This window comes from Zea mays, chromosome 1 (assembly GCF_902167145.1).
Source record: "Zea mays cultivar B73 chromosome 1, Zm-B73-REFERENCE-NAM-5.0, whole genome shotgun sequence".
Lineage (NCBI taxonomy): Eukaryota > Viridiplantae > Streptophyta > Magnoliopsida > Poales > Poaceae > Zea > Zea mays.
The window spans coordinates 5066216-5135977 of record NC_050096.1 but is presented as its reverse complement, the minus strand read 5'-3'; the positions used below and the strand labels follow the sequence as shown (position 1 = coordinate 5135977).

At 50.7% G+C, this 69762-nt stretch overlaps 5 protein-coding genes and 1 non-coding gene across 6 annotated transcripts in view; 1 reads left to right on the top strand and 5 right to left on the bottom strand.

Moving 5' to 3' along the window:
• The first annotated feature begins 15590 nt into the window (after nucleotides 1-15590).
• Nucleotides 15591-15732, top strand: LOC111590719 (small nucleolar RNA Z247). The gene has a single exon (XR_004855760.1). It is a non-coding gene; the product is annotated as a small nucleolar RNA Z247 (small nucleolar RNA).
• Nucleotides 15733-20919: 5187 nt separating this feature from the next.
• LOC100216915 (hydrolase) lies at nucleotides 20920-23284 on the bottom strand. The gene is made up of 2 exons (NM_001143301.1): nucleotides 22517-23284; nucleotides 20920-21460 (listed from the first exon to the last, which is right to left on the bottom strand). Exons 1-2 carry the CDS (start codon nucleotides 23111-23113, stop codon nucleotides 21407-21409), a joined length of 651 nt encoding a protein of 216 aa, NP_001136773.1. The 5' UTR covers nucleotides 23114-23284; the 3' UTR covers nucleotides 20920-21406.
• A 14526-nt stretch (nucleotides 23285-37810) lies between these two features.
• Nucleotides 37811-39015, bottom strand: LOC100381575 (uncharacterized). The gene has a single exon (NM_001174400.1). It carries the CDS (start codon nucleotides 38286-38288, stop codon nucleotides 38001-38003), a length of 288 nt encoding a protein of 95 aa, NP_001167871.1. The 5' UTR covers nucleotides 38289-39015; the 3' UTR covers nucleotides 37811-38000.
• A 6347-nt stretch (nucleotides 39016-45362) lies between these two features.
• On the bottom strand, nucleotides 45363-46472 carry LOC111590576 (uncharacterized). Its single transcript, XM_023301383.1, has 2 exons — nucleotides 45691-46472; nucleotides 45363-45597 (listed from the first exon to the last, which is right to left on the bottom strand). The coding sequence occupies exons 1-2, from the start codon at nucleotides 45905-45907 to the stop codon at nucleotides 45431-45433; spliced, it is 384 nt and encodes a 127-aa protein (XP_023157151.1). The 5' UTR covers nucleotides 45908-46472; the 3' UTR covers nucleotides 45363-45430.
• An 8403-nt stretch (nucleotides 46473-54875) lies between these two features.
• Nucleotides 54876-59479, bottom strand: LOC100284049 (homeobox protein HD1). Its single transcript, NM_001156947.2, has 6 exons — nucleotides 58531-59479; nucleotides 58292-58412; nucleotides 55934-56124; nucleotides 55715-55846; nucleotides 55296-55429; nucleotides 54876-55184 (listed from the first exon to the last, which is right to left on the bottom strand). Exons 1-6 carry the CDS (start codon nucleotides 58879-58881, stop codon nucleotides 55181-55183), a joined length of 933 nt encoding a protein of 310 aa, NP_001150419.1. The 5' UTR covers nucleotides 58882-59479; the 3' UTR covers nucleotides 54876-55180.
• A 6445-nt stretch (nucleotides 59480-65924) lies between these two features.
• Nucleotides 65925-69762, bottom strand: part of LOC103631177 (protein FIZZY-RELATED 2) — a 5739-nt gene continuing 1901 nt past the window's right edge. The window contains exons 4-10 of the mRNA XM_008652154.4: nucleotides 69169-69348; nucleotides 68167-68229; nucleotides 67874-68068; nucleotides 67041-67142; nucleotides 66899-66961; nucleotides 66738-66806; nucleotides 65925-66624 (exon numbers count right to left, since the gene is read on the bottom strand). Of these exons, the coding sequence (XP_008650376.1) occupies nucleotides 66565-66624; nucleotides 66738-66806; nucleotides 66899-66961; nucleotides 67041-67142; nucleotides 67874-68068; nucleotides 68167-68229; nucleotides 69169-69348 (732 nt within the window). The 3' untranslated portion in view covers nucleotides 65925-66564. The remainder of the gene's footprint in view (nucleotides 66625-66737; nucleotides 66807-66898; nucleotides 66962-67040; nucleotides 67143-67873; nucleotides 68069-68166; nucleotides 68230-69168; nucleotides 69349-69762) is intronic.

Sequence of the window (69762 nt, the reverse complement as noted above, 5' to 3'; positions counted from 1 at the left end):
TGTGGTTGAGCTCGAGCCCGTAGAACTTGTCTTCCAGGCGCCGAACCTCATCGCAGTAGGCTTCCATCTTCGGGTCACGACAGTGGGAGTTCTTCATGACTTGGTCGATGACGAGCTGCGAGTCACCGCGAGCGTCGAGGCGTCGGACCCCTAGCTTGATAGCGATTCGCAACCCGTTTACCAGAGCCTCGTACTCCGCCACATTGTTGGACGCCGGGAAGTGGAGGCGTATCACGTAGCGTAGGTGCTTCCCGAGGGGCGAGACGAAGAGGAGGCCTGCGCCGGCCCCCGTCTTCATTAGTGACCCGTCGAAAAACATGGTCCAGAGCTCCGGTTGGATCAGAGCCGTCGGGAGCTGGGTGTTGGCCCATTCAGCCACGAAGTCCGCCAAGCCCTGGGACTTGATGGCCTTCCGAGGGGCGAAAGAGATCGTCTCGCCCATGATCTCCACCGCCCACTTTGCAATCCTACCCGAGGCCTCTCGGGACTGGATGATCTCTCCCAGGGGGAAGGATGACACCACAGTCACCGGATGAGACTCGAAGTAGTGTCGCAACTTCTGCCGTGTCAGGATCACCGCGTACAGCAGCTTCTGGATTTGTGGGTAGCGGATCTTGGTCTCAGACAGTACCTCGCTGATGAAGTAGACTGGCCTCTGGACGGGCAGTGCATGCCCTTCTTCTCGTCTCTCAACCACGATCACGGCGCTAACCACCTGGGTGGTTGCGGTGACGTAGATCAAGAGGGCTTCTCCGGCAGCGGGGGGCACCAAGATGGGCACGTTCGTGAGGAGCGCCTTCAGGTTCCCGAGGGCTTCCTCGGCCTCAGGAGTCCAAACGAAGCACTCAGCTTTCCTTAAGAGGCGGTACAGAGGCAGACCTCTTTCACCGAGGCGGGAGATGAAGTGGCTCAGAGCCGCGAGACATCCCATGACCCTCTGTACGCCTTTCAAGTCCTTGATTGGCCCCATGCTGGTGATGGCTGCAATCTTCTCCGGGTTGGCTTCGATGCCCCGCTCGGAGACGATGAACCCCAAGAGCATGCCTCGGGGGACCCCGAAGACACACTTTTCGGGATTAAGCTTCACGCCTTTTGCCTTAAGACATCGGAATGTCGCCTCAAGGTCGGAAAGGAGGTCGGAGGCCTTCCTCGTCTTGACTACGATGTCATCGATGTAGGCCTCGACCGTTCGGCCGATGTGTTCACCAAACACGTGGTTCATGCATCGCTGGTACGTTGCCCCCGCATTCCTCAAACCAAACGGCATTGTAACATAGCAATACATGCCGAAGGGTGTGATGAACGAAGTCGCGAGCTGGTCGGACTCCTTCATCCTGATCTGGTGATACCCTGAGTAGGCATCGAGGAAAGACAGGGTTTCGCACCCAGCAGTGGAATCCACGATCTGATCGATGCGAGGCAGAGGGTAGGGAACCTTCGGACATGCTTTGTTTAGACCGGTGTAGTCTACACACATCCGCCATTTCCCCCCTTTCTTTCTCACTAGCACAGGGTTGGCAAGCCATTTGGGATGGAATACCTCTTTGATGAACCCTGCCGCCAGTAGCTTGTGGATCTCCTCGCCTATGGCTCTGCGCTTTTCTTCGTCGAATCGGCGTAGAGGTTGCTTCACGGGTCGGGCCCCAACTCGAATATCCAGAGAGTGCTCGGCGACTTCCCTCGGTATGCCGGGCATGTCCGAGGGACTCCACGCGAAAACGTTGGCGTTCGCGCGGAGAAAGTCGACGAGCACTGCTTCCTATTTGGGGTCGAGCTCGGAGCCGATCCGGATCTGCTTGGAGGCGTCGTTGCAGGGGTCGAGAGGGACGAACTTGACCGTCTCCGCTGGTTCGAAGTTGCTGGCGTGGTGCTTCACGTCGGGCGCCTCCCTAGAGAGGCTCTCCAGGTCAGCGATGAGAGCCTCGGATTCGGCGAGGGCCTCGACGTACTCCACACACTCCACATCGCATTCGTATGCGTGTCGGTACGTGGGCCCGACGGTGATGACCCCGTTGGGGCCCGACATCTTGAGCTTGAGGTAGGTGTAGTTGGGGACGGCCATGAACTTGGCGTAGCATGGCCTCCCCAGCACTGCGTGGTAGGTTCCTCGAAACCCGACCACTTCGAACGTGAGGATCTCCTTTTGAAAGTTGGAGGGCGTCCCGAAGCAGACGGGTAGGTCGAGTTGTCCGAGGGGATGAACGCGCTTCCCGGGGACGATCCCGTGGAAAGGCGCAGCGCCCGTTCGGACCGACGACAGATCGATCCGCAGGAGCCCGAGGGTCTCGGCATAGATGATGTTGAGGCTGCTGCCTCCGTCCATGAGGACCTTGGTGAGCCTGACGTTGCCGATGATGGGGTCGACAACGAGTGGGTATCTCCCCGGGCTCGGCACGTAGTCCGGATGGTCGGCCCGGTCGAAGGTGATGGGCTTGTCGGACCAGTCTAGGTAGACTGGCGCCGCCACCTTTACCGAGCAGACCTCCCGATGCTCTTGCTTGTGGTGCCGAGCCAAGGCATTCGCCACTTGCCCGCCGTAGATCATGAAGCTGTCGCGGACCTCGGGGAATCCTCCTGCCTTGTGATCTTCCTCCTTTGCGTCGTCGAGGGCCTTGCCACCCTCCGCGGGTGGCCCGGCCTTGTGGAAGTGTCGTCGAAGCATGGCACACTCCTCAAGGGTGTCCTTGATGGGTCCTTGATGATAGGGGCACGGCTCTTTGAGCGTCTTGTCGAAGAGGTTGGCACCTCCGGGAGGTTTCCGAGGGTTCTTGTGCTCGGCGGCGGCGACAAGGTTCGCGTCGGCGGCGTTGCGTTTCGCTTGCGACTTCTTCTTGGCGCCGCGCTGAGTTGATGCCTCGGGAGCATCTTCCGGTGGGCGGCCCTGGGCTGCTTGTCCTTTCGGAAAATGGCCTCAACCGCCTCCTGGCCAGAGGCAAACTTGGTGGCGATGTCCATCAGCTCGCTCGCCCTGGTGGGGGTCTTGCGACCCAGCTTGCTCACCAGGTCGCGGCAGGTGGTGCCGGCGAGGAACGCGCCGATGACATCTGAATCGGTGACGTTGGGCAGCTCTGTGCGCTGCTTCGAGAATCGCCGGATGTAGTCCCGGAGAGACTCTCCCGGCTACTGGCGGTAGCTTCGGAGATCCCAGGAGTTCCCAGGGCGCACGTACGTGCCCTGGAAATTGCCGGCGAAGGCTTGGACCAGGTCGTCCCAGTTGGAGATCTGCCCCGGGGGCAGGTGCTCCAGCCAGGCTCGAGCGGTGTCGGAGAGGAACAGGGGGAGGTTGCGGATGATGAGGTTGTCATCGTCCGTTCCACCTAGTTGGCAGGCCAGCCGATAGTCCGCGAGCCACAGTTCCGGTCTCGTCTCCCCCGAGTACTTTGTGATAGTAGTCGGGGTTCGGAACCGGGTCGGGAACGGTGCCCGTCGTATGGCGCGGCTGAAAGCCTGCGGACCGGGTGGTTCGGGCGAAGGACTCCGATCCTCCCCGCTGTCATAGCGTCCCCCACGCCTGGGGTGGTAGCCTCGGCGCGCCCTCTCATCGAGGTGGGCCCGACGGTTGTGATGATGGCGCTCGTTGCCGAGGCGACCCGGGGCCGCAGGCGCTGTGTTGCGCGTGCGCCCGAAGTGGACCGAGGCTACCCGCATGAATCGAGAAGTCGCAGCGCGATGTTCCGAGGGGAAACCCTGCCTTCGGGAGGCAGAGCTTTCGGCCCGTCGGACCGCGGCGTCCTCCAGGAGATTCTTGAGCTCTCCCTGGATACATCGCCCTTCGGTGGTTGATGGCTCCGGCATCGCGCGGAGGAGTATCGCCGCTGCAGCCAGGTTCTGGCCGACTCCGCTGGAATCCGGCGGCGGCCTCACCATGGCGTCGTCGGCGATGCAGTGCTGGATGTCCTGGGGGAGACGACGCACTTCTCCGGCCGGGGGTTGGACAGCCCATTCCTGCCCGATGTCCCGGCGGATCGGCACAAGCGTTCCTGCTCCCTCGTCGAGCCTGGCCTACCTCTCGCGGATATGCTCGAGCTGTGGGTCAGGACCCCCCGCCGGGACGGGGACCACAGCTAGCTCCCGAAGGATGTCAACGCGAGGTGCGGACCTAGGGGGATCACCGTTCTCCGGCATACCAAGATGGTTGCCTTCCCCGGGACCCCCTAGATCGACGTGGAAACATTCACGACTTGGGCCGCGGTCCTCATTGTCGAGGCCGCGGCTGCCGTCGGAACAGTCGGAAAGGCAGTAATCACATGCGGTCATGAAGTCCCGCACGGCGCTAGGGTTACCAAGTCCGGAGAAATCCCAACAGAGGTCGGGCTCGCCATCTTCCTCGGACCCCGAGGGCTCATAGGTCGAGTCGGCCGTCAGTCGGTCCCAGGGTGACCGCACACGATACCCCAGAGGGTTTGGACTCGCCTCCAAGAGAGTGCTCACCGAAGCGGAGTCGCTTGGTGGGCCGGGGCCGAATCCAAAAGACACGAGATGGGAATCGGTCGGTACCTTTCGGTCGACGGTCGTTGACGAGGTCGCGTCTGGGACTGACTGCACCGTTGTCTCGGGTACGAGGGTGACGCCCAACAAGTCCCTCGCGAGCGTGTTGGCGTCGTGCGTTTGCTTGAGATTGGCGTGTTGCGGGGATGCGGCACTCGTCTTCGTCTCAGACGCGAGATCGACGCCTGACGCGCCCTCCGTTGGGGCGCCGGCGCTGTCGACTCGCTCGACAGCCAACGAGGTGCCGCTTCCTGCTTGGCCTTGGTTGCCCCGCCTCCTCCTCCGTCGGCGGGGGAGGGGACGGGACGAGCCCGAATGTCGTCCTTCCACCGCATGGGGAAGGCGTCGCCGATTTCCCCGCCGGCGAGCGGGTCGTCGACCGCCATTGTCGCTGTCGCACGGCGGGGGAAGGAGTATCATGTCGTAGCTGCCGTTGAGGGACATGAACTCAAGATTCCCGAAATGGAGCACCGTCTCGGGCTGGAAAGGTTGCTGGAGACTGCCCATCTGGAGCTTGACGGGAAGCTGTTCGTCAACACGCAGCAGGCCCCTACCTGGCGCGCCAACTGTTGGTGTTTCGAAACCCGGGGGGTCCCTGGACCGACGAGTGAATTGTCGCCGCGTGCCCTAGCCCAGATGGGTCGACGCAAGGTGGAACGCGAAGGGGGGAAAGGAAGCGGCCGGAGGGAGGCGGGCGTGAGAGAGTGTGGATCCCGCGGCCTTCGTGTTAGCCCCGCGCCTGAGTCGGGTGCGCTTGCAGTAGGGGGATACAAGCATCCACGCGGGAGTGGGAGCGAGCGGCCTTGCGCGAGCGCCGTCCTGTCCTTCTTCGCGCGGGCCAACCCTCTGTAAGAGGGCCCTGGTCCTTCCTTTTATAGGCGTAAGGAGAGGATCCAGGTGTACAATGGAGGGTGTAGCAGAGTGCTACGTGTCTAGCGGAGGAGAGCTAGCGTCCTAAGTACATGCCATTGTGGCAGTCGGAGGGGTTTTGGCACCCGGTTCGTGTGGTGTCGTGGCCGTCGGAGGAGTGCTGGAGCCTGGCGAGAGGGCAGCTGTCGGAGCCGTCGAGTCCTTGCTGACGTCCTTTTGCTTCCGTAAGGGGGCCGAGAGCCGCCGTCGTCACAGAGCGTGCGGGACGCCATCATTGCCTATCTGGCGGAGCGAGCCAGATGGGACGCCGGTCTTGTTCCCCGTAGCCTGAGTCAGCTCGGGGTAGGGTAATGATGGCGCCTCCTGTCGACGTGGTCGGTCCGCGCCCTAGGTTGGGCGATGTGGAGGCTCCTTCGAGGTCGAGGTCGAGTCTGTCTTCCGTGGCCGTGGCCGAGTCCGAGCCCCTGGGTCGGGCGAGGCAGAGTTCGTCGTCTTCCGGGGCTAAGCCCGAGTCCGAGCCCTGGGTCAGGCGGAGCGGAGTTCGCCGTCTTTCGGGGCTGAGCCCGAGTCCGAGCCCTGGGTCGGGCGGAGCGGAGTTCGCCGTCTTCCGGGGCTGAGCCCGAGTCCGAGCCCTGGGGTCGGGCGAGGCGGAGTTTCCTATGACGCCCGAGGCCGGCCTTGGCTGCTGTCAGCCTCACTCTGTCGGGTGGCTCAGCAGTCGGAGCGGCGCAGGCGGCGCTGTCCTCTTGTCAGGCCGGTCAGTAGAGCGGCGAAGTGACTGCGGTCACTTCGGCTCTGTCGACTGGAGGGCGCGCGTCAGGATAAAGGTGTCAGGCCACTTTTACATTAAATGCCCCTGCGATTCGGTCGGTCGGCGTGGCGATGTGGCCAAGGTTGCTTATCGGTGAAGACTGGGCCTCGGGCGAGCCGATAGTGTGCCCGTTGCTGGAGGGGGGTCCTCGGACGAGACGTAGGTTCTCCAGGGTCGGCTTCCCTTGCCCGAGGCTAGGCTCGGGTGAGGCACGATCATGTCCCTTGAATGGACCGATTCTTGACTTAATCGCACCCATCAGGCCTTTGCAGCTTCGTGCTGATGGGGGTTACCAGCTGAGATTTAGGGGCCTTGAGGGTAACCTAATTATGGTCCCCGACAGTAATGTAAGCAGTTTTCCCCCTCTTTCGTGTTAAGGGATAGTTTGGGAAGTCTCTTAGGAAAATGGGGTTCTGAAACTAACCCTAAGTTTTAAAATTTCCCAGCCTGTGTACCCCTCCCCCCCCCCCCCCCCCCCCCCCCCCCCCCCCCCCCACTCCTTCTAATAGCCTACTCAAAATTAGATGGTTTGACTTAGAAGTGTGCGATAGAACTTCTGGCGACATTCGTTCGAAAATGACGAAATATGGTTCGGCGTAGACGCTCAATCTTGTGAGAAAATGCAACTTTTTTTGTTTCTTGTGAGGCATACTCGTAAGTTAGTTTTGGATCTACTGAATTCAAAGTCCGTGCTGACAAGAACAAGAGAGAAAACCGAATCAAAAGATAAATTCTCACTTCTCTTCCCGGCCGTTAGAGTGTCGTTGCCACTGAATGTACGTACAAACTTGAATGGTCTTACAAATCAATTGTAAATGTTGAATCTCATTGAGGAGTACAACTTTGGTATCCCAATCTGAGGTCATTTCAACAGAAAAGGAACTTTAAATTCAAAATTTGAAAACTTACAAACATGTATTTGGAACCTAATAATTGGTTTCAAATGGTAATTTTATCCACATTAAACTTATAAATTTTTTCCTTTGTAACTTTTATATAAAATTCGTCTCCATCCAACTTGATTTTAATTTAAAAGCTATATATTGTTTGTGGTGCACCTATTTCTTGAGTCGTGTCACATTACGATACTGTGGTTGAAAATTTAGTTCTAGTCGTGGTTGGTGTTTTAAGTGACCTGTAGAGATATCCTCTGTTTATGGGGGCAATTGGAAACACTTACCACATCTAAAAATAAAAAAAATGTTTCATGACCATTTTAGAGGCGTTTTTATCCATCTGTGACTAGGAAAAAACTAGGTGATTCTAGAGATTGTTTATGTAACCATGCAATTAATTCATCCATTCTAAAATATAGATTATTATCCAAGTCAAGGTTTTATAGTTCAATTATTTTTATAAAAAAATACATTAACAATTACAATGTCAAATGAATGCGCTATTAAGATTCAAGACATATTTTGTGGTACACATAAATAGGACTTATTTTTTGTGCAGTCCATGCACAATGCCAACGAATATGCATGTATAAACTCTTTATATAACCACAGAAAAACATTAAAATAGATGGATTTGGTTTCATCTTCTGCCACATATCTAGTATAGTTAGGGCTAAGTGTTTTTCTTTGTATCGCGTCATGGCAGACGTTTTGTGCAGGTTCAATAATCAAAATTCTCTACAGTTATTTTTCTAGGTTCACTTAGGATGCATTTGGTTGAGGAGTGGAGAAGAATGGAGCGGCTCCGTTCTAGTTTTTTTAGATGTTTGGTTTCCAACAAAAGAGGAGCGGAGTGGCTCCTGGAGTCTTCATATGAAAATTTACCATAAATAGTTGGAGTGCTCTCGCTCCACCAAAATGGTTCGATGCGAGCGCTCTCTCAGATGCAAGTGCTCTTCTTTTATCTTCTCCTTCTACACTTATATGGCTCTCCAACCAAACAAAGAATAGAGCATTTTCGCTCTATTCTACTCTTCAACCAAACAAAAAATAGAGCAGCTCTATTCTGCTTGCCAAACAAAGAATAGAACAGATTCATTCTCAAAAACCAGAATATAACCACTCTATTCTAATTGACTCTCCAACTAAATGCACCATTATATGCAAAGTTCATGCTATGTACATGACCCAACTCTATGCCTAGTTCGAAACAGGGATTAGATTCATATACCAAATCCACGGAAAAAAAACACTGATTGTACAACTTGGAGTAAAGACCGACTCTTGTTAGGAAATAAAATCTAAAAATATATTTTTACTGGTAGAAAATGTGGATTTAGAAAGGTCTTTTATCTGGTTTTCTCAATCGGGACCCGACATCCAATTAGTCCCGGTTGTCTAAATCGGGGCTAAAAGTTCTCACAGGCTAAAAAAAGTAATGTATCTCATCCCTATGACTTTGCGCAACTCATACCGAGATCTTATATGTTGTCTCACGTGTATTTTTTTTACTTTAGCTGCGCAACATATATGGCTTTAGGCTTTGTTTGTTTCGGATTATAATCTCTCTAGATTATATAATCCAGCATAAATAATCTATAAAGTAAACAAATATTTAGATTATAGGTTCAGATTATATAATCTAAAGCCCAGATTATGATAATCTCATAATCTCCTTAAGAGTAGCTTATTTGAAATTATTGTTGGTAAAAGACTCACTACTCATGGTTATGTAAATAGAAATTACAATATATGTCATACTTCTCTCCTCACCCCAAATAAACAAATAAGGGTACTGATGTCTTTATGAATAATCTACATTTGAATAATCTAAACTACCAAACAACTACATATAGATTATAATATGTCTAGATTATAATCTAGATTATATAATTTAGATTATAATCCAGATTATATAATCTATAAGATGAAACAAACAAGCCCTTAGATAAGATGTTTTTCTTTACTAAAGTATTAATTAATGGGTCTATGTCTACATTAGTCTCAGCCGATATTACCATTAGTCTGATTAAAATTACCAACTGAAACTAAAAATGCTCCGGGGGTCGATCGAACTTGGATTCAGTACTAATGGTCATATTAGTTCCAGACCAGGTCTAATCAAAACTAAGAGCATGTTTGTTTCCTTCTAGGATTAATAATCTAGCTTATTTTATATAGATTATATAGTCTGGATTATATAATCTTATTTGGTGGGTAAATATTCACCAAGTTTCAAAGGTATTGGGTAAAAATCCCACAAAAAAAACAATCCAAGATAAGCATTTAATGACCTGCTTATGAATAATTATAATCTAGATTCACAAATTATATAATCCATCTCAACAATTTTTGTTGTTTGTTTGACTCTTAACTTATTTAAGTTGGATTATATGGGTGAACTGGAAGTTTGGTCTATGCGAGTGCTTAGTTTTTTTTTAAAGAACATCGGATAAAAAGAAAAGAAAAGGCCCATAAAAAGAGGTAAAGTCGGAACGCATGCGTAACTATTTCCATAATGTAGAAATATAGTCGAGGGAATCTTTTGGGGGAAAAACACGGAACCAAAGAATTTGGTACAGAAAAGAAAACAAACTTTAAAAGGCATATATGTGCGCGGCACCGCCAATAGTACTGCTCGCTCGGTCTCCCCACAAAATATTCCGGAAGTAGGGCCTGGCACCAACTGGGGCAAGAGTGGTCCACCGTTTCCAACTAATTGCAATTAAAACAGCATACGAAAAAGACCGGTGGGACCACGCCTATTTGTGTGTGTGCGAAGAGGGCATCCACATCTCCTTTTAATTATTATTTTTCTTGCCTTTGTTTCTTCCTTTTCACTCTTCTTCCGCTACGTGAGTGACTGCGTCTGTTCTGAATTTATTTCCTCGTGTATGTGTCCATCACTAAATCAAACTACTCCCTCTCCCTCTGTTCATAAATATACGATAGCGTTGATTTTTTTAAAAAAAAACTTTAATCACTCATCTTATTCAAAACAATAATAAAGTATCATTTATTTTTTTAATTTGTTTTATAGTATGTGCTTATTTAAAATTTTACATTTTTTAATAAATATTTTGAATAAAAAGAGTGATTAAAATTTTTGACAATATTAACGGTGTTATATATTTGTGAACCGAGGGCGTATGTATTACCAGTAGGTTGAAAAACTTTTGGATGAAGTCAGCATCTACGTCAACTAATACCCCGCGACTCTGCGAGAGCCGACGGGTAAGTCCAGTTTTAGAATCTATAGAAACACAAGATTTGGTTCTGTACGTATTTCCATTTAACAATGCACACCGATCAGTGACTTGAACTAACAACGTGATACGGAGTAAGATCTACGGCAACGGAAGCAAAAGGGCTAAGATGGCGATGTAGATAGATGGTCAATCAATAAGTTTACGCACGAGAGTTCATCTGATCTGGTCCGATGATGATAACACATCTCTTCTTTACTATATTTTAGAAGCATAAGTTTTCCTGGTTTCACGTTTTCAATCGCCATTTTTGCTTCCCCACATTGAAATAGTAAAAAATGATAAAATCATGAACAAATGATAGGGATTCGAATCGAAACATGATTATTGGCTCTAAACCACATTCGCATTCATCTAGCATGGTTTTCGTCATCAGAATCAAATACCGTATACCACAGCTAACATCTGCCGACGCATGCAGTTCATCATGCGTGGGATAATTGATTGGCCGTCAAACTTAATTCCCCCACTGACATCTGATAATGTTTGTATATCCATCGTTGGGTTCAATCACTGGGGGGGCTCTGTCTCTGTTGTTGTTTCCTCGTTTTAGCATCCGGCACGTACTAGTAAATTGAGTAATCCACCACAGCCAGCCAGCTGGTGGTGTTATGATTAGCTGCTCCGTGTATATAGTATATATATAGGTATAGCTATTAGTCTTTTTCAATGTCTAGTTCTTCCCTGCAGATGCTCCAATTCCCCCCGTACGTCACTTTCTCCGGAAACTTTTCGCCCGTTTCGTGTCACCAAATGCTAATTTAATCGGTGACCGCGTAATAATCCAAAACGCCTCAGGCGCGGATCGGAGGAATCAAAAGACGCTAGCTAGTTTGCTGTGTCATATCAAATGAAATGAACGCACGTCATGGTTGCGTCGCAGGGTCGTCGTCGATCCTCCGAGGAGAAGGAAGCAACAGTCACGCCGCGGCAGATGGATCCTTTTGATATCAGGGCAGATGGATTCTGCAGGGGGCATGCCGCTCTTGTCTCCGGGATGAACTAGTGCCCTGATGCGAGTTCCGCTTCGCCTGGGCGGGTAACAGAATTAACCGCATGTTTGGTTGTCTTCTCTCTGTAGCCTTACTGTATAAGCCAGATTGACTGGAGTCTGGCTTCAGAGATACAACCCGTACAACCTGATCCAGGATGCTTTAAATATCATGCGAGGCTGGCTCTATATCTACACGCAGGTAATCAAACATATACCTCACCATAGACCATGACTCACAACAACCAAATACCAGCTCATTGTAATCACCAGCAAATATACACAACTAAACACAGTGACTGACCGGGCTCGTCGCGGCCGCCGCTGAATTTTCCACGCGACGACCGACCCCGTCCCCAACAAGATGGGGGCGAGCGAGAGCAGCCGACCGGGTCAGCAATAATAACGCTAATCGCGCGACGACGCTCGCTGGGTCCAGACGTGGCCCGGTCGGTCCAGGGCCCGCGCGCGACGCCGACCGCCGGCGGAGCGCGCCAACTTGCCTGCGGTGCGGCCTAGTGCTCGTCGTCCGGCGGCGCGACGACGGCGACGACGACTCGCATGTCCCCGGAGGAAACACGTCGTTGGATGCGAATGCGCGCGGGACGCTAGCCGCCGCGACCTGCTGTCACTTGCAGTGGGCTTTCGGCTATTATGTCACTCTATATCTATAATAATTTGTGAGACTATTTATATCTATAATTTATACGAATGATGATAAAATAGAGAAATCAACAATCGAGAGTGACAAAATAACAAATGGCGGGCTGCTGCAGGCCCCTTTGCCGGCTTTACTAGCAGTTAGTTAGTTTACCAATAATAGAAGAATGATGCGTGCGCTTTAATTAACAGGTCAGATTGAATTGGGCTCAACCAATTTCTCATGGTGCAGCTGCTGTCCCAACTCCCACCCTGCGCGGCGTCGTTCATGCGCGGATACGTGACTTGACTACGTACGTGTTGCAACTGCATGCAAATAATAATGCTACGATGAGGCGAACTGTTCATGCCTGGAGAGAGGCTAGAGGAGTGCAAGGTGTGCGTGAGAGAACCCTGGCGAGCGCGTGCGCGGGCGGCGTCGCCATCGGCGGGCGCGCGGAGACGACGCACGCACAGTGCCCAGCTCGGCGGACAGCGGCCTCACATGCCCCGGTTCACGCGGCCATCATGTATGTGCGAGCCCCGGGGGGACACTCGCCGGCACCGCGCCTTTCGCGCGACACCGCCTCGCTACCCGCCCGATAGCTGGATCGGTGCTGCTAGCTGGGCGCGGGCGCGGCCGCGACACGCGCGCGTGGCATATTTGCAGCATGGCAATTGCCGACGAATGAAAGAAAGGATCCTCGTCAGGTAGCTATAGAGCTCCGACAACCACGGATCCACGCCTGATCAAGCCATGCGTAGTACGTACACCACTACTCGCGAGCGGCTGTTGGCGCGCCGCGCGCGACCAGCACACGATCTCTCTATGGCATGCCTGCGTGCTTGCTTCTATAGGCCTTGCCGACGGACGAGCACGATCTGATCTCTCTGTCCGTCCAAGCTGCATGCGCATGCGCATCATGCCAAGCAGATCAGACACGGACATTGTTCGACGGTAGCCTACTATTAGCTATCGCTTATCATCACACCGTCAATTCGAACCATGATGATTGCGATCGAGACTGGAGCCGCTGCTTTGACGGACTCATCACACACACACACACACACACATGCGTGCGAGACTTGTTGAGCGGATCAAGCTGCGCAAGTCAACAGGAGGCCACTAGTTTGACAACACCTAACGATATGACGCATGGCTCGCGAGTGCCTGTGCAGCTAGCTGTGTGCTCACTCTCACTGTAGGTTGTAGCGCACGCTCAGGCAGCTGGCGGCGAGCTCGTTGCATGCCCTGTTCTTTTTTTTTCCATTGCTGGCATCGGTTTCACATCGGTCAGGTCAGAATTCTGAGGGTGAAAGACAGGATCACGACGAAACAGGTGATGTGATTTTGGACGGGCCATGAACCGCAACCGCAATCGGTACGTGTATCTTTCAAGATGGAACTGAAAACGTCAAGCATGTCCAGATTGGACATGGAGTCGATGCTTCTTTCAGTGTTTTCACTCGCCCGTCCAGCATGTCCACTGTCAAATCAAATCGAACCTTTTTTCTGTATATAAATACAGTTCTGCTCCTTGCTTGCTACCGCACTAATCTTGTTGTGCGAATTTGGCCCAGGTACAACTGGGCCTGAAATCTAGGCTTCTGAGTCTGAAGTGCTTGGGCCAGGCCCATCTACAACTTGTTTTGTGCGAATTCGGTCCATCTGAATCGCTGACGAAACACAACGTCACTAGCACGCGCCTCTACAGGCTCTCGCTTTGAGTACACGCAGGATGCCAGAAATTCCGGTGTTCTAGAAGGAACAAGTCAAAGCCATCTTCCCTCCTTGGTCATGAAGATTACTGGCCATCCGGAAAGCTCGCTCCGTCCTGTTGACCCATCGAGAAGATCTGCTTTGTTTTTCCTTTTTCCTTTTATTAATCATCAGGCGCGTGCTTGACCAACCGCTGATGAACCGGAATTTCCAAGGAGGCCAAAGCTAGTACATCTGTTGGGTAAAAACCCACGGAACTGCTTTGAACGAAGTGTGAAGCGTGGAACTGGTTTTCTGCAACGATCTTCTAGGCAATATTGCCCGCTGTTGATTGGTTTCCATATACAATGGAGATTGGAGAACACACAGGACGTCGTCCACCTGTTCTATTTTTTTTAAGACACAAATGGTTTGCGAGGACTTAACCGCCAAAACCTTGAACTCTTTGCAGTGTTTACGTCAGAGTTTTTTTTAAGGCTACGTGAGTTTCATGGCATTAAACAGACTGATATGGTATAGAATAGATCAGAGATGGTGGCAATTTCACGAGATGAAGACATCCGCACTGTTTCCGACAATGAAGCCTTGAAAATTATACTATCGAGCAACTACTGGATATCAAGCATTCAACCTGTTTTTTTTTTGGTCAGATATGATTTTGGCTTTTCCAATTCTGGTCATGTACACTATCGAAAACGTGTTTTTTTTTGTTGAGTTCTAAGAGGTTTGCCGAGTGCAAAATCTCAGGCACTCGGCAAAGAATTATTTGCCGAGTGTTACTCTCGGTGAAGAATGACAATCAACAACATCTCTGTGTTGTCGAGTGTGAAACTCTGTTCCGGTAGTGACACACTATTTATTTTCTCTCTTTTAATATTCAACATATTTGTTTGGCTTTAATCCGTACCGGGCTACTGGCTTCTACTACTTCTACGATATTTTTCTCTATGGATTGTAGCAATAGCAATCCGAACAGCTGACTTTAATCCAAAACGAACAGCTCTTGATATCAAGGCACTTGTAGTGATTTTGTTAACTTTAATCTCGTGGAGGCGTTCATAAGGCTTGAGTGCAAGGAGTGAGTATCGTGCTAGGACATATGAGTAGGAGTAGCTGTTAGTATGTGAACTTGTGAAGGTACTCAACTTTCACAAACCGGTTCCCGGACAACTCTATCCTTTGTGTTAGACAGAATTGTAATCCCTATCCTCTGGTGCCTCGGGTGGTTAGTTGGTTAGCCATAGATAGAGATTAGGCTATAGATAAGCCTCGGCTGTGTAATCTTAACCACCTGAAACTCTATCCGTGTATACACCCTTCGTCCGGTATACGGCGCTATATAAACATGCAACCTGCGGCCACCAATGGTGGTTGAACGCTTCATCCTATTAGGTTTACATGGTACCATAGCCAGCCTCTTTTTTCATCCATGGCGCATGAATTCTCCTCCACCATCCCCTCCTCCTTCTCAATTCCAGTTTCTGAAAAACTGAACCGCACGAATTACGTGCTCTGGCGTGCTCAAATCCTGCCGCCCATCCGCGCGGCGCAACTCGAAGACGTTCTCACGGGTGCTGATCCAAAGCCCCCGGCCCGTATCGCCAGCAAGATCGGCGATGCCTCGACGACCGAACCAAACCCCGAGTATGCTCGGTGGATTGCGCGTGATCAAGCAGTTTTGGGGTATCTCTTGTCGTCCCTGACACGAGATGTACTCACCAACGTCGCCACGCTGCCCTCTTCGGCCGAGGTATGGAGCACACTGGCCGCAACATATGCGTCCCGTACCCGTGCTCGCTCCGTCAATACGCGCATTGCGCTGGCAACCACAAAGAAAGGCACTGCCAACATGACGGACTTCTACACCAAGATGAAAGGCTATGCAGATGAGATGAGTGCTGCCGGACAGCCCCTTAACGACGAAGAGTTTGTATCCTATCTCCTCACTGGTCTTGATGAGGAACGCTACAATCCTCTCGTTTCATCTATTCTTACTCGCATAGAACCTGTTACACCTTCTGAATTACTCTCGCAAATGCTGAGTTATGAACTGCGCACGGAGAGGCAGTCGGGGGCCTCCTATCACTCATCCGTGAACGCGGCCTCCCGTGGTCGCGGATCTTCGTCGAACCGTGGCGCCAACAAATGGCGTGGACGCGGTCGCCCCCCGTCACGTGATCAATCATCTGTCATGTCACGCGGGGGCTCTTCTGGTGGATCCAACCGTCGCTCTTCCGCTGATTCATCTGGGGGCCAATCTCGTCCTCACTGTCAAATATGTTTCAAAATCGGACACACAGCCAACATCTGCTGGTACCGGTTTGACGAGGATTTCGTCCCTGATCAACGTCTTGCTGCATCTGCGACGACATTTCAAGCCAGTGATTCACAATGGTATTTAGACTCCGGTGCTACTGATCATATCACCGGCGAGCTTGATAAAATGACCGTGCATGAACGATATAATGGCATGGAACAAATCAAGGCGGCAAACGGCGCAGGTATGAATATTGACTGTATTGGCTCATCTGTCATACCTTCGTCCACCCGCCCTCTACACCTTCACAATATTCTTCATGTTCCCCTTACACAAAAAAATCTTGTGTCCATTCATAAGTTTACTCTAGACAATAATACATTTATTGAATTTCATCCTCATGTCTTTTTGATCAAGGACCAGGCCACGAGGAAGGTGCTGGTTCGCGGCCCCTGTAAGGGTGGTCTCTATCCCTTACCGACCCAGCTGAACCCCACTCAGAAGCTCCTTCTATCTGCCATCAAGTCTTCACCTCATCGCTGGCATGCTCGGCTAGGTCATCCGGCTCATGAGATCGTCCTTCGTGTCATTAGAGATAATGGTCTTTTATGTTCCACTCTAAATAATAAGTCATCCGTTTGTGATGCATGCATGCGTGCCAAGGCACGACAGCTTCCATATCCTATTTCGGTTAGTAGGTCTAGTGCTCCCCTGGATCTCATCTTTTCTGATGTTTGGGGTCCAGCAATTGATTCTTTCGGCAACAATAAATATTATATCAGTTTCATTGATGATTATAGTAAATTCACTTGGGTTTACTTGTTGCGTCACAAATCAGATGCATTCACTATATTTCATGAGTTTCAAAACCTTGTTGAACGCATGTTCAATCGTAAGATCATTGCTATGCAAACGGATTGGGGTGGTGAGTATGTTCGGCTCAACTCTCTTTTCCGGAAAATTGGCATCACTCATTTAGTCTCCTGCCCTCACGCTCATCAACAGAATGGCGTGGCCGAACGAAAACACCGACATATTGTTGAGGTAGGATTAGCTCTCTTAGCCACTGCATCTATGCCATTGAAATACTGGGATCAGGCTTTTCTCACTGCCGTCTACCTCATCAACAGAACACCCACCAAACTTCTAAATTTTGATACACCCCTTCATAAACTTCTTGGCTCCACACCTGATTACTCGGCCCTCCGCATTTTTGGGTGTGCCTGCTGGCCCAATTTACGTCCATACAATTCCCATAAGCTTCAATTTCGGTCTGTCCGATGTGTGTTCCTTGGCTATAGTGTTATGCACAAAGGCTACAAGTGCCTAGATATCTCTACAGGACGTATATACACATCTAGGGATGTTATATTTGATGAAAATATTTTTCCTTTTTCTGAACTTCATTCCACCGCGGGCGCCAGGTATACTGCTGATATTCTTCTTCCTGATCCTATTTCCACGGTTCCTGCAGATGAGCCTGCGGTCAATACTCATGCATGTGTTTTACCAATTGTTCCAAATATGTTGCCTCAGCCTGTTTTGCAGCCACTAACAATCCCGGGCGCAGAATCCTCCTCAGTTTCCCAACCAACAGAACCGGTCACAGCAGTCCCGGGAGTCTCCGTACCGGCGTCCTCCGCTCCTGCCGGATCGAATCCGGCGCTGCCTCGCCTCGAGCCGCTCCAGGCCGCACTCGACGCCATGCAACAACCAGACGCCGCGGTGGGCCCCGACATTCACGCGTCGATCAGTACGGACGGTGTTGTTGCGGATCCCGCCAATTCCGTGCGGATCCATCCCGAGGAAGCTGCTGCAGGCGCATCTACCTCTGTTTCAGCGCCTGATTTGCCGCTACCACCGGTACCTGTCTCCGCCGAATCTGCACAGGGGGCCGTGCCGAATTTTGCTCCACGCACCCGACTGCAAGCGGGGATTCGCAAGCCCAAGCGTTTTTCTGATGGCACGGTCCCATATGGCCTTGCTACAGTATCTGATCTGGAACCAACATCCCTACGGGAAGCATTGAGTAATAACAATTGGAAACATGCTATGGAATCTGAAATTGCTGCTCTTCAACGCAACAAGACTTGGCATCTCGTTCCTCCTGACAAGAACCGGAACTTGATAGATTGCAAGTGGGTATATAAAATCAAAAGACATCCTGATGGCTCTATTGATCGATACAAAGCTCGTCTTGTTGCCAAAGGGTTTAAACAGCGTTATGGCATTGATTATGATGACACGTTCAGTCCTGTCGTCAAGTTTGCTACTATTCGACTTGTTTTGTCTATTGCAGTGTCCAAAGGTTGGAGTCTACGCCAATTGGATGTACAGAACGCGTTTCTTCATGGTGTTCTAGAGGAAGAAGTGTTCATGAAGCAACCTCCTGGGTTTGAGGATCCTGTGGTTCCCTCTTATCATTGCAAGTTAGACAAAGCCCTCTATGGACTTAAACAGGCACCTCGTGCCTGGTATTCACGACTCAGCATGAAGCTACAAGCTTTGGGATTTATTCCATCTCCAGCCGACATATCACTTTTCATATTTCATCGTGGCTCGATCACTATTTATGTTCTTGTGTATGTGGATGACATTATTGTTACAAGCTCCTCACCGCAGGCCATTGATGCTCTGCTTACGGATCTCAAGCATGACTTTGCTCTTAAAGACCTTGGTAAGCTTCATTATTTCTTGGGCATTGAGGTAACGCATGTACCAGATGGTCTCATACTTCAACAACACAAATATGCTACTGATCTACTTCGCAAGTTTGGGATGTCTCAGTGCAAGCCAATGGCGACACCGATGTCTACTTCTGAGAAGCTGACAGCACACTCTGGTACTCCTCTCGATCACGATGATGTCACAAAATACAGAAGCATGGTTGGTGGTCTGCAATACCTCACACTCACTCGTCCTGACCTGTCGTTTGTTATTAACAAAGCTTGTCAGTACTTGCAATCACCCACCTCTACGCACATGGCAGCTGTAAAACGCATCATGCGATATGTTCAAGGCACTCTAACTATTGGTCACAAGATCCGTCAGTGTAACTCCACAATGCTCAGTGCGTTCTCAGATGCGGACTGGGTCGGGTGTGCTGATGATCGCAAGTCCACAGGTGGGTTTGCAGTTTTCTTTGGCTCAAATCTCATCTCCTGGTGTGCTAAGAAACAACCGACAGTATCTCGATCTAGTACCGAAGCAGAATATAAAGCTATGGCAAATGCTACGGCTGAGTTAATGTGGCTGCGCAGTTTGATCAAGGAGCTTCACATTCAAAGTCCCAAAGCTGCTCGTCTCTGGTGTGATAATATGGGTGCCAAGTACCTTGCTTCCAATCCGATATTTCATGGGCGCATGAAGCACGTTGAGGTGGATTATCACTTTGTTCGTGATGAAGTTGTTCGTCGGCTCTTGGATGTACGATTTATCTCTACCGATGATCAAGTCGCGGATGGCTTCACCAAACCAATTTCAGCTCAACGTCTGCATGAGTTTCGTCACAATCTCAACCTTCAGAACGGCTGAGATTGAGGGGGGGTGTTAGACAGAATTGTAATCCCTATCCTCTGGTGCCTCGGGTGGTTAGTTGGTTAGCCATAGATAGAGATTAGGCTATAGATAAAGATAAGCCTCGGCTGTGTAATCTTAACCACCTGAAACTCTATCCGTGTATACACCCTTCGCCCGGTATACGGCGCTATATAAACATGCAACCTGCGGCCACCAATGGTGGTTGAACGCTTCATCCTATTAGGTTTACACTTTGAACACCGAACAAAGTTTGAATTTGACAACTGATGCTCCACTCTAGATTCTACCCAGATGCGGGTGACCGTAGCGTTTCAAATCAGATTTTGACGTTGCAGATGGATCATGAAACCATGCATGTATGTTTTTTCACAGAACAGGAGGGGGTCCACAATAGCTGGAAAGTGTGCATTTTTCCCTCTAGGTACAATAGCGATCTATATAGCTTTCGTCGATAACAGAAAGTAGATTTTTTTACTATTTTTTTAGTTTTCTTACTGCGGCGGTTTAACAGAAATTTGCAACCTTCAATCGACATCCTTCGCTCCTGAAAGGTGGTGAAATGATCGCACGTGTTCCAAATGCTCCAACCCACTGGACTACCGACAGTGGTGCGCATCGACGTCCAGAAACCACCGCATCCATTCAGCATCGATGGAGCAAGCTGCAGTGGATAAGCATCGACCTAGGACCCACAAAACAGGAAAAGAAAAAAAACAAAATATTACTAGCTGCCTTTTCACTCTCCTCGTCCAAGCGGTTGGACGCTTGGACTGAGCTGAGTACCAAGAGGAACCAACCGTCATCAATGTCGGCATATTTTGATTGAGCACCGCACGGTGCAATGTGCAATTCGATGCTCGGAACTTCTCCCTGGCAACGCTGTGGCTACTCATGTACAAAGTCGATTAATAGTTTGTTGGCATCGATGTAGATGCCAAACATTAGAATGAACTATATGGTGATGCTCTCTATAGAGACATGGACGGTTCGCGGTTAGCGGCGGCTCCTACTCTGCGTATGTCCGCATAGATGGTAGCACAATTGCATGGGCTGCACATGCCAGATAGGCCACTTTACTGCTAAAAACAAGTAGGTTGTACCATCTGCATCACAATAGAACATGCACACATGGTGCAGTGCAGTGCAATGCAACTCTGGTGAATAATTCTGAACAGAAAGGAAATAGACTGGTATAGGCCAAAGGCATCTGACATATTTTTCAGCATGGATTGGAGTCTGCAATGCTGATATCAAGAGGCAAAGTTTCAGACTGAAACCTGTAAGAGCCGTCCGGTTTGAGTGGTACAACTAAATTTGAACACGCTCTGCTTAGTTGGCACACATTCAAAGGCAGTTTAAGTTATCCGCGCACATAGCAGTTTAAGGCATTTGAGCTTGTTTGCAATGCTGTTGGAGAGCCAATCACAAAAGAGCGATCTTAAATTCTTAACAGAAGATAAAAGAGCGATCTTATGTTTTAGCTAAGAGGAAAAGGCTTCCAAATCCACTTGAAAGCAGGATAAACACCAAATTTAGAGATGCCCATTTGCCACCTCCGCCCGCACGTGACAGGCATATTCACAATTCCGGGCCGACGAGGCAACGCAAGCACCTGGCACACGGCTCATCCTGGATCGCATTGGCTGCAGGAGGCCGAAGCACGAATGTTGTGTTCCATACGTATGTACAGGATGACACTACACGTTCACTCTGGCACACATTCACAGACGCAGAGGGAGTGGACGGACAGACGCGGCGATCGGTATGCACAGCTTCTCGAGCCAAAACTTGGGCGCGGATGAGCCCCCTGCACTGCACTGCACTGCCGGTCTGCACCACGAAGACCGCCGCGCCGTGCATCTTCAGGTTCCTTCCTTCCAATTCCACCTCCACCCAGCGGGGACGGCGATACTAGGAGCAGATGGGTGTCATATCATGCATTGCTTCAGTGCCTTGGGCGTCTGGCCTCCCTTCAGTCTTACCTGCATAAGTTTGAACCAAGGGTTTAGTAAACGTACGACACATCTCTTTTTTTCTCTGGTGGTGGTGGTGGTGACAGTTGAGGCGTGTGTGTGCTTAGAATAGAAGAAAAGAAATAACGGCCGAGTTTTCAGTTCACTCTCATGACAGCTAGAATCTGAACAAGTCTCTGGGATTCCCACGCCAAAACGAACTAGGATGTATCAAGGCGCTACCTCGACAGTGATAGGCCAAGATGTATGCATTCACAGTTGTGCTGTCAATTGAGGGGGGCCCCTGTTCATGGGGTCGCTGCTATTTTGTAGATATTTCTAGAAGAGGGTGGCCTGGCCTGGGGATCTTGCTCCTAGAGGACCTGTCCTGATCGGCAAGCTGCTACCTGCTACTGTGACGTCCAAGGCGTGGAAGGCGTGTTCAAGTCAGGCGAGCGGGCTGTTTCTTCGTGAGATTCGTCTGCGGGTGTCTAAGGTGGGTAGTTGAAAATTGACTCCGCCCGTTCATGGAAGAGGATACCGTGGTCTGTTTCGCTGTGTGAAGAATGTGAGCTCAGGTCTACAGGCAGATGGGTCCAGGCCGTTCTGGATAGAAACAGCACGAGCGGTGTTGTGCTGACAGCTGGGACTGCCTGGCAATGGCATGGCCGGCAAAAGCAGATTCCATGGCGGAACTCGGATTGTCCAGCGCGTTTACAACGTCTTTTTAGCCGAAAGCTAGCTGGTGGTTCGATCCACCCCCAGCAATTTCCGAGATTATTCAGCAGAATCCTGCCTTCACCTAAAAGCACGAATTGCAAAGCGCGGCCCATGGTGCGTGTTCGTGTCTGTTTCTGACTGAATTTTTTCTCCCTGAGGCCTTGTTCGTTTATGTCGGATTGTAACCGGAATCGTTCCAACTAATCAAAGTTTATATAAATTAGAGAAGCAATCCGGTTAGGATTCGTTCCGACCCACCAATCCGATAGAAACGAACAAGGGCTGAGTTTGAAGGCAATAAACTGAAGAAGTGCAGTGTTGTTTACACTACAGTGAGGGAAGTAAAGAGAGAGAGAGGGGACTCACCGCTTCGACGTCGATTCTGTAGACTAGCTGCAGGCGTCGTCGCTCGCGGCATGACGCGCGGTACGCCATGGCGAGGTGGGCGACGGCGAGCGCGAGCGACATGAGGAACAAGGCCTCGACGGCGACGAGCTGGCCGTTGCCCCGCCACACGGGCGCGGCGCCGAAGACGGCGACGGCCTTGGCGAGGACGTAGCAGACGGAGGCGGCGCTGCAGGCGACGGCGACCCACCTGTATGCGGCGCCGCCGCCTCCGGCCGCGGCGTACGCGCAGAGGATGAGGAGGGAGCGCGCGGCGGAGAGCGCGGGGAGGTCGGCGAGCGAGGAGGCGAAGCGGAAGGGCCTGGCCTGGGCGGCGAGCGCGGCGGCGAAGGAGGCGGAGGAGGGCGGCTGCGCGCGGAGGAAGCTGGAGAGCAGCGCGGGCGGCAGGAGCAGGTCCAGCAGCACGACCAGCAGCGGCGGCGCGCACACGAGCAGCAGCGACGCCAGCATCGCCACGATGAAGAAGGCCGTCTTCAGCCACCGCCACGGCCGCGCCCACAGACGCTCGCCGTGCACCAGGGGTAGCGGTAGCGGCAGCGGCAGCTTTGTCTTCTCCATCGCGGGCCGGGCTGGGCTGAGGTCTGAGGACCGCCGATCAAAATCGCTGTCCGCTATCCGCCAGAGAGGAGCGCGGTGTGGTTTGGCGGCGGCGGCTGCGGGTTCGGTGGTGGGAGGGTGGATTCGGTCGGGGGCGAGGCGAGCTTTTAAGCGAGCGAGGTGGGGGAGTTGGGATGGGTGGAGAACTGGAGAGGAGCCGGAGGTGGGGAGGTTTCTGCGCGAGCCGCCGAGGTGGTCTCTCAGGTCAGAGTCAGACATGGTGGTTTGGGAGAGATTTGACCGTCCGGGTGGCCCCACGGCCACGGCAGCGCAACAACGGGCCGCAAGGTGGTGGGGCTGGGGCGGGTGGTGCGTGCCGTGCGTCGCCACGCTGCCGCTGCGTCAGCGGCTGCGTGGCCGCGTGGGATGGGGTTGAGAAGCTTCCGCTGGCCTGGCTGGGGCCCTCGGCTGCGCTTGCGGCGCGGCTGGGACGGGATGCAACCGGACGGACGTCACGGGTTGGGCGCGGACTGCCGGTACTGTTTCCGTGGCGCTTGTTAAAGTCTACTCAGTGGTAATCAGATTGAGAGAGACAAAATGACAGAACCGTTATTTGTATTCCACAGATCATTACACTTATATACAGTGGCGAAGCTAGAGTAAATTAGGGGAGGGTGCATATACCTTGAGGGTGCATAATAACAATTTATAGGTGGTGCATATATGGTGAAAATTTGGTCCAAACCACTATATTTCCAAATTTTCGTGGGTGCATGTGCACCCCTAGTTTCTATGTAGCTTCGCCCCTGCTTATATACAAGTGAAGGGGTGTATCCCAAGAGGTGTGTCCCTTGGGGAAAACTGTCGCACCCCCTTGGATTGATCACATATATAATATTTTGTAACACTCCCCCTTGATCAATCCAACTTCATTTGATGATCTGTCAGATGTTCTTCTAAGATCTTATCTCCTCAAAAACCCTGTGGGAAAAATAAGGAGTACACAATGTCTTTTGGATAATGAGAATAATCTCACACGAACTCCAAAAGAAAATATGCTTGTAATCATCATTCGTAAAAACCCCTGTGGGGAAAAGTCAATGATGAAGCATATAGCTTAGTTGATATTACCTCGTTAAAAACTTTGGATGAGAAAACCTTAACAAGGCAAAACTCATACAAAGAAAAGAGTGTAATATGATGGACAAAACAGGTCAAATATCACGGAGAATTTCTCCCCCTGGTTCTTGCAATCACTTAAATCTTCTCATACCAACCACTTTAACATATTTCCGAAACGTGGAGCATGGTAGAGATTTTGTGAATAGATCAGCAAGATTATCACAAGACTTTGTTTGCAAGATGTTAATATTTCTATTTTCCTGTTTCCATCTGAACAACACAAGCTCAATTATCCTTATAGATAATTGTCGGTGATTCAATCGAATCATGGTACGTTGTTCTCCAATGGACCTCTAGCCCAAAGAACAATAATATGTCTATAGCCATCATCTCAAAAACCCCAGTGGGGAAAATAAATGATGAGACATATAACTCAGGCTAATATTTCTCCAAGATAATCTAGTCAGAAAATCTGAGAAATTAACATATCAGCCGAGTCTCCTTAAAAACCCAACGGGAAAAATAAGGAGAGTAGTCATATTCTATTGTTGATCCATTTGAACTCTAGGGATATAAACTCATATCCTAGTTCAAATACAACAATAACTATGTCATAATGTATCATCCTTGAAAACCTCTACGGGAAAAACAGATGATACGACATAGGCCTTGTGTTGATGTTGCCTCATTAAAAACTTTGAATGAGAAACCCAAACAGGGGAAAACTCATGCAAAGAAAAGAATACAACATTATGCAGAAACAAGTTCTTCAGATCAAGAGGAAACTCCCCCTGATCTTTACAAATCACTAAGTCATCCCATACCTGCTCTCAAACACATCTAAAATGTGGAGTAAGTAGAGACTTAGTTCGTAACTTGTTTTTCATCTAAACAACACAAAGTAATATTATCTTCATAGATAATAAGGTCACTGATATAAAATCATGACCACCACATACCCTCTGTATGTAGTATATCATTCTGTACAATCCCACGAAGTGTACTATAGAATGATTAGTGTAAGTGACCATTAATCTCTGTTGATTAACATTTATCAAACAGTAGGTCCAACTTACCAGAAGTATGTCATTGATCTTGTACCTGGGGATCTTCTATAGATATCCAAGATCAGTATATCCAAACATAAGGAGAGCATGAGTACATCTGGAGATCATAACTCGATCTCATGTGTTGTTAGCTAGCAAATCTTTGCAAAGCAATATCCGGCCGGATGCTCTTGCAAGATACAATAGCACATCTCATGATCGGAAAGAATCAAATAACAATGATTCTCTCATATTGAATTTCTTCAATATATGTTGGATATAGACAATTTTGTATCCAAGATACTCAAGTTAGTTTACTTTGAATTGAAAATCTCTTTCAATTCATATCCTCTATCTCGAACTCTGTCGATAAGTAATGTATGTTTAAAATATGTTGCACATATTTACACTGAACATACCATACTTTGTGTATCCTTTCAGAAGGAAGGATTCACTAGGTCAAATGTACCATATTTGACCAGGATGCTCTAAGTCACAAAGACTTTCCAAGCATTGCAAATTTGTGATTGGTGATTATGTACTTGGAATCCTTCAAAACTCCATAAATACCATAATCCAGTGACCACATATGCATATGTTGTCACTACATCTATCAACTGCATAGATAGATGATTTACTGCCCATATTATTGTATCGGAATTTTACTACTCACGGTAAAAGAGAATTTATAGCATTAAAATAATGCTTGGGTTTGCGTATAAACCCAGTTGCTACTAGCCATGCTTTCTCACCACCTCATTGTTTCCAAGTCCATGAAAACAAACTTGTATCCATAGTAAGATACCTTGAAGTGAAAATAAGTTAACACTTCTTTCCGGTGAGCAAGGCTATCTCTGCAACATTATATCACTCAACAAGATCCAATTTGAGCATACTCGTGCTCTGCTATGGCCATAGTCTTTTGGATCACTTGGAGTGCATATACAATTGCTGAGATGTATGTGTCGACACTTGTAGCTTTTAAATAACACAATTCTCCAGTTGACATAAAGTCATTTTTTATGTACCCTTATGATTCCTCGTGAAATCCCAAAACGAGAATCAAGGGCTTCCGATAACCTAGCCTCATCAGTGCGCACTGAGCTAGGTTGTGAATGTCCTCCATTCACAGGATAATCAATATCCTTTAGGTGTCCACCAACACTAGGTTGGTTACCAACGAATAGATGGTCTGCATTTACTATCTCAGAAGGTATAGCCTTCAGCTGCTTGCAAGCATCTTAATCCCAATTTGTGACCATACTTCTCCCCCTCTTATTTACAACAACGTTGCAATAGGGAGTTTAGTGGTGTTCTATTTAACCACTCTTTCTGGCACTTCCACATAGGATTAATTTGAGTGACACCTCATAGTAAATGCACATGGCAGTCAATTTGCAACTTCTTGCAAATCATTCGAACCCAAAGGTTCGGTTTTAGTACGTGATCCTGAGCCTGAATGCTTACTGCATTCATTATAATTTCCTGGCATTCATTTTTGGTACTTGAAATCTCCCCCTAATGCCTGGAAAAGCTCATGATTCAAGCAAGCGTACGGGCCATAAATAGATTCTCATGAAGAGATTCTAAAACTTAATGATCGACGGAGAATGAATTCTCACATAGATCCCCAGTTTTCTGTGTGCCCATACATGTACGCTGTGGTGGTGAGATTGGGAACATACCCAATGTACGCATGGGAAATCTTTCATGGATTCCCACGTACTAAAACCATAGGGGAACTTATACATGCAGTTAATCACAAGTCAGGAGCGTGCAAAACTTCCTGACTCCAACCATAACTAGTTGGAAATGACAATTCATTACTGATGGTCATTAATGATCTGAAATTTTTGAATCTATCACAGATTCATCATATCCTTTATGGATATCATTCTTAATACCAAGACAAACAATCATCATTGTAAGCAGATTTGGTAAATTCAGCAGTGTGGAGGCTAATGTGCTCAAGCTTGAGACATTATTACTTAATGGTCATGTGTTGTCCAAAGGACACACTTCAGGTCATCATATAGATGCACCAAATAACCATATAAAGCCTTCAATGTCCATACCATCTATGTAATGGACCACACTCGTTCCTTTGAAACAATTCAAAGAACTTAACCAATTCAGATCAGATTTTAAGATAAGAGGGATTTAAAATCTCATTCCCAATGATACTCATCAAGTATCCATCTTATGGGAAAAACATGACCAACAGAATTGTCCATAACTTTTCATTTCATCCCAATAATGGAATTACCAATTCAGTCTTACCCAGCATGGTAAGTATCATCACATGAAAAGTTATAACATATGCAACACTTTGTATGGGAGGATGCATGTAGAATACAGTCCATAAGAAATGTTTCTGAGAAACATATGCAATATCCATCACTATCACCTTGTGTTTCCACATGATAGAAATTATATGGATATCTCTATAATATGGAAGATAAATTAGGATATATCAACACATCCTTGATACTTCCATTACCAAAAGGGGACTAGATATTAACATATCATGATATCGCATGAAGCGATTGTCAAAATATTATTTCCTCTTTCCAAAGGAAAATCAGAATATTTTGTTTCCCCATATATAGAGTTTGTGGCTCAATTCTCCACATTGCATGTTTCTTCCTCAATTGGAAGAATCCTTGTACAAGTTTGCACAACTCAAATTAATGAGTCTTCAACTCCCTTGATGAGTTGGTTCAACTCTAATCGATGAGCTTGTTCAACTCAAATCACATGAGTGATCAACTCCAATCGATGAGTTTGTTTAACTCAAATTCATATGAGTTTTTACACTCAAATCACATGAGTGTGTTCAACTCACATCGCATGAGTTGAACCTATCACAACTTCAATTATGAGATTATACCAAATCTCATGCATCATTTAAATAGTACTCAAAAGCAAATCATCTAACAAAGTGGTCTTCTCTTAGAAAAAGAAGTGTTGTTACATGATTAGTCCAAATCATGGTTTACACGACTAACCACTGTTATCATGTTAGATGGAAGATTGAAGTACACTTCATATCTTAGCTTTCATGAGTAGTATGCATCTATTGGGATTTCATATACAAGATTAGATGCCTGGGCATACAACACTATATCATGTATAGTGTAATGACAAAAGAGTTTGTCATACTCATTGCCCTTTCATTTTTAATGTGCTTGTATATTTGCTATCAAGCAAAATATATGAATACAAAGTGTTAGTCTACAACATAATGTACACACATACTCATAAGTCCACAAGTCTTATGATTTTCTTTGCTATTCATTTTGGGCTTGCACATCAGGCCACAAAAGCACATTAGTTCTTTTCATAAGAACCGTAAGAGAAAGCGAGCATCTCATTTCCTCCAAAATGAGAGGCGAATTCCCATATCATGCAAAAATGAAATGATCATATCCAATGAACATTAAGGATAATTAAGCCCATTAGGCGAGTTCATCAAACTCTATTAAATTATTATTCTTCAAATGGCTTAACCATTTTATCATGCCGCAAAATATATCATATATTTATATGTTGGAGAATTCTAGGTATCACATAAAGTGTACCAAATGATTTTTGAAAAATTGGTGGACACAACGTAGATAGTCTCCATGTAATGAAACAATGGAGTAGATCTCTCAGTAGTGGGCAAACTTATGCTGCCTGAAAGCATGGTCTCTGGGCAGATATATTCAAGGAACATACCATAGCCAATGCTTAGGACTCCACTACCCTGTGCTTGACCAAATTTTCAAAAACAAAATGGTAATCACCATAAAGGTGAATAACCAACATCACATCTCCAACATATCTACTTGGAAGAACACATAGGTAATCATCATAGCCATATGATGTAGACCTCTTACTGATGGGCAAATAACATTTTGCTGTCTAAAAGCTTGGTCTCTGGGCAAATAAATTCCAAGAACTTATTGCAGCCAAAGCCTAGATCTCCATCATGTGTTGAATAATCCCAAGTTGAAGATATGTGTCATATTTTGCAAGAATTCATTGTTTAATTAAGTAGTACTTAATTAAAAGAATTCTTTTAGTTGTCATCATGACTGCAGCGTCTAGCCTGGCTCCATAGCCCGTGACGCCTGCATGGTCCGTGATCTTTTGGGTAGCACGTATAGGTAATCATCTCGAAAGATGTAGACCTCATAGTGATAGGCATTTTAAATGCGGCCTAAAGCACGGTCTCTGGGCTACTAAACTCGATAAAGAATTTAGCGCAGCCAGTGCCTAGGACTCCATCACCCTATGCTTTTCCAAAAATGCAATATCATTTTGCATGAAGACCATTAAATTTCGACTTATTAATGTGCTATGTTTTCCATACAAACATAAAAGAATGCAAAATTGTCGGTGTTTCGAGACCGGGGGGTCCCCGAGCCGACGAGTGAGAGTGCCGCGTGCCCCAGCCCAGATGGGTCGAGCGCGTGGGCGAGCGCGAAGGGGGGAAGAGAGAGCGAGGTCGGTGGTCGGAGCCGGGTCGAGATTCCCGCGGCCTTCGTGTTCGTCCCGCGCCCAGGTCGGGTGCGCTTGCAGTAGGGGGTTACAAGCGTCCGCACGGGTGAGGGGAGCGAGCGGCCCCAAGAGAGCGCCTGCCCCTGCCCTCGTTCCCGCGAGGCCAACCTTCTCTAAGAAGGCCCTGGTCCTTCCTTTTATAGGCATAAGGAGAGGATCCAGGTGTACAAAATGGGGGTGTAGCAAGGTGCTACGTGTCTAGCGAGGGAGAGCTAGTGCCCTAAGTACATGCCAAGGTGGCAGCCGGAGAGGTCTTGGCGCCCAGCCGGTGTGGCGTCGTGGCTGTCGGAGGAGTAACGGAGCCTGGTGGAGGGACAGCTGTTGGAACGGCTGTGCCCTTGCTGACGTCTCCCTGCTTTCGTAAGGGAGCTGAGAGCCGCCGTCGTCATGGGCCTAGTGGGGCGCCATCATTGCCTATCTGGCGGAGCTGACCAGATGGGACGCCGGTCTTGTTCTCTGCGGCCTGAGTCATCTCGGGGTAGGGTGATGATGGCGCTTCCTGTTGATGTGGCGGTCTCGTGCCCTAGGTCGGGCGTCGTGGAGGCTCCTCCGAAGTCGAGGTCGAGTCTATCCTGCATGGCCGAGGCCGAACCTGAGCTCCTGGGTCGGGCGAGGCGGAGGTCGTTCGGCAGAGGCCAGGGCGGAGTCCGAGCCCTGGGTCGGGCGAAGCGGAGTTCGTCGTCTTCCGGGGCCTTAGCCCGAGTCCGAGCCCTGGGTCGGGCGGAGCGGAGTTCGCCGTCTTCCGGGGCCTTAGCCCGAGTACGCCGTCTTCCGGGGCCTTAGCCCGAGTCCGAGCCCTGGGTCGAGCGGAGCGGAGTTCGCCATCTTCCGGGGCCTTAGCCCGAGTCCGAGCCCTGGGTCGGGCGGAGCGGAGTTCGCCGTCTTCCGGGGCCGTGGCCCGAGTCCGAGCCCTGGGTCGGGTGGAGCCTCCTATGGCACCTCTGGCAAAGCCTGGTCGTCCGTCGGTCTTACCTTTTGCGTTAAATGCCCCGGTGACTAGGTCGGTTGGCGCGGTGATTTAGTCAGGGTTGCCTCTCAACGAAGGCAAGGCCTCGGGCGAGCTGGAGATGCGTCTGCCGTGAAAAGGGGCCTCGGGCGAAACGGAAACACCTCAGGGTCGGCTGCCCTTGCCCGAGGCTAGGCTCGGGCGAGGCGCGATCAAGTCGCTCGTATGGACTGATCCCTGACTTAATCAAACCCATCAGGCCTCTGCAGCTTTATGCTGATGGGGGTTACCAGCTGAGAATTAGGCGTCTTGAGGGTACCCCTAATTATGGTCCCCGACAGTAGCCCCCGAGCCTCGAAGGGAGTGTTAACACTCGCTTGGAGGCTTTTTGTCGCACTTTTTTGCAAGGGGACCAGCCTTTCTCGGTTGCTCTTTGTTCCGGTGGGTGCGCGCGAGCGCACCCGCCGGGTGTAGCCCCCGAGGCCTCGGAGGAGTGGTTTCACTCCTTCGAGGTCTTAATGCCTTGCGCAATGCTTCGGCCGGTCTGGTGGTTCCCTCATGCGAACAGGCCGTAGCCCAGGTGCACTGTCGGGGCCCAAGTTCTCGGGCTGGTATGTTGACGCTGTCAACGGTTCGGCCGGAGCCGGGTTTGCGAGAGCAGCCCCCGAGCCTCCGCACGGAGCGAGAGGACGATCAGGGACAGACTCGGCTTTTTTACATACGCCCCTACGTCGCCTTTCCGCAAGGAGGAGGGGGGGAGAGCGCCATGTTACCCTCGATGGGCACCGAACATGGTGTCTCCGGTGAGCTGCAATCGGGTAATCCGAGTGGACGTCCGTGCCCCGTTCGTTGGGGTCGGCTAGGGGCCCGGAGGCACGCCCAAAAGTACCTGCGGGTGATCTGCCGGACCCGGTCCCCTGGCGACGGGGTCCGAGGGCTCGTTGCCTCCCTCCGATGGGATTCCGTTACAGAGTCGTTCCCGCTGGTCTCGGAAACGTCCTAGGGTACCTCGGGAGCGCAGCCCGAGCCTTGGTTATGTATCGAACGTACCCCTGGTCATCCCTCGCTCGGCGTCTGAGGCGACTGTGAACCCTTCGAAAGGCCAGCCTTCGAACCCCTGATCAGTAATGGGCGCGGAGCCCGAGTAGCCTGAGGCGGTCGTGGAACCTTTCGGGAGGCCGACCTTCGAACCCCTGACCAGTAGTGGGTGTCGGGCCCACGCGATCTGAGGTGGCTGTTGAACCCCTCGGGGGGCCAGCCTTCGAACCCCTGATCAGTAAGGAGGCTCGGAGCCTAGTTCCTTCACGGGGAAGGATCCCTTTGGGGGTATCCCCTTTCCCGGTCCCTGTTGCAAGAGATAGAGAAAGAGAAAAAAGGGAAAAAGGATACGAAACCGAGCGACGTGGCGTACCTTTTTTGGTGTGGTCGTGTTGGCGAAGGCGAAGCGTCGCCAGCTGCCCCTGCCAGAAACGTCGCCTGTTCAGCCGCGAAGTTAATGCGTCGGGGTAAGCGGTCGGCGAGGCTGCCGTTGCGTGCGCGAGCCGTTCGAGGTACGGGTCACGGGCGCGTCGTCTTCACACCGTGAGAGGGGGTTCTCTCGCTGCCTCCGGATGGGACGTGAGCTTGGCCGATGGCGTGACCGCTGCTCTCGCGCGCCTGCCACCGTCATTACTGCCGGCCCACTTTTGACCGCGTTTGACCGCGGCGTCGGGCTGGCGCTGCTGGGTCGCGCGCTGGGTCGCCTCGAATCGCGGTATCGGTTCCGCAATCGAGGAGGTGCGGTGGTGGCGCAAGCGGCACAGCGGCTCGCATGCAACACCCGGCGCGCCAGTTGCGCGACGCGTGGGCTTGGGCCTCCGGGCTGGCCTGTCAGGAGTCGGAGAGGCGCGTCCACTTGGTGCGGTTGCATGCCGCCTGCATGGCTGCCTGCCCCTTTCGCCCGCTGGTCTGGGCAAAAGTGGAGGGTTACTTGTAACCGCTGGGTGGTTGCGCGCGTCGTGCGTGGCGGTTCGGCTTCTTCTGCTCGGAGCCGGTCTCCATGACTCGTGGGTCCCAGCCCCCGCGCCGCGGGGGAGGGCTTTGGAGGCGTGTTGGAGAGGACTCGGCCCGCGACGGTTAGGGGCGCAAGCAGGGGGAGTTGCCTTTAAAAGGAGGGCGTCCCCCTTCGTAAGGCGACCATGTCTTCTTCCTTCCTTATGCCTCGTGCTCTTCCACCTTCCAAGCCCCCGGATGGGGGAAACCGCCGTCTTTTCGCCCCATCGTTGGAGGAACGCAACTCCGTGGGAGTTGGTACCCTTCAGCCATCGTTCGGCTTCAAGGATTTTCATCAACCAGCCCGACCGCTCCCCCTCGCCGGGGGTCACCCAAGACGGCAACCACCAGCCCCTGGATGGGGAGGAGCGGCTGGACTGTGGTCTTTGCCCCGCTCCCAGCTGGTCTTCATCATCCCGACCGGGACAGGACCTGGGCCAAGCCGGTGCTCTGCCCCTTGCGTGGGTCGGCCGACCGCCTCCTCTTCCAGCTTCTGGCGGTGGAGACCATCCCCCAGTTCCGCGGAGGAGACGTCCTCCAGTCATGCTGGGGGAGGCGGGTTGTTGCTACCCAGCTAGGATGCAGCATTCCGTCCTCTTCCTCGCTTGCGTAGCGAGGACAGGAGTGAGGACCTGCCGATGCGCCTTGGGGCGACCCGCGTTTGCTGGTGATTCACCCAGAGCTCGTCGCTCCACGGGCTTCTCTGGCGGGGAGGTTGTCCGTACCTGCGGGGACGGAACCGGAGTTCCGTTTGTAATGGCATTTCGAATGCCAAGGTTTTTTGTTCATTTTGGCTTTCGGGGCCTGAACACTTATGTAATGTCGGCACAGAGCCGTGTTTTTTCCTCATTTCTGAGCACTAAGACTCGTCTGTTGTTTGTCTGAACCGCTTCACCAAGCATGAGTCGCCCTGTGTCAAGGTGACGAATGAGGTATCCGTATCCCGGAGGCGTAGGAATCCCTCGGCTCGGTCGGACCTGTCGTCCGAGGCTCCTCTAGCCTAGTTAAAGAGACCCCTCGGCCGCTCTTCGACGAGCCGAGGCCAGGGGTAGCGATATCAGCATGAGCAGAGGCGGAGTTGGCTCGAAAATGAAACCTGGTTGGCCGGAGCCTAGCCAGGTTGTCCGTTGGCAGGATCGATGTCGGAGTTGATCAGCCGAGGCTTCGGACCGGGCTGGCGCCCTCGGAAGGTGGTCGACCGAGGCCCCGGAGGTGGCCAGCCGAGCCGCCTGCTCGGGCCGGATCCGGAGAAGTCCCTGACAGCGATTGCTCGAGCGTGGTGATGACATCGCCCTTCGGAGCGGAAGCCCTCGGACCGCGTCGCCGTCCGAGGCTAGGTCGGGCCTCGCCGAAGGTGCCGTCGATGCCGAGGTTGTCGCCGCCCCATTCCAGCGTTAAGACCCGAGCCTGCAGGGTCAAATCATCTTGTAGCGTGGGCCTTGTGCGGCCGTCGAGGCCAGAACACACACCCTTACTGCGTTATAAAGCTGCGTCTCTTTTCCTCTTGTTTCGAGTATCTGGACTTTTTGTCGGTAGCAGGGATGTTAGTGCGAGCGAGAGTTGCTTCTCGCGGAAGGTGATGAGTGAGGTATCCGTATCCCGGAGGCGTGGGAGTCCCTCGGCTCAGTCGGCCTCGCCGCTTACGCGTACCTTTACCCGTCCATGAGGCCCTGTCATCGATTTGGTCGAGAAGGCTCGAAGGATCGCTTCGACAGAAGGGCTTCCGAACGTAGAGACTTATTCGATCCGCAGAGTCACCTTATCCGAACGCGAGTTACTTATCACAGAAGGTGATGAGTGAGGTATCCGTATCCCGGAGGCGTAGGAGTCCCTCGGCTCGGTCAGCCTTGACTGCTTACGTGTACCCCGTCGTTTCCAGGACCCACTTTTCGAAGTAGTCAAAAAGCACGAAAGATGTTCTGGTAAAAGAGATTTTCTGTTCGAGGAAAATTTCGACGCAGAGGGGGTTTCCCCCCTTTTAGCCCCCGAGGGAGGGTCAGGTCTTGCCGAGGCGAGGCCGACCCTTCCTTGATGACTAAACTTTGTATGGGTGCGAGGCATATGAACAACTTGGAAACATCTTAAGGGTAGAAGCGACGTAGCTGTTGGATGTTCCAAGCGTTGTCGTAGACCTCGCCTTGACTGTTGGCTAGCTTGTACGTTCCGGGCTTCAGAACTTTGGCGATGATGAACGGCCCCTCCCAGGGGGGCGTGAGCTTGTGCCTCCCTCGGGCGTCTTGCCGCAGCCGAAGCACCAGGTCGCCCACCTGGAGGTCTCGGGGTCGGACCCCTCGGGCGTGGTAGCGTCGCAGGGACTGCTGGTAGCCTCGCGGACTTGCTCGAGCTGTGGGTCGTGACCCCCCGCCGGAACGGGGACCACAGCTAGCTCCCGCGGGATATCGGCGCGAGGCACCGGCCTAGGGAGATCGCCATCCTCCGGCACGCCGAGATGGCTGCCTCCGGAGGGATCCCCTAGCTCAACATGGAAACATTCGCGGCTCGGGCCGCAGTCCTTGTCGTCAAGGCTGCGGCTGCCGTCGGAACAGTCGGAGAGGCAATAGTTACATGCGGTCATGAAGTCCCGCATGGCACTGGGGTTGCCAGATCCGGAGAAATCCCAGCAGATGCTGGGGTCGTCATCTTCCTCGGACCCAGAGGGCCCGTAGGTCGAGACGCCCGTCAATCGGTCCCAGGGCGACCGCACACGAAACCCCAGAGGGGTTGCACTCGCCTCAACGTGAGTGTCCGCCAAAGCGAGGTCGCCAGGCGTGTTGAGGTCGAGTCGAAATGACGAAAGATGGGGAGCAGTCGGTACCTTTTTGTCGACGGGGAGCGACGAAGTCACATCGGGGGCTGACCGCGCCGCCGTCTTGGGTACGAGGGCGACGTCCTGCAGGCCCTTCGTGAGCGTGCTGGCGTCGTCCACCTGCTCGGGGTCGACGTGTTGCGGGGGGATGGCGCTCGCCTTTGCCTCGAACGCGAGGGTGACGCCTAGCGTGTCCTCCGCTGGGGCACTGGGGATGTCGATTTGCTCGACAGTCGTCGGAGCGCAGCCTCCCGCTCGGCCCTGGTTGCCCCGCCTCCTCCTCCTCCGATGGCGAGGGAGAGGATGAGGCGAGCTCGAAAGTTGTCCTTCCCCCACGCGGGAAAGACGTCGTCGGTTCCGCCGCCGGCGGGCGGGCTGTCGACCGCCATTGCCGCCGTCGCACGGCGGTGGAAGGAGTACCATGTCGTAGCCGCTGTCGAGAGACATGAACTCGAGGCTCCCGAAACGGAGCACCGTCCCGGGTTGGAGAGGTCGTTGGAGACTGCCCATCTGGAGCTTGACGGGAAACTGCTCGTCAACACGCAGCGTGCCCCTACCTGGCGCGCCAACTGTCGGCGTTTCGAGACCGGGGGGTCCCCGAGCCAACGAGTGAGAGTGCCGCGTGCCCCAGCCCAGATGGGTCGAGCGCGTGGGCGAGCGCGAAGGGGGGAAGAGAGAGCGAGGTCGATGGCCGGAGCCGGGTCGAGAGAGACGGAGATTCCCGCGGCCTTCGTGTTCGTCCCGCGCCCAGGTCGGGTGCGCTTGCAGTAGGGGGTTACAAGCGTCCGCGCGGGTGAGGGGAGCGAGCGGCCCCAAGAGAGCGCCTGCCCCTGCCCTCGTTCCCGCGAGGCCAACCTTCTCTAAGAAGGCCCTGGTCCTTCCTTTTATAGGCGTAAGGAGAGGATCCAGGTGTACAAAATGGGGGTATAGCAAGGTGCTACGTGTCTAGCGAGGGAGAGCTAGTGCCCTAAGTACATGCCAAGGTGGCAGCCGGAGAGGTCTTGGCGCCCAGCCGGTGTGGCGTCGTGGCTGTCGGAGGAGTAACGGAGCCTGGTGGAGGGACAGCTGTTGGAACGGCTGTGCCCTTGCTGACGTCTCCCTGCTTTCGTAAGGGAGCTGAGAGCCATCGTCGTCATGGGCCTAGTGGGGCGCCATCATTGCCTATCTGGCGGAGCTGACCAGATGGGACGCCGGTCTTGTTCTCTGCGGCCTGAGTCATCTCGGGGTAGGGTGATGATGGCGCTTCCTGTTGACGTGGCGGTTTCGTGCCCTAGGTCGGGCGTCGTGGAGGCTCCTCCGAAGTCGAGGTCGAGTCTATCCTGCATGGCCGAGGCCGAACCTGAGCTCCTGGGTCGGGCGAGGCGGAGGTCGTTCGGCAGAGGCCAGGGCGGAGTCCGAGCCCTGGGTCGGGCGAAGCGGAGTTCGTCGTCTTCCGGGGCCTTAGCCCGAGTCCGAGCCCTGGGTCGGGCGGAGCGGAGTTCGCCGTCTTCCGGGGCCTTAGCCCGAGTACGCTGTCTTCCGGGGCCTTAGCCCGAGTCCGAGCCCTGGGTCGGGCGGAGCGGAGTTCGCCGTCTTCCGAGGCCTTAGCCCGAGTCCGAGCCCTGGGTCGGGCGGAGCGGAGTTCGCCGTCTTCCGGGGCCGTGGCCCGAGTCCGAGCCCTGGGTCGGGCGGAGCCTCCTATGGCACCTCTGGCAAAGCCTGGTCGCCCGTCGGTCTTACCTTTTGCGTTAAATGCCCCGGTGACTAGGTCGGTTGGCGCGGTGATTTAGTCAGGGTTGCCTCTCAACGAAGGCAAGGCCTCGGGCGAGCCGGAGATGCGTCTGCCGTGAAAAGGGGCCTCGGGCGAGACGGAAACACCTCAGGGTCGGCTGCCCTTGCCCGAGGCTAGGCTCGGGCGAGGCGCGATCAAGTCGCTCGTATGGACTGATCCCTGACTTAATCAAACCCATCAGGCCTCTGCAGCTTTATGCTGATGGGGGTTACCAGCTGAGAATTAGGCGTCTTGAGGGTACCCCTAATTATGGTCCCCGACAAAAATAAAAGCAAGTCGAAAGATATTTGAATTATAAATGTAAAAACAAATATAATTCAGTAACAAGTCTGTATTATTCATAATAAAACAGACAATTTATTTACAGTTACACGCTAAATCAGAGGTCTAATTATTTAAAATTAGACGTACTCACACTGATTAAAATAGTAACCGAACAAACACAGATTTTATACTAAAATAGAGTTAGAAATTGTGATTGAACAAATAGAGAGTTCAATACGTAAATCTGCAGAAAATAAAATAAACAAAATAAGAAAGACGCTCGTGGCCTATTTTGGCCGAGTCAGCCCATGTAGGCGAGGTGGCCCATCGATTACAAGTCAAGGTGGTTTAGGGATTTTAATCGCCTTCCTTTCCGTCTAGCGCCGCCGCCACCAGGAAACTGCTTGCCCGTCGAGTACGCCTGCGCACGCAGGAGCCGTTTCTTCCGGGCTAGGCCTCGCCAGGGGGCGCCGGCCTGCGCCTTTGCTAGCCTGCACCGAGGCTGGGCCGCCCGCCCGCGAGGCTGCGGGGTGCTCGCGCGAGGCTGGGGCTGCCGGGGCCGGCACGCCCACTAGGCTGTGGCTTGCCTGCGCGCCCGCGAGGCTGTGTGGGTGGCCTGCCTGCGCGCCCGTGTGGCCGCGGCTACCCACGTCGGAGGCGCGCATCCGGCTCTCACCTGCGCTGGAGCGTGCCTGCACGCGTCGTGGCTCCCGTGCCGAAACGCTGTCATGGCCGGGGCTACGCCTGGCCGGAGTGCTAGCCGAGCCCGCGCTAGTGCCCGTAGCCAACCAAAGTCACGCCATCCGAGAGCGCCTCCGCGTCGTGCGCCTGACCGGATCCGCCAAGGACTGCGCGCTAGTGTCGTGCCCGCGGCCAGGTCGCGTTGCCGCGCCCGCGTCGAGCCAGGTTCGGCCGCGTCGGGTCTCCGCGCTCAGGAGGCCGAGCGCCCCTGCCCGCCAGGGCTTCCAAGCGCCTGCACGCCGCCAGGGCGCGGATCCAGCCCACGTCAAGCCGCTCCCAGCGCTTGCGCGCTGCCAGGGCGGAGCGGATCCGACCGTGCTGAGGACCCACGCTGGGGGTCGCGCTCGCGGCCAGCAGCCCGCGGCCGGTCGGGCATCCCGCTGTCCTTGCGCGCGCTAGGTCGCCGAGGCCCACGCTGCCATGGCCTGGGGCCGCCGTGGCCGGCGTCCGCGCCGCTGGAGACGCACGCACGTGGCCGACGCTCTAGTGCCGACCGTCCAGGGCCGCATCCGCGCGCCGCCAGGCCGGGGCCGCGATGCGCCTGCGCCAGAGTGCGCCTCGCCGGTGCTGCACCCGTGCCTGCGGTACGCCAAGGCCGCCTCTTCCCTTGGCTCTCCAAAGTGGCGAAAAGTAGGTTGTACGAGTGTATGGTGAAGACGATGGAGATCTCACCTTGTCTTCCCCTCTCGAATCCTACATGAACACTCGATGTCCAGCAGCAGCAGTGTCCCGATGCCGAGCGTCATCACCGTAGAGGAGAACCGCCAGCGCGCCATCGCCGCTAACACCAACCGCTCGGTGGAGAGAGACTCGTGCTGATAACGTGTTAAAGTCTACTCAGTGATAATCAGATTGAGAGAGATAAAATGACAGAACCGTTATTTGTATTCCACAGATCATTACACTTATATACAAGTGAAGGGGTGTATCCCAAGAGGTGTGTCCCTTGGGGAAAACTGTCGCACCCCTTGGATTGATCACATATATAATATTTTGTAACAGCGCTTACGACTGGCGAGAGCATGGTGATTAGGAGAAATAATAAAATGTTATTACTCGGGCCCATGACCAGTTGTAGAATCCTGAATCCTCGCGGTGGACTGGTGAAAGGCATGCATGGTCTTCCAAACTCGCGCGCACAGGCACAGCACGGGACGTTCGCGCTCGCGGGGGAACAAGGGAAGGAACGCCGTGGCCCGTGGGAACAAGAACAGTTCTAGAAGCTCGTTCGTCCACAAAGCCTGACGTGCAAATCTGACTCTGCGGTTCGCATCGGATTCAACGGGCCGTAGCAGCAGCAGTAGCAGTCGCAGTCGCAGGCAGAAAACGAGCCGAAACGTCAGTTCAATCACGAGAAACTAACGTTGCATTCCCTTGCCTTGGGAAGGAAAAACACATGGAAGCCATGTGGCACGGGCGACATCCACCCATCCTCCCATCCCCTGCCCTCCCAGATTGAAAACCACATGGCCGGCCCCGGCACCGGACCACAGCCAGGAGGACGCATTTGCATCTCGGTCGCTAGATTCATTCATGATTCATGGCCGGCGGGCGCCACTTGAGCTGGGCACATGCCATGTGGAGCCGCCGGCCTTGGCACGCGCACGGCAACCGTTAACGCCCGGGCCTTTTTTTTTCCCCTTTCCCGTGGTGCGGGTCGTCGGCCGCGAAGCATCACGCCACGCGTCGCTGGAATCCTTGGGTTCGGACTTGGGAATGAATGAAAAAGGAAACCTGGTCGCCGATGGCTCCAGCCCTACGGCGGCATTTGGTTGGATGGTTGTTTTGGGCCGCCCATGGCTGCCTTCGAAAACACGTGGCCGGGGTTCAGGTTCAGCCGCCCTCACGAGAATCTTGGCCGGCGCGGCGGCTCCATACGAGAAGGGCAGGTGCACTTGGCAAGGCACCTGAACTGACGAAAATTCAGAGCCAAGCGTAGTATAATACTCCTACTAGGTTCCGTTGAGCTAGGCAGGCACACAACTGGTTGACAATTGACTAGTACCTGCTAGTAAATCGAGACAGAATCCTGGTGCTGGACTCTGATCTGTTCCTTGGTTGACAAGCATCCATCGCACCACGTACTCTTCTTCTTCAATTCTTGATGAATAGCGAGGACGTTTCCTCCGCTCATGATGAACCGCGTCCGGAAATTTCCATCGCTGCTACTCCCAGTCTCCGTCGTGAAACCATACGGTGCTCCTTCTTTCGCGCATCAGCACTTGTCTGAATTCCCCTTTTTCTTTTCCATTCCAGACGTCCCCGCCGGCCGGTCAAAGTTGGCTTCGGCTGCTGATGATGCGGGGGTGCAGGTCGACTTGGGGCGGTCTGGAGGAGTATGGACAGACACGGGGCGCCGCGGCGACGGCGGACAAACAAACTGACGATTGTTCGTTGCAGGAGGCACAGCTTCAAAACGACCAAGACAGAGCAGAGCACCAACGACCGACGTATGTTACGCTAGATATTTCAACTCTGACGTCAGGAGGCCAAATAAACGGAGGGCGGTGACTGAGGGCATGTACAGTGGTGTTTAATGTGAGGGCTCTTAAGGTGTTTTAGGGGGTTATTTGCAAAAAAATCTTAGAGTCGTCTCTCCGTGAAGAGACGCCTCTGGCTCGTAAACCAAGTAACAACAGACGCCTCACTTCCCACTGTACGAATTTGTCGTCTGTTCTATCGATCTGATGCTATACAAATACATTTAATTCTGTATTTATTAATAGACTACGTTTATAGACACTCCATTGTACAATAGAGTCTCTTAGTTGTCTGCTGTGCTTGGAGAATCGTTTTGGTGTCTCTCCACTGTACATGCCCTGATGAGGAGGTAGTAAAAGCCACGTCAGCCGCACCCGGATTTTTTTTTCTTCTCAAACCCTGATATCCGAGTGCGCCTCGCGTCACTTCTTTATCTGCTACGCTTCCACGGAAGAGTGCGCTACGCCTAGAGAGCGTTCGATGCCAGGTCTCCAAGACTCGAGCGATGTCGCAGCTGTCTCGACAGCTGCCACGCGTATGGACAGCGCTGCGTCAACCCTATCGATCCTCTACTTCACTCCAGTCACAAGCCTAGCCTTAGGCATCCCCCTCCTTACGGTTAAGGGTACTGACTTCAAACCTGGCCAACTCCTATAGTGTGACGGACGGTGTGTAAAAGGCCCGGGAACGGATTCACCGCTGTATGGCTGACCGGCGATTACTAGCGATTCCTGCTTCATGCGGGCGAGTTGCAGCCTGCAATCCGAACTGAGGACGGGTTTTTGGAGTTAGCTCACCCTCGCGAGATCGCGACCCTTTGTCCCGCCCATTGTAGCACGTGTGTCGCCCAGTGCATAAGGGGCATGATGACTTGGCCTCATCCTCTCCGTCAACCCTGTCGATCCGCTCCCACGTCGAGGACCTCACGTGTCTCCAAGTGCGACGAGAGGGACTTGGTGTTGGGCACCAGAAGGAGCCAGCGGACGGTCCGGTCGTGGAGCCGGACGATCCGCGGTCCGGACAGTCCGCGCCTGTGGGCCGGACGGTCCGCGCGCGCAGAACAGATTAGGGTTCCGAGTTTCTTGTCGTGTTTGTTAACGAAATTTGCGGGATTAGCTCGGGGAGTTTGTTTGTAACGGGTCCAGCCCCCCTCCTCTATAAATACAGAGGTATACGGCCGATTTGTAATAATCAGTCGAACCTTCAATCAATACAATTTACATTTTATCCTATGAATAGTTCTAGTCTAGTCTAGGTTTAGTCTTTCAATCCCCAAATCTTCTGTTTTCTCTTCGACTCTACGTCAATTAGAGGAGTCTAGGTCGGTCTACCCGAGCCTAGACATCACCTACGATAGGGTCCCTACCGGGAGCGAGATCTAAGCGCCGCTGGCGATCCTCTGCCGCCCCTGCACACGTGCGGACCGTCCAGCCCTAGGGCGCGGACCGTCCGACCGTCAGGCAGGGAACTCTAGCCTCGCGCCAGGTCACGGACCGTCCGACACTGTGCCGCGGACTGTCCGCGCCTGACCAGAGAGCACCACCGCTGGTTCTTGTTGAGTGATTGGCGCCCTAAAAAGGTGTCAACATACTTTTTGGCGACTCCGCTGGGGAAAACACATATAGACCTATCAAATCGGTCCTCAATGACTGGTTCAAAGGATAGCTCTGAAGTTTCCACCGGCAATATCATCACGCCGACATGGGAAACCTTGCCGGCTGAAGAACATCTCCTGCTCGAGGAGCGCCAGGAGCAGCTGACCCAAGAAGCAATGGCGAAGTTCCTGACCGACTTCAAGGTGGACAGGAACAACAAAGTCGTTCGGCAACGGGTGACAGATCTGGTTTCGCTCCGACCTACTACAATTACCCCCAATGTAAGTAGCACCAATGAACTCCAATCTCTTAAAGCTTACATAGAAGAACAGCGAGAGCAGATGCAACGTATCGTAGGGGATATACAAAAAGATCATAAAAGGCTAGTGTGTGTGTTTGATAAGTCTATTATTGCAAATCTTCCTTCGCACGAGCTTGAACTGAGGGAATACACACGTAATTCATCGGCTACAGGTTGTCACGATCAGTCACAAACCCCTTTATGGGATGCCGATAGACATTGTACCTTGGGCAACAACAGCCTCCCATGCACATCGACGATAAATTTACCGATCTGCGCATGTCCGGACCGTCCGCACGTGAGCGCGGACCGTCCGGGCCAGCGGCGGCCGATCCCATTTTTAGAAGCGAATTACTGAGGCCTGCACCCAAGCCGCCACATGCCATGCAAACCCTAGATAACCCATTAGGACCGTCCGCGTATGACGCAAGACAGTTCGAATATAATGTCGGACGGTCCGGCCACATAGCCGGACAGTCCGTGCATGGAGCCGGATGGTCCGCATATTTAACCGGACGGTCCGGCACAAAGTTTTTTGAGGAGGATGGATATCCAACTCCGTATCCGTCCTAGCTAGACTCCCCATCTCACCATACGACACACCAACACCATAATATAATCTACCAAACCCGTGAGAGTGAGTACTTTCCGACCCCTAGAAGGCCAGAAAGGAATGGCCAGTCCTATGAGCCTCATAGGGCATGTATTAACGCACCGCAAAACCCAAACCAATGGGGAGGAAAACAACACACCAACATCCAAACAAACTCACCCATATTGGACCAAAGAGGTTGTCTCAGGTGCGAGGATAACACCCGACATGTCCCCCGCAGGGGTGCCGGCGTCGTCAACTCGCTCTGGTCCGACAGCCGACGAGGTGTCGCCTCCTGCCTGGTCACGGTTGCCCCGTCTCCTCCTCCTCCGGCGAGGAGGGTGGCAGGGCAAACCCGGGTGTTCCTGTTCTGCCACGGTGGGAAGCCGTCGTCGAGTTCGCCGCCGCCGGGCGAGCCGACGACCGTCGTTGCTGTCGCGCTGCGAGGGAAGGAGTACCATGTCGTAGCTGCCGTCGTGGGACATGAACTCGAGACTCCTGAAGCGGAGCACCTTCCCCGGCTGAAGAGGCTGCTGGAGGCTACCCATCTGGAACTCAACGGGAAAGTGTTCGTTAACACGCAGCGAGCCCCTACCTGGCGTGCCAACTGTCGGTGTTTCGGACCCGCGAGGACCGTCAACCGACCAGTGAATTTGTTGCTGCGTGTCTCTGCCCAGATGGGTTGATGCAAGATGGAACACAAGAGGGAAATGAGGCTTATGTTATCTCGCACTGGGGTGCTCGTAGTAGGGGTTACAAGCGTCGCGAGAGAGCGAGGGCGAGAGCGAGAGAGAGAGAGAGTCCCTGCGTGCGTCCGTCTCTGCCTGTCTCATCTGCCCCACCTCCCTCTATGTCAACGTGTGTCCACGTGAACGTCTGCCCACCTGAACGTGTGTCAATGTGAACGTGTGTCCATGTGAACGTGCCTTAGGAAGGCCCTGGACATCCCCTTTTATAGATACAAGGAGATGGCCAGTTGTACAATGGGGTGTAGCTATGTGCTAACGTGGCTCGTGGAGAAGCGCCTTGAGCCCTGTACGCGTTTTAACGTGGCTGTCAGAGAAGTGCCTTGGGCCCTGTAGAAGCACAGCTGTCGGTGCGGCATGGATCCTGCTGACGTTGTCTTGCTTCCGTAGGGAGCTGAGAACCCTCGACGTCATGGATGCACACGGTGAACCATCATTACCTGTTACCAGAGTAACCTTAGATGGGACACCGGTCTTGTTCCTTTGTAGCCTGAGGCAGCTAGCTAGGGGTAGGGTAATGATGTATCCCCTGTAGCGTAGTCGGTCCGAGGCCCAGGTCGGGTGAGGCGAAGACTTCTCCTGAGGCTGAGGCTGGGGTCGGGCGAGGTTGTGACCCCTCCCGAGGCCGAGGCTGAGGCCGAGGCCTGGGGTCGGGCGAGGCGGAGACCTTCTCCCGAGGCCGAGGTTGAGGCCGAGGCCTGAGGTCGGACGAGGCGGAGCTCCCTGCTGCGCCTGAGGCTGAACTCGGGAGAGGTCACGACTTACTGTTGCTAGTCTTGCCTTGGTGGTTGGCACAGTAGCCGGAGCGGGGTGAATAACGCTATTTTCCTGTCAGATCGGTCAGCGAAAGGGCGAAGTGACGGTCACTTCGACCTTGCCGACTGAGGCAAGCGTGTCAGGATAAGGTGTCAGGCGATCTGGGCGATCCGGCCGAGGTCGCTGCACGACAAAGTTCGCCCAAGCTGGGCTTTAGGCGAGCCGAGGGTGCGCTCACTGCCTGAGGAGGCCCTCGGGCGAGGCGTGAATCCGCCCGGGACTACTGTTCCCGCCCGAGGCCGAGGCTGGGCTCGGACGAGGTTGCGTCCCTTGGTAGACGAGGCCCTGACTTGAACCGCGCTTTATCAGTTGTTTATGGTTTGTTCTGAAGATGTTTTCCAACCGCGTTTAGAAGTATTGGGGGTACCCCTAATTATGGTACCCGACAGTTAGTGTCCTACGTAGCTAACCAGGAATTCTAGAGACGAAGGAAGGAGACGAAGGAGTTGGCGGCTGGAAGCATTCTTATTTAGAGTTCAAAAGTGTCTGTTCCTCCTCTCTGTTTTCCCCTTTATACGATTACCGGAACAAGTACTCATTTGGTCCATACATCAGAAGGAAAACGTCCACTGAGCCGGCGCACACGACGGCTACGGCCCATCTTCGTTCCAGCCTCTGGAACTACATCAGCTTCCCCGCGCTCAGTCAATTCCTCTTCCGCATCGGCTCCATACGAGAAGGGCAGGTGCATTGGCAAGGCACCTGACGAAAATTCAGAGCCAGGCGTAGTATAATACTCCTACTAGGTTCCGTTGAGCTAGGCAGGCACACAACTGGTTGACAATTGACTAGTACCTGCTAGTAAATCGAGACAGAATCCTGGTGCTGGACTCTGATCTGTTCCTTGTTTGCCAAGCATCCATCGCACAACGTACTCTTCTTCAACTTCATGATGAATAGCGAGGACGTTTCCTCCGCTCGTGATGAACCGCGTCCGGAAATTTCCATTGCTGCTGGGGACTTGGGCTGATGTGCTGATGTGCAGGTGCAGGTCGATTTGGAGTCTGGACATACACGCTGCGGCGACGGCGGACAAAACAAACAGACGAGATATTCATTCGTTGCAGGAGCTTACGCAGGCCAGCTAGATATTCATTTCGACACGGCGAAGACAGAGCAGCGCACGAACGACGGACGCTAGATATTTCACCTCTGACGACAGGAGGCCAAATAAACGGCTGATGAGGAGGTAGTAAAAGCCACGTCAGGCGCACCCGGATTTTTTTTCTCAAACCCTGATATCCGAGTGCGCCTCGCGTCACATCTTTATCTGCTGCCTTTCTCTCTTTATTTTTTGTCTTCCCTTTCTTTAACAGTCCAAGACCACGATCCATCCCAGACAGAGAGAGTTGGTGAGTGAGTGAGTCAGTCAGTCCTGTCTCAGCTGGGCTGCTGAGCCAGCTCCACTATGGCTATGGCACTATCCAGTACGACGTATCCACTAATCCGTCCTCTTGTCTCTCTTTACGACCGTTGTGTTAGGAAGAAGCTTCTTTTTTCGAAGATGGCAACGGTTAACTGCGAATGCCAAGCACCACGGGCGGCGGGCGCTTCTAGAGGAGATTTGCTTCTATCCGGATCAGGTTCTCGATCGTCCCACTCCCGTAAAGGGTTTGTTTTTTTTTCCATAAACAAAACCAAAACGCAAGCATCCATGAAACAGGTTATATATGACACGTCACACATAGGCCATGCGACAATACATCACTGTTTGCCCTCCATGGCAAGTAAAGCAAAGCAAAGCAAGCGGGTCAACCGCGCGTCCGGTTAGCTAGCTAGCTCACGTGCAGCCCACACACCGCAACACGTTGCCGACCTGACCTCACGCGCGACGGCGACCTCGGCGGCTAACTTATTGCCTTTCATCGTGTCCCAGTTGCCGTTCCCATCCATGGCTTCTTAAGTTCTTACTAGAATCAGTAGCGCCCTATCGGGCGCCATACAGATTCCTTGAGACAGCACAAGTATCACATAAATGAAGACAAATGATTATATGTATATATATCGTACGCCTGCCTCATCCCCTGCAGTGACAATCAGCCTACACCAGAAACATAAGTCGACAATGAGTTAGTGGAAACGTTTCAAACATACGGAGGTAGTTTCTCTTTCCTTTTTTAAAGCATGTGAAATCTGTCATGTTCTAAAATGTGACTAATTCAAATTGTAAACAGAGCATGTGTGTACTGATCAGGTGGAGAATGGAATGAGGTTGGCACCTGGGAAGGACATTGAGATACTATGCCTACACATGCCTTGATATGCCAATAATAATATTGATGCTATTCCAAAGCATGTATGTCCTGTGTAATCAGTCCAAAGGAACCTTTGAGTCTGTATACCTGAGACAATAACAGGAATGGCTCCTCAAGGCAAAAGCTTTTCCAAAACATTCATTTCTATCTTCTCAGAACCGTTGATCACATAGAACATGTAGATACAAGGAAACTCATTGCTAAGACTGCAATTGAGCATATCTTATAGAACATGTAGATACAGGGAAACTCTGAATCAACTCATGAGCAACTCTAAGAAATCAGTTATTAGGGGGTGACTACCACAACTTATCTGTGTTTTTTATATTCAGATTAGACTATTTGTGGAGATATATTACATCGCATCAAATCATTTTTCTCTCATGTTACAAGGAAGAACCAAAAATCAAGGATGTGACACAAAAAGGAGGTATGGGAATTTGGTTTGTAAAGACCAGATAGGAGTTTAGTGAAATCGTTCTTTTTATTAGTCACGTTTTCCACTATCTAGCCAAACAGAGTGTTAAGTAGTTAGCCTCAAATCTCCTTTAACTAAATCTCGTTCTCGATAAAACTTGTGATCCAAACAATCAGCTTGGGGAATTAAAACTGACTTGGTAGAACAAAGAAAAATTGAAGCACACAACTTGCATTGGGCCAGTTTTGAGCACCGTGCAAATCTGCATAAGTGTGTATACAGACAACCAACAAGCAAAATGCACTCATCAGTCATTTACTGCATATATAGATTTATAGTTCAAAAAATAATTGAAAAATAAAAGAAACGACATGAATGTAATTTTATACGAAAAAGACACCATGAATATTGAAAAGAAGGGCACTAATCAAAATAAAAATATGAAGATTCTAGAGTTCTCTAAAGAGGCCATACCTGCAAACTGAATGGTAAACAAACATGCACCCATGAATGCCTCCACACGATCTAGTTCACGAATGGCATGAGAACAAACCTAGACAATCTCCTGTGGACGGCACCCGGCGTGAGTAAACCAAATTTGATCTCCTGCGGACGACACACAACATGAGTGAGAAAATTAGATCTGTAGGACCGAGGAAGACGAAGAAAGGTAAACCGTAGACGGACGCCACGAAACGTCAGGCGGAGAAGAGGAAAATGAGAGAGGAGGTAAAAAAGGAACACTCGATACTCCTTATGGCCATCCCGCACTGACGCCCATGCAGCGGTACTGCCGCCACAACGTGCCTTCGCTGTGGAGACAGTGCCCCCGACGGACTGGACAAAGCGAGGGACCAGGAGGCTACCACGTGCAGCCCCAAAACCTCGACGAAAGCAACTGCAGGTGGGACCAGCAAGGATCTGGGGGCAGCATGACAGCGGGAGTTTGGTGTTCACGAGGAGAACTCGCGGGTGTGTGGAGCGAGGAGAAGCAGTCGGGTGGAGGCGAGGATGACCCGGTCGTGGCCTGTAGAGCGAGAAGCAGCAGGGAAAATGCTGTTTGGGGGGCACTGGTCAGACGGTGGAGGAAAACCGTCCGCGAAGCGTGGGCGCTCACGGGGTGCGTGGAGCAAGGAGAAGCAGCCGGATGGAGGCGAGGTCGACTCGGCCGTGGAGCAGGACACGGTAGAGAAAACGCTGTAGGGGGAGGGGACACACGTCAGCCGGCGGAGGGCAGAGGTCCCGTGAAGCGCGGGGAGAGCTTAAAAGGGAGTCAGGTTTTAATATCTCCGATTGGCTTTCGACTCCAACTGGTACCGTGCCACGGGATGCACGGACAAGGCGTGTCCGAGTTGCCGTACGTGCACGCACCCGCAGCTGGACCGTAGCACGGAGGAGGGGGAGGGAAGGGAAATGCATATCGTATTGGCCCAACTACAATCGGTCGGTCCAGCCCAACACGCCCACCTCCCAAGTCCAAGTCCAAATCCAAGCGGAGCAGAGCAGAGCCGAGCCCGCCGTACCAATCGCCTCCCCGATACATATGACCTGTTTGGTTCAGCTTTTTTCTAACCAGCTTTTTTGAGAATCTAGTTGTGGAGAGAATCTGACTGTGAGAAGAATCTGAGTATTGTGTGGATTACGTGCGGAGGAAGATGAAGTGGTCCAAAGGGTTCAGGATCTAGAAAACAACAGATTTCTACTATCATAACGATTCGACCGATTTTGTGTTCATGTTGATTTTGGCCGGTTTTTATTAAAGCGATTCTTATAGAAGCTGACTGAAAAGCTGGGGCGTTTGGCGATATGCAGCAGCTTTTGATGGCCAGAAGCTGGAAAAATTCCAAACAAACAGGGGCATACACGCCAGTTCTTTCATGTTTCCTGATCTCAGTTTTATGTATTCCATGGTATGCCTCAAAACGCACTGCATTGTTGGGCCTACAATGATCACAAAGGGTCAGATAATTTTACCTGGTAAGCTTTTTCTTCTTCTTCTTGCGACATTTAATCAATACAATGTCATTGTACAATTGGAGCAATATGGATGTAAGGCCCCATTTCTCAAAGTAAGGCATGTTTTCTTTTCAGGTGTGCCTTTGCTTTGGCAATTCCAGTTGCATCGACCTGCTCCTTGCTGCAAGATGGATTCAACATACAGACAACTCAGTGTGACAACTGCATCATTGTAACCCCACCCCGCACTCTTAAATTTCCTGCCTGATGCAATTCAAGGTCCTGTCCTGTGGAGGGTTTCCTGTTCTTTCTTCGATGCCACTTGGACTGAATACCACCTTTTTACTGCAGTGCTTTATGTTCTACCTTCAGCAAGTTGCTTGCATCCTCTCTATAGTGCAGCTATTGTTGGCAGCGAAGTGAACTGTTCGGATTTCTCTTGTGCGGTGTGATAACAGTTCATTGCAGTCAACCACAGTATCATCTTACTACGTCATTGTAAAATGTTCCATCAAAAGATTTACTTGGTTTTAACGCAACAGCAAAACCACTAACAGAAAAATGCATAATATCAGGTTTTTGGATTAGGGAGAGAAATAGATATTTTCAGTTTTAATTTATTCTAGACAATCACAGCGATATATGTGACATATGTATGTGCATATGTGTATCACTACTCACATAAGCAGTAAACAACAGTAAAATTGCACAAATACAAAAGAACAGGTTGTATCCCGTGGAGGGACCGATGCTTAAGGCACCAGTGATTCCATTCACACGAGACATCTCGTGTGCATGTTCGATGTAGTCGTACGCAACCGAGGCAGGCAAATATACGCAGTGCAATCCCTCGAACGACATCGGCAACAAGGAACTTGATCAACGTTAGTCGGACGGACGAATCGAGCAGTCGCGAGTACGCTCCCAAAAACCTGATCGCCCGCACACCAGTGCAAGTGTCGCTTTGCGGACGACGATTTCGGATGCCTGCTCTCCCACTCTCTGTGCTCGCAGAAGGTGGGACGGAGATGTGTTATACAGGATGACAGTAATTGATGGTCATCACTCTAGACAAAATGCGCAACCGTTAGGAAGAAATATTCGGTCCAAGGTATGATCTGCCATGGCCACCACTACCGGAATCTGGCTCTTTGCCGAGTGCTCGGCGCTTTGCCGAGTGCTTTCTATCGTGCACTCCGCAAGGAAGTCTTTGTCGAGTGCCGCACTCGGCAAAGTCCTACTATCGGTAACGACCGTGTTTACCGAGAGCAGGACACTTGGCACAGAAAATACACTCGGTAAAGAAATCTTTGCCGAGTGCCAAACACTCGGTGAATGGCGACGCTCGGCAAAGGGCCGTCAGCAGCCGTCTATAGCTGACGACCGTTATCTTTGCCAAGCGCTAAGTTTTGGCACTCGGCAAAGAAGCTTCTTTGCCAAGTGTTTTACGTCTGACACTCGGCACCATTCTTGGACACTTGGAAAAGTATATTTTTATTTTCCCAATCAAACCTTTTGTTGTACGTTCCTACACTATGTAGACTTACATGTACCATTTTGGCACAATTATAAAAGTGGTTTCTATAACTATTAGATTTAGTTCGTTTAATTGAATTTCTTCAGAAAATTCACATTTGAACTGCATGCAAAAACATGGAATGACATGTGGACAAGTTTGATGATTTTTCGACTTTGTTTGTGTTTTATACAATTTTTAAATAACTTGATGGCAAGTTCACGGTCATGTTTAGTGAGCATGGTGCTCGAAGATTCCGGTCTGCTCCTGAAATCGGTTGTAACTTGTGCTAAATAACATAAATATCATTTTTGCATGCACGATTTTTCATGTTTCGAGTGACTTGTAGTTCAAATCTGAATTATCCGATGAAATTCAATTAAACGAACTAAATCTAATAGTTATAGGAAACACTTTTATAATTGTGCCAAAATGGTACATGTAGGTCTACATAGTGTAGGCACAAACCACACAAAGTTTGGCTGGAAAAGGAAAAAAATAAAAATATACTTTGCCGAGTGTCCAAAGGTGACACTCGACAAAGCGTACTGTGCCGAGTGTCAGCCTAGGTAACACTCGGTAAAGTTTGTTTTGCCGAGTGTCTTACGGGAACACTCGGCAAAATATATTTTAAAATTATTTTGCGCACAGGCGGTTTTAGACTTTTACTATCTAATAACTCAAGAATTGACTACAACTTTATTCTCTATTTACTAATTTATGATATTATGTTTTTTCTTTTCCAGGTGACAAAGGAGAAGCGACTCTGATCTTCTCGGTGTTGAGTTCCAGAATCCGTTTCTTCGATAGGAAGGTCTGCTCGTCGGCGCATCGATCGCAACAAATATAGCCACACACGCACCTGCCCACGCCCAGAAGCAGCACCATAACTCCTCGCCCTGATCAGCAACGATCGACCTCATCATGAACGCACGAGTTCTCCAGTTCCACCTCCTGGCTGCTGAGGCGGCGGCGGCGGAGGATACAGCTCATGGCGCAGAAGGCGACGAGCCGCCGAAGGCTCTGCTACCGAAGATCCAAGCCCAAGGCACGACTGTCGAGCCCGCGTCGTGCCAAGGCCGTGGCCTTGCTCTAACCATGGGGGAAAAGTTTCTCGAGTGCGAGTGTGACAAGATGTTCGCGTCTAAGAAGGCCATATTTGTGCACCTATAGAGGGACTACAAGGGGGCCACCCGTCCGACTATCAACATGGCGGCCGCTGCTGCGACGACGGGTGTCGAAAAGAAGCTATGGGAGAAAGCCGGGCTCTACGGACGCCCGCCCGTGGCACCGCACATGGTTTCTAAAAGTCACCTAGACGGGGGGTGAATAGACGTAATCTGAAATTTATGACTTAAAACACAAACTACAAGTCGGGGTTAGCGTTAGAACTTAAATCAAGTCCGATAGAGAGGGGGAAACAAATCAAGAGCGAATCAGGCAGATGAACATGGCGATTTGTTTTACCGAGGTTCAGTTCTAAAGAACCTAGTCCCTGAGGTGGTCACAAGGATTGGGTCTCTTTCAACCTTTTCACTCTCTCAAACGGTCACTTAGACCGAGTGAGCCTTCTTCCTTAATCTCACGGGTCACTTAGACCCCGCAAGGACCACCACACAATTGGTGTCTCTTGCCTTACTTACAAAGCACTTGAGAGTAAGAATTGAAAAGAAAAAGAAGGCCAAGCCAAGCAAACAAGAGCAACAAAGGAACACAAGAGATCCTCTCACAAGTCCTAATGCACTAGAGTTGATTTGGGGACTTTGAGTGGATCGATCGCTTTGATTGTGTCTTGGAGTGGAGTCTATTGCTCTTGTATTGAATGCAATATTCAGAATGCTTGGGTGCTTGGTGTGGTGGTGGTTGGGGGTATTTATAGCCCTCAACCACCAAGTGGTCGTTGGGGAAGGCTGCTGTTGATGGGCGCACCGGACAGTCCGGTGCGCTGTCCGGTCCGCCGCCACGTCACCTAACCGTTAGGGTTCGGGAGCAGTTGATCGTTGGCGTCGTTGTCTTCTTGTGGCACCGGACAGTCCGGTGTCGCACCGGACACTGTCCGCTGCGCCTCTGACTTCTGGCGCGCACTGTTCACGCGTTAGAGTTGACCGTTGCGCGAGTTAGTCGTTGCTCCGCTGGTGCACCGGACAGTCCGGTGGCACACCGGACAGTCCGGTGAATTATAGCGGAGTGCGCCTGTTGAAACCCGAGAGTGGCTGGTTCAACCCTGTACGGGCTTGGTGCACCGGACACTGTCCGGTGCGCCACACCAGAGCACACTTGATTTCTTTTACTCCTTCAAATTGGATTCCTAACTTGAATATTTATTGGTTTATATTGAACATTTATGCACCTGTTGAACATATATTCTAGAACATACTAGTTAGTCCATTTATTTGTGTTGGGCATTCAATCACCAAAATTAATTATGAAAAAAGGTTAACCTTATTTCCCTTTCAGTTTCGCTCCACTACCTTCATTGTTTTCTACAGTTGACCCTGCTCTGTTCCATACTCCTGCGAGTATCAAAATTCTAGTTAGATGTTGGTAATGCATCTGATATAATACATGCAATCTCTTCTCTGTGTAGGGACAATCTGGGGCGGTATTGAACAAACCTCATGGATCGCCCAGCCATCGCTGCACCAGTCCAGCCGCCCACCTCGATAAGATATTATTTTTCTTAGTGTTGTTCATACTTTGTGAGATAACCCAGTCTGAACTTGTTAGATGTTGGTAATGCTTTGTGAGATACTTGAGACTTATGTTCTTGAGTGTTGGATACTTATGTTTGTGTCCGAACATGTTGGTAATGTTGTGAGAACTTGTTTGATTTATGGTGTTTGTGAGATATGTGATGTATATGTGATATATGTGATGATTATGTGTGATATCTTTTGTTTGTTTGGATGGAATAGCAAAAACAAATAAAAAAGATGTATACTGGTCACTCTGCCGAGTGTAAGGGTCATAGCACTCGGCAAAGAAAGAACGCCTGGGCACCGGTAAAGCTTCTTTGTCGAGTGCCTCCTAGAGCACTCTGCAAAGAAACTGACAAAGTGCCCGCTGGTGGACAGTTGGCAAAGAGGTATTCTCTTTGCCGAATGTATTAGGTGACACTCGAAAAAGGCGTCGTGACAACGACTTTTCTTTGTTGAGTGCCTGATAAAAAGTACTCGGCAAAGAAGCCGTTGCCGATGTACTGTTCGCCGAGCTCTCTTTGTCGAGTGTCGCACTCGGCAAAGTTTTTGCCGAGTGTTTTTTAGGCGCGCGCGGCAGTGGTTTAGCTTTTTCTCAGCTTCTCAATAGATACATCAATGGTCCATCAAATTAAGTTGATTGAATTGTCCCTTGTACTTCCGATATTGTATTAAAGTATTAGTACACCGTAATATTAAAATGTGTCTTTAGTATTGACTATTGAATATTAATTTGGGCCAGGACCACGTTAATTCAACATTCGGAACCGGCCGGTATCGCTCGTTAGGCATGCGCTGCGCCGGAGAAACGCTGGGACTGTTACGAGAGGCTTGCTGCCACCAGCTCCAGCATTTCGTTTGTCTTTTGTGGTGTTGGTTAGGCCTAATCGCCCAATAAATCTCCACCGGGCTGTAGTTCAGTTTCAATTGGGTACACCTAACTAATCGACGACGCAAGGCCCACACATCTGGTCCACGTAGCAGCCGTCCCAATGGTGTTGCGCCAACATGATCGGCGTAGCTATAGCTACCGCATTTTCTGAAATTGAGCAGACAAGCGTGAATGCAACCTCTGTTCTTTTCTTCCTGTGCCAGCAGATGATGGTCAGATGTGTGTGTGCGCGCGCACAGGGGATGCATTTTTTAATCCTCAAGATTATGGGGGACAAACTATGTCAACACAATAAGAACAAGAATAAAGTATGCTGTGAGCCACACATCATCAGCTCAAAGTATCAGCCGCAGCAAACAAATATGCCAGTGGTCAGACTAATGGCTAGATATACAGTTGAACCGGTCGATATGGTCCTCTTTATTTCCGTGAGTACAGTCGCCATGCAGAGCTCCGTTTGATTAGCGTGTTGGTATGGTATACATGTGTACATGTGTGTCAGCAGGTGTGCGTTACATACACGGTATATACGGTGCAGCTAGCTCTCCTCCATCACCTGCAGTGCAGATACACATGCATCTGTTAGTACATGAGTATATCTAATTAAATAAATAATCATGCAGTGGTGGATGAGCGCTAGCGAGCATTATTATTATTGGGCGCGCACCTTTTACGCTTCGATTTGAGGGTTGACGTCTGGGAGTTGTTGTGCCAGTTCCTCTTCCTCTGGTTGATGAACCAGTTGTTGATTTGCTTCAGCTGCAGGCCGGTCTCTTCGACGAGCTTAGCCTTATCGTCTTCCTGTACCAGCCACCCAAATACATACACGACACAGTCTTTAATTAGGATACAGTCTTTACAAACCACACATCTTTCTTCCTACCTTTTTCTTTATTGCTTTCTTTCTTTCTTTTCTAAGAACTCATTTAACAACCGCATAATAATTAAGGAATGCCAGCGAGCTTCATCAGGAAGCTGCTGGATATAATATGGAGAACAGCTAAGAAGGGCGACCACACCACACCACACCATCAGTGTATGCAGATGGCTGGTTGCATTCTTGCATGAAAGCTACAATGCACTCACCGTGGGGTATGGCCACTTGGAGTGCTCCTGCCACCATTGCTTGAGGATGCTGGTGGTGTCCCCAGGCAGCTTCCCGGCCCTCCTTTTCCTCAGGATCTCCTCCCGCACATCCTCTATTCTCGACTTGAAACCCTGCAAACCAAATTCCGACAAAGACTTCACATCAACCTACAGCATGCATTAATTGCACGTCTTCTTCTCCCTAGTCTCTTTTTTAACCTGCTTGAGCTCCATCTTGAGCTCCTGCCTGACCCTCTCCATGAGCGAGCGCTCCGAGTCGGTGGGCATGAGCGGGCCGAAGCCCATCATGTCGTGCCCGTCGGAGCCCATATCCAGGCCCACCTCCAGCATCGGCGCCTCGTCCTCGTCCTCTGACATGGTCGCCCCCGTCCCTTCCTCAAGTGTCGCCCCTACATATTTATACAGATACGCACATGGTGTCATGGTGACATGAACAACATCTTTCAGTAAAAAAAAATTTGTCAGCGACGACGAACTTTTCCAAAAAAACAAATCATGTTAGACTTTGTTTATATGGATTGTTCTCAGTTCATATACTTAGAGTGAATTAGAGTGAAAAACACTTTCAGTTTCCACCTCAATCCACTTCAACATACATCATCTAAACAAAATCCTCGATTGCCTTGCTAACATGGAAAATTCCTCGTCGACCAGTTCGTCGGACCACACAACCACAAGTAGTAGCAGCAGTGATCCGTGATCTAGACAACACGCAGACATGCACGCATGAACGAAAGCCGGGACGTGAGGAGTCGAGAGAGACAGTGCATGCATGAGATATCGCCGTCGGGAACGTGCATGAGAATGAACCCAGCATGCAGCTGCCTAAAGAGACACTTGCATTGCGATTGCGAGGAAGAAGCACCTGATTAAACATATGTGTATGCTAGATCTAGACACTTTTGGAATTTCGGCAGGTAGTCGCTAAAAGCAACGATACTGCACGCGTGTTCGGAAGAGCTGGGAATCAAGTGACAGGATCATGGGATGCATTGGCTTAAACTGCATATATAATCCTGAAGTACGTACGTTGGAGGCGCAGTAAAACGGTGACGACTCTTAAAACCTAAAACCTTAACTGGAACGGCATTAAGTGTTGCAGAATTGATCAATTGAACACTACCTGCGACATGACCTAATAGCCTTGGAGTCACAGCTGAAAGATAAGTTAATTTCCATGTTTAGGGTTGGACAACGTGTTCTGCTTAGTTGTACTGTATGTTGTAATATTTCCTTTTTCCGATGCGTGATTATTAATGTTGTATATGTGTCGCACTACGGCACTAGCTAGTAGTAAGTCCAGGGAGTGCAAAAGTATGTTCTGATTTCTCATTATATATGAGGACGACCACCAAGGGGAGGGGGTCGTGTCACGTAATAAATCAAGGGGTATGTGGCCTATGGTGATGGACTGACTGATGGGTAGTTCATGTTCAAATCATGGTGACCTGTAACTAGCTGATAACTTTTCGATTAATGATATAGATTCAAACAGGGAAATCGAACTACAAATATACCCAACAAACCAAATTTGCTGCTGAGAACGACAGAGTATCGATTTTCCCCCCTGATAAATGGGATGTAAGAAAATTGTACTTTCTTATGATCTTGTTGCTCTTAGTGAAGCAACTGCAGAAAAAATGTCCAGTGTACGTTATATATATGACTCCATCGCTACTGTATGCCAACCCTCTTGGTTGGTATTCCTTGAAACCTCTTTTGTAGCTCCTTTTTTTTTTTAGGAACTAGTATTGGGCACTCCTACTAGCTTTAATTTATTGTGGGAATTTTGGTCTTTGTTGAATAACTATTGACAATAACCCATAAATAAAACCGTGAGCGAAAAAATTACGCCCAAAGTATGGATTTTTTTCGTGGGGAACGTATCCTATATACACAAGACCCCCATTCGTACGCAAATGCACAGATTCAATCTAGACCCTTTGGTTAACAATCAACGACTGAGCACACGTTTTTTATTTTGGGTGCAAATTTACACCTGGCCGCGAGAGATGAGAGCATGGATTTTTTTTTTAGGTAAAACATATCAGTTGTTGGTTGTTGAACCAAGGGTCTATATTAAATTTGCGCATTTATGCGCAAAGAGAATCGTGTGTGTGTGTGTGTGTATATATATATATATATATATATATATATAAGTTACGTTTCCTTTTCCATGTGTTCTTCGAGTTTGTTTTTCCTAACATAGTCACGTAGAGATGGCAAGGGTTGAGGAAAAGCCTCAAGACGCAACCAACACAACACACACGCACACACCCGAGCAGATCAGAGATGCGTAATGACCATGGAAGACGACGCTACAACTAATATTACCTTTGTGTGCTTATATTGTTACAGGCATGCATCAACCATCAAATTAAAGAAATAGTGAGGGTGCGGTACCACCGGCTGCAACGAGAAAAGGCACGGCGGATGGATCGGACAGGCAAATATTGGGGAAGAAAAAAACAACACCCAAAAGCTTGCGCAAATGGAACCACAATTAATGGAAGTAACAAATAATTAACGGCATGAAACATGGACGCAGGGTCTTACCGGTTAGGTCCTGCAGGGACTGCTCGATCTCGCGGCACGCCATGACGGCCTCCACGGCGTGCACCCGGACGTGCTGCTGCAGCTGCTCCCGGAACGAGCACAGCAGCATCAGGTACTGCGCCTGCACCACCGCCATGCATGCATGCAGATGAAGAAGAAGAAACCGGTCAGCGGCTCATGCATGCATATGTGTGGCGCGTGGCGGCATAGCTAGCAATCGTGGTAGCAGGAGGTCGTACGAGGAACGAGTCGAGGTCGTGCTTGTCGTGCGGGGAGAGGAAGGGGCGGTGGTGGGCGGCGTAGGAGTGGAGGAGGCCGCTGGACTGCGCGAGCTGGGCGTCGATGAGGGGGAGGTGGTCGATGGGCGTGGCCACGCGCAGGCACCCCACGTGCGCCGCCACTAGCTGCTCGCACAGCGGGTGCACCGCGATCTCCCCCTTGAGCAGCTGCCGCTCCTCCCCCTCCGCCGCGGCCGCGGCCGCGGCAGCCGCCGAGGACGACGAGCACTCGCCGCCGCCGCCGCCGCCGGCGTACCCCACCCCCATCTCCATGCCCAGGCTCGCTCCTGCTTGATCACCGCCGCGCTGCATGCATGTACCGACGACGACGACCCGGCGGTCGCTGCTTCGCCAAGCTCGATCGATGACCGGCCGGTACCCCCGGTACCCCCCTTCTCTTCTTTCCTCTTCGACTTGCTAGCCTGCTTCTTAATTGGTCCGGCCGGTTGGTGTTCGCTCCCGCTGGTTTGCGCGCGCGCGCGCGTGCGTCCTTGGCTATGTATATATGGCGATCGATGATGGCGCTAGCTTATGGATCAACTCGGAGGGCTGAGAGACCACACGGCCAGCGCGGGAGGAAGGAGAGGATTTAATGGGGGAGTTAGTTAGCAAGGACACAAAGGAGATGGTGAGGCGTCTTTTCGATGGTTCCTAAGCCGCGGGGAAGGGGGCGCAACTGCGCAACGGCAAGAGAAAAGGGGCGGCCGGCCGGATGAGCTAGCCGCTGCGGAGAGCTAGGCGGCGACCGAGACGGTAGCAGCTGGTAGGTTGTAGCTGATGATGAGGCCGCACGGTCGCCGGAGCCCTGAGATCGTAGTGAAAACAGAGAAAAGTTGGGTGAATTGCAGAGCCCAGCCGCCGGCCGGCCGGCCGGTAAGAAAGAAAGGCGAGATGAATGAGAGAGAGAGAGAGAGAGAGAGAGAGAGAGAGAGAGAGAGAGAGAGAGAGAGGAAGTGGAGGTGAGGGAGGGTGGTGAAGCTTTGGAATCCAAGCATGCCCAAAGAGGAAGAGGAACAACTAAAGCAAGAGCAAGGTGCCTAGTACCTACAGCTAGCTACCAAGAGTTGCACCAATGCGTTTCCTACTATGAGTAGGCGGGGAGTATGGTGTAGAAGTGCGGTACAAACTTTAGGATATACTGTAGGAGGTTAGTTGCACATACATTTGGTAATTCGATGGAATAATTAGGAGTTGGTTTCAAGAAATACTTTGGGTGGTGGCGGGTTTTTTTTTTTAAAAAAAAAAGCAGGAGGAGGGGGGCGCCTTCGGTTGCCTCTACCAACCTTGCGGTTGGCGCCGGGAACGGGCGTCTGCTGCTGTTGCATCGTCGTCACCGCGCCGCCGCCGTCGTCTCGGTGGACCTGCATTATTCTTGCCTTTTACATCGACTGCCCTTCAGGCTTCAGCTGTGGCTGGATGCTGGCAGGCAAGCTACGTACTTAAGGAAGCATTAGAACTTAGAAGGATGCATCATCAGTGGGCGTTAATCGCATCGGATTATTTAGGCGTAGTATTATATATATTGGTATTAGTTGGGCCGCCGTGTGCGTGTAGTCGCCGTGGCGGGCCCGGGCCGTCCCGGCTGTAGCTGCTTTGTCTGATCATATCGTAACAGACGGACAATGACGTACACGCTGCCGCCGGCTGTATGCCTATATGTATGTATATATATATCAAAACTTTTAGTATAATATAGCACTCTTTTTTGCTTGCTTGTCTCCTACATTTTCCGGTCCTTACGCGTGCCCACGCACGCGTAAAATATTGTATTCGTTCGTTTCATTATGTATCTGATTTTTTTTAAAAAAACATACCGTATAATTCGTCCTGAAATGCGCTGTACTTTTACTATTGGCCGAAGCCTCTCGGAGCGACACCACATAACACAAAGCTCCGCCCCTCTCGTCGAATCTGCTGCGACACAAGCTAACAACAAGGGCCCGGCAGGCAACGTCGATATATATCGGGTCCATCGTCAGAGAACCAATCATGCGAGAGCCACGACGGCCGGCGACCCCGACCCGGCCGGCCAGATAGATGGGTCGGAGACGTCGAGTCGTCGGTTGGGGTGGGGTCAGGAATCTGTCGTAGTACGTGTACTTGCGGTCACCTCGATCGGCGGACGACGCGCGCCGCGGGGCAGCAGCGTACAGACTACAGAGCGCAGCAGCAGGCCAGGCGGCGCGCGAGCGAGCGGGGAGAGGAATAGGATCGGTATTGGATATGGATGGATTGGAATGTTGGATAGCATCTCTCTCTCCCGCTGGCTCAGCGCCTGCCTGCACCGAGCTAGCTTCTAGCTGGTGCTGGTGGGCCGGTGGCAATGGCATGGTCCCCGGCAACCGGAGGCCACTCGATTTCACCTGACGCCCCAGCAACGGCTCTCTCTCCTTCCATCCTCCCTCCCTCTCCTCCACTCGGTTTCCTGGTTGTTTCTATGGAAGAATATGGAGCGAGGAGAATTGACAGCTGAACGGCCACCTGAACAAACCCAACGAGGCTTTCATCCCCTACAGTCGGTCGTACAGTGGCCATAATCAGTCCTGCGGCCACCCCCCACATTTTCTCATTCATGTATGCATGCATGAGTCGTTCACGCCATCGGCCATCCATCATGGAGCTAGTATATATTATTGGTTTCTCTTCCTCCTCCGTCTAAGGTGGGCGAAAAAATGTTCATTATTATGTTCGTTAGGGGCATGAAAACCATTGATTACCCAAACAAATCTTCATTATTATGGTTTAACGCAATTTGCATCTGCAAAGAACAGATTTTTTATCGATGTGTCTTGTATCGATAGAGTTCTACGTGATGTTTTATCGATATCCGCAAAGTATAAATATCAATTTTTTTGTTATATGTATGAACTGATTTATAAAAAAAATAAAAATAATTTGACCGAGCACTATTCTAAGAGCATACACTCACCATGGTTATACTCTTTTCATTCTAAATTACATAAGCTATTTTAGTTTTTCTATATACATAGATATACATGATGTCTGATTACATACATGGAGAAATGTATTAAAAATCCGTAACCCTTTGAAATTGAAATAATGGGAGTTCTTTTTTGTTTTTGTTTTTTTTTTGTCGAAGGTCGCTTATTATTGTACTCCCTCCATTTCTTTTTATTTGTCGCTGGATAGTGCAATTTTACATAATCCAGCGACAAATAAAAAGAAACAGAGGGAGTATAATAAAAGACCGAAGCCAGCAGTGTTGTGCTGCGTCAGTGTGCGGTACGGCTAGATAAGAGATAATAGCGCGACCTGATACGAGAGAGGCGGGGACCTTTCTGAGCAGAATAATGGCGACGGTGCAGCAGAATGGGCGCCCGCGGCGGCGGCCGGAGGCGGCCAGAACTAACCGGCTGTCCTTCACGGTCACGGCAAACACATGCAAACCGAGCGAGCGTACGTGTGGTTGCTGTGCTGGACGGATCGGAGCTGCTACTGCTACCGCACGGACGGAGACGGTAGCTTGTAGCAGCGTGAGGAGGCACTGTACATTGTACAGCAGTAGGGGGACGTGTCCTTGCGGAGCTGGAAAGCTAGCCCCGCACTGTGGGTGTGGGCTGCCTGCTACTGTACAGACGCAGAGAGAACATCCGCGACACGACAAGACACGTCGCATGTGTGGTCCTGTATGTACAGCTGCAATGCAATGCAACGCAGCAGCAGCAGCAGCAAGGGATGGGAGGAGCACGGACGGCCGGAGCCGAGGCTGATGAGCAGAGCAATCCAGGTAGTCCTGACGTGTACCGGAACCAGAAGCGAGCGAGCGACCGACCGAATCCGCAAAGTACAAACGCTGTGGAGGCGAGAAGAGGCCCCAGGCGGGGCACGCGCGGTCGGCGGGCGGCACCGAGTAGAGCAGCCGGGTCCGGTGGTTGCCATGCCTTGCTTTGGTTTGGTTTGGCTGGCTGGCTGGCTGGTCCACACGCGCAGTCGGCAGCCCGCGCGGTGGTTCAGCTTGAGCCCCCGCCACGCGTTGGGGGTGGGGTTGGCCGCCGTTGGAGTTCCGCGACAGCGAGGCGGTGCGCGCCAGCCCCCGCCACGCCCACAGCCCACAGCTGTCGCGACCGCGGCCTGTCGGTGCCGCCGCACGCACGCCACGGCGGGCGCGGGCGGGCGGACGGACCCTGCTGTACACCCATAGCGGCGCGGCCCTCGCCCTCCCTGCACTGCCAGCCTTCCCTCCCCGGTGATCCCCCTGGGCAGCTGGCCGGCAGATGATTGACCTGCGCCGGCGCTCCACGTGTGTATACATCATATATGACGCCTCCGCGGCGAGCCATATATGCATGGCTTCGAACACAAACACACAGAACAAGTGGCCAACAGACTTCTGAATAAACAAACGAACGAACATATTGGTCATCAGAATTCTGAACAAACAAACAAATGGTGATCAGCTAACTGATCGCCGCTTCTCTCCTCGCTCTCGTGCTTCAGAGTTCAGAGAGAGAGAGAGAGAGAAAGAGAGAGAGAGAGAGAGAGAGGTACATTTACTACAAAGCCAGTGCTCTTATTTTTTTTTCTTCAGGATTCATCCGAAGACATGATGCATGCGTAGCACTCAAAGTCTCGACCGAGCAACCTAGCTATACCTGCTACATGCTAGTAGCTACGTACTAGTGTACTACTACTTTATTGCACAAGTCACAAGTGCGCTATGCGTGCATAATGGGAGTGGCTGCAGGTAGACGACGACACTAGGTAGCCGGGGGACCTGTCCAAGTGGTTAGTCGTTGGCGGGGGTACTACATCCATGCACTGCACGCATGCGTGCCCAAAAGGATCATAAAGAGATGAAGAACAAACTCCGCACCACACAAAAAATGAGGTATGGCACTAGGCAAGACACATAATACATAAGAAAGTTCAGTAAAAACATTATTAATAAGAAGTAACTTAAATATAGAATTTCTTGTAAAGTATATACCAAATCAGCAATTTAACCAAATATAAGCTGAACAAATATAAGCTGAAAAAAGTAAGCATAAATTAGTCCTCTGTTAGGGCCGACTGACATGGTGAGGTGAGGCCAATCACTCTGGAGGGGGAGATCAGGTGCACAACAAAACAGTATGTAGAAAAATTTAGTGTCTTGTTATCCGTGTCCCGTCTATGTATAGTGCAGGGTCGGGTCCCCTAAGTGTCGTTATACCCTCGGTTACCTGTTACAACCCTAGTATATTCCTCTTACGGGTCATTACAGTGATGTGAGGTACATTATGATTAGACATACTAACGAACCTACCTGGAAGAGGGGCTTACAAATGGGCCCAGATGGCGACGGAGCGCATCTTGGGACCCACCGTAGAGCGGCGTAGCCTTCGCCCATGCGCAGTGCCCTTCACTGCGAAGCCGAGCCTTCGACCTCGCCAGGACTGTCTTGTCATGCAGAACTGTCCGAGCCGACGAGGACGCCTTCACGAGGATGGAACGAGCCCTCTCTTAAACAGTGCGACCCTTCGCTCCGATGCCTCCGACAGCTTCGGTCGGAGTACCCTTCGCTTCCTGTACCTACGACAAGACCTGTTTGATTGATGTTAAAAAAGTTTGATCGAGAGGGCGATGGACCTTCGCTCCAACACTAGCCCCCTAGGGGCCGGTTCACATGGTGGAGTTTGGGACGTCAAGGATTTATTCGAGTCGTGTGCATGAGATGCAGCGCTTGGGGTATTTTTTGGGGACCGTGTGGGGCCGCGCTCCAGGAGCCGAGGAGGTCCTAGAGCCAGAGGGGAAGTTGGTTGTTTTTTAAGCGTTCTTCACTGCCGACCTTCGCTTGTCCGTGCATCGATTTTGTCATTGAAGTGTTGCAACGTTTCGAAGTTCAAATTCACAAGCTCACGCGCGAACGCCATGGGGGCGCTGGCGAAGTTTATGTGGGAAACATGGTTGAGAGCCCTCGGTTGAAGTCTTCGCTAAGAATAGGTTATTGCTGGCGGAAAGATTATACAATTTGGTCGTGCATGTTCACTCCGAGGACCGGAAATACTTGAGGTGAAATGTTAGAAGAAACTTTTAAGATATTGCACGAATAATTTGGTATATTTTTATTATCATTGTTAATTTCTATTGATAAAAAAGTGTGTGCATATATCAAATAAGTAAAATTATATTTATATAGAAGAGGCCCTTATACTGGAGTTCGCTCATGTCTCTAAAATGTCAACTTCGGCGCTGGCCACCTCGGACCCGAAGGGTATGATATCTACACTTCCTCACTCTTTTTCTCTACCTCTCTAGTGTATGAACCATAAATTTTCGATAATTTCAGAAAGAACCTAGACGGATTACTAGAGTACATCCTAAAGTAAGCGAACCTATCAGTATGCACGTCAGAGCCTTGTTTTTTTCCCCGTGTACCGAAATTGGGCACTGCTTTGATAAAAAAAATAAAAATGGGCACTGCAGCAGCAGCAGCAGCAGTAGGACATGACGCTTTGCGGAAAGCCAAGGATTTTTTTTCCCCTAATGCAAAGAAAAAGGCAAGAAAGAACAGGGGACGTGGCACGAATATGGTACGGCAACTAACTGCTTGATGCTGTACTTGGTCCGTTAGACTGTTATACTTGCAGGTTCCTTCATTCACCAGCTAGTTCATTCAGCATGGCTTTGGTTTGCTTGCGATGAGGCCCCAGCCGATGGGAGGTGCACACAGCACACCCAGGATTGTGGAGAAAATAATTAAATTGGGTTGGTGAGAGGCGTCTGTTGAAGGAGTGGGGGGCAGTACAGGTGTCCCTATCGCCTGGTTGGTCCACCTACAGCCATTATCCATCCAAGCTCTCCCCGGCCGGCCTCCAAGTAATCTTTCCTTGTTTTTTTTGGGAGTTCACTCGGTCCTCCTCCTTGCCGGGCTTCGACGCTACTCCATCTGTCCACTCGACCAACGTATCTGGGCCTGTAGCCTCCCTCGGCCCAGAGGCAACCACGGTGTGCTTTTGCAGTGGCAGGTTACTGACAAGACCATCATCATCTGCGTCATCGGCTATCTGCACTGTTCGTTGACAGTCATGTTGTTCCGTAGCTACACAAACACTGAAATCTGGAGAAGGACAAGCTAGGATCACATCTTCAGAGTTGGTGGCCGATGAGAGGCTTGCTCCGGTACTTTCCGTTCTCTTTGGTGGTTGTCGCTGAAGCAAGGAAGGCAACCGATGGGACACTGTTAGTTCCGCGCTGTGCAGCTCTCCATCGCTTCCAAAACCCAAACCCGCAAGTACGATAGAGCTGCCATTAAAACTGTCTTCAATCATAGAGTTGCAACCAAGTGACGATGCAGGGACACACTGCGTCAGCACGTCGTAGCAATGCTGTCGTGCTGAATCCTCTCAAGCCTCAACCACAAGCTGGATACATGCACTTTACAACAAAGGTAGCCAGACAAGGTTCAGCATTGTCTTGGTGTCCATACATCAACAAACAACAACGAACACACGTTTCTCGACTGTCTATTACTTCGAAACAAGCCAGTCGAGGGCAGAACCAGCCCTCCTTTTCAAGACACCAGGAACGAAACCATGGAACAAGTGCTCTCATCTTACACCGTGCCAGCATGAATGAGAAATGGGCGTCACAGGTCAGTAAGCGTTTCGAATAGGTTAACTGCTAGCGCACTAGACACACATACCAGGTCGACGTTTGACCCGCAAAATGGACAAAAAAATAACAACAAAAAAAGGGGGCGTATTCTTATCAGCTGGGAACAATGCCGATGCTTGAGGCCTCCGCTATGCTGCACTCCTGTAACATGCGCGCCGTTGTTGCTCTGATAAATATGTACACTCTCGGCCAAAAGAGCCATGCCCGGATTCGCAAGCCACTTCTTCCATCGGGCTGCGCCGTGGCATCTCAAAAATTCAGCTACCTTGGATGGTTGACGACCTGATGGCATGGTTGTCATGAATGGGATGATGCTGATGATCATCCACATATGCTGCAATTACCTTATGAGCTCAGTTCAAACTACGTTTCTGCGGGTCACCGGATGTAGCTTCTAACAAACGATGTACCCCCGATGCAACTTAGACTATCAGAGCTCTGCAAGACAGAGGATGAACCAGACTTAGGAAGCTAACGTGAGAAGGGTTGCCACATGAGAAGCCAAACAACCATACACAACGAAATCGTGTTTTCCAGGTTGATTTACGCACCTGGGACTTTGGAGAGGGGAACACGTTCCAAAAACGGAGTGTTTCGTCACCGGCACCAGTAACTATGGTCTGTTGATACCAGCAGCAGGAAAGGCAGTAAGAACAGATATGCGCAGGTATACATATTAAACACAACTCAGAAACAGATCGCCAAGACTCACCTGGCCGTCAGGGGAAATAGCTAAATACAATACTCGGTACGTGTGCCCTGTCAAAGTGGCAAGCTGCAGATACCCAAGGGGAGTGGAGTTAACACAGGCAAGTATAGCATGGTCTCAGAACAATAATCTCGCACCACCATACCTTCGACATTGTTGGATATCTCCAAACAATTATCTGGTTCTGGGAGTACCCGTGGGTGCTAACAAGCTCATTCACATTCTTTGACCACGCAAGATTGCAGACCTGTCAAGTCATTTGGCATCCTTAGCATTTGAAAAACCAAACAAGATGTCCGAGCCTACCCCTCCCCCGATTTTATACGAAAATTTGCCTGCCTACACAGTGTCACAGTGGTATGAGAACATCTCAAGCAGAATCCACAGTGAAAGCAAATATGTCTTGGAGTTCTATTCTTCTTTTTGGTTAATTCCCTTTCTGTTTCTATTGTTGATGCATCTTTTTAACGTAATGACAGGAGCCCTGCCTTTCAATTAATAAGAAATAGAATTAATCCAGTTTATATGGGAAACCAGGCCTCAATTTTTTTTTTCATTTTCGCTTTCTTTCCCTTGGTGCTTCGTGTTGTGGGTTTCAGCTCTAGCCTACCCTAACTTGCTTGGGACTAAAAGGCGTTGTTGTGGTTTTCCTCTATTTGGATATTTCAGTGGAACTTCGGCTTCTAACATATATTGGTTAAAAATAACTTGGCATTTTAAACCTCAAGTCCTCGATGCTAAGGAGTTTAGAACATTTCTTCTATTTCTTATATTTACAAATGGACCACTGTGATATACTCTTCAGAAAATGATTGCAATTTTTGTAATGATGAGAAGAGAGATAAACGAGGATTGAAGGTTTTGACACATTGAGAGCTACCTGGCTGCCAGTGTCCACACAGCTCAATGATTGCAACTTTTGTAATGATGAGAAGAGAGATAAACAAGGGTTGCGGGTATTAACAGATTGAAGACTACCTGGCTGCCAGTGTCCACACAACTCAAGTGTGTATTTGTGGTCGTATTCCAGAATCGTATGCATCTATCTGCAGTTCCTCCACCAGATGCAAGCAGGCCGTGGAGATGAGGTGACCAGGCAATAGCTTTGACAGCTGCTGTGTGCTCAGTATACTTCAGTACTGGTTGTACTGAATGTGGATTCCAAACAAAAAGCTGGACAAGGGGGAAATATTAGTATGGGAAAACAGCAATGCGGAATCCTAAGAACAGTGCATTCAAAACTAACAGGAACATATGGACAAGCATCTTACTCCATTGTCATTGCCTCCGGATGCAAGCTGACGATTGTCATAAGACCACTTGAGTCCACAAACCTGGAAGATGTGTGAGATTAGGAAACCATGTGTTACCAGAATAAAAAAAACAGAAGTATCACTAGTCACTAGGATAATGTATATACTTGACACATCATCATAAATTTGATGCAATGATACATATAAAAAAAGGCATATGGAGATGCTCTCAGCCATTGAACTGCAGCCTGGAGTTGAAGACAGACATATTTTCAGTATTGCCCCAGATGGAATGTATTCTGCAAAATCTGCTTATAATGGACTGTTCATGGGTTCAGTTTCCTTTGGACACTTCACAAGGGTTTGGAAAACCTGGGCCCCACCTAAGTGTCGTTTTTTCATTTGGCTTGCTGCCCATAATAGATGCTGGACAGCAAATCGTTTAGCTAAGAAAGGCCTAAACCACCATGAGAAATGTCTGCTTTGTGACCAAGCTGAAGAAACCCTTGATCATCTTCTGGTGGCTTGCTCCTTCTCGAGAGTCTTTTGGTACCAGCTTTTCCGGAAATTTGGCCTTCACTCCCTAGCCCCCCAGCCGGCGGTCACCTCCTTCTTGAATTGGTGAGAGGAGGTTTCAGAGGTGGTCTCAGGTGTCACCAGAAAAGGCCTTAACTCCCTCATTATACTGGGTGCTTGGACTATTTGGATTCATCGAAACAAATGTGTCTTTGATGGATTGTCTCCTTGCCTCACCTATATCCTTGCTTGGGCAGAGAAGGAGAGAATTCGTTGGGAGGCAGCTGGGGCGAAGGCCCTATGTTCTCTGGCTGCTTCTGCAGCTGCTCCCTAGAGTGGTGTGTTGTTAGATGAGTTCTTTTTTGTATGCTATTTTCTGGCCCCCGTGAGGAGGCCTGCTGTTGTTTGGTCTATTTTAGACCTTTTTCCTATCTTCTTAATATATAAAGGGGCGCAGCTCTCCTGCGCGTTTTCGAGAAAAAAAAGGAAACATGGATACATTACCTCAGATTTATGCCCGGTAAGCTTGCTAACATAATCTTCTTGAGCACGGATATCATGGTGGAGGATGCTCTTGTCACGGCTTCCAGAAGAAAGCAAAGAAGAACTCCATGCAAGAGCACCTACACGCATGCGATGGCTTTCCATAGTTCTTATTCTTTTACAACGAGTTGCATCCCAGATCTACATATAAGATAAAATGTAACATGATAATCAGAATTGCAAACCCTCATAAAGTAAAAAAAAACTCTGCATAAGAGCATCTCCAACAACGTGACCTATAAAAATGACTTATAATTTAAAAATAAGTAAATTTTATAGAATTTAGGGCACCAACAAAACACCCCGCTCCAACAGTAAAGCCCCAAATCTAGATAATAGGGCAGCCCACTACGGTGTAGTATATTTGAGGCACTTGAGAGGGTGCCCTATAGTTTTTTGACAAAATTTGTTGAACTGAGGCACTGTTGGAGTGGTTTTTCCTGTGTAGAGCCCTATATTTCAATTTGAGGCACTAGTTTAAGGCATTGTTGGAGATGCTCTAACAATACCAAAGGCTACCAGAATGATCATTTGACTTTTTATATAAATTTGTAA

What these genes read in the sequence shown, in the direction of transcription:
- LOC100381575 (NM_001174400.1), bottom strand. Translation starts at nt 38,288, where the DNA reads ATGCGCGCCTCCGACGTGGGTAGCCGCGGCCACACGGGCGCGCAGGCA.
- LOC100216915 (NM_001143301.1), bottom strand. Translation starts at nt 23,113, where the DNA reads ATGGAGAAGACAAAGCTGCCGCTGCCGCTACCGCTACCCCTGGTGCAC. An exon ending in ACAGAATCGACGTCGAAGCG is followed by an intron (nt 21,461 to 22,516) that starts GTGAGTCCCCTC and finishes AAACTTATGCAG; the next exon opens with GTAAGACTGAAGGGAGGCCA.
- LOC111590576 (XM_023301383.1), bottom strand. Translation starts at nt 45,907, where the DNA reads ATGTCCAGACTCCAAATCGACCTGCACCTGCACATCAGCACATCAGCC. An exon ending in CTGTCTCGATTTACTAGCAG is followed by an intron (nt 45,598 to 45,690) that starts GTACTAGTCAAT and finishes AATTTTCGTCAG; the next exon opens with GTGCCTTGCCAATGCACCTG.
- LOC100284049 (NM_001156947.2), bottom strand. Translation starts at nt 58,881, where the DNA reads ATGCAGCGCGGCGGTGATCAAGCAGGAGCGAGCCTGGGCATGGAGATG. An exon ending in GTCCCTGCAGGACCTAACCG is followed by an intron (nt 56,125 to 58,291) that starts GTAAGACCCTGC and finishes ATAAATATGTAG; the next exon opens with GGGCGACACTTGAGGAAGGG. An exon ending in TCAAGATGGAGCTCAAGCAG is followed by an intron (nt 55,847 to 55,933) that starts GTTAAAAAAGAG and finishes TTTGGTTTGCAG; the next exon opens with GGTTTCAAGTCGAGAATAGA.